The sequence below is a fragment of the Electrophorus electricus genome, chromosome 3 (assembly GCF_013358815.1).
Source record: "Electrophorus electricus isolate fEleEle1 chromosome 3, fEleEle1.pri, whole genome shotgun sequence".
In the NCBI taxonomy this organism is placed as follows: domain Eukaryota; kingdom Metazoa; phylum Chordata; class Actinopteri; order Gymnotiformes; family Gymnotidae; genus Electrophorus; species Electrophorus electricus.
In genome coordinates, this window is record NC_049537.1 from 26,767,253 (window position 1) to 26,839,341 (window position 72,089).

Genomic DNA, 72,089 nt, shown 5'->3' on the forward strand with positions numbered 1-72,089 from the left:
TGTGTCATTTCATTCTTTCTATATATTTCTCAGTGTGAGTCAGCCTTGTTAATCTAAAGAGAATACTGGATCTTGTACTGATACTTGTTTTGAGAAAAGGCTGTAAGCAAATGTACGGCGAGATCATGCACCCGTGACAGCACCCTACAAAAAACCTTCCACTCCTAGAAATGTCCTGCTGGGACATGAAGTGCTACTGAGAGTTTGGTTTACCTGTGCACCGTACAATCTCATTCACCTTATTTTAAGTTACCAGTAATCTTCAGTCATTTCTGAAAGTAACACATCCCAACATCCCAACACATTTCAGTGTTCTTGTTTATTGACCAGTTTTGACACGTCATACAAATAAATTGAGAAAAAAGTAGATGCTGCTACAGACCAATTCTTTGTGAAATTGTGTTGCTTAACATCTGCATGGGCTAGGAATGTAGAAAACACTATCTGTTTTGAGAAAAGGATATAGCCATTTTATAATAATTGTAATCTGCATTTTTACAACTGAACACACTATATTGCGTGTGTTGCTGTCTAATGTCTAGCTTGTAGTGTCACCCAACGCATCCAACACAGTCTATTGGGGCATTCAGAGGCAGGAAAATATAGACTGGCAAATGTTCAGTCAGTGCCTTCCAGTACTGAATAAAAAGAAATGGACTGAGCTGAGAAGACTCTCTACTCTCTCAACACTACTATTGAATGATTCATGTTGCCATTTTCCCATCTGGATCTATGCTGTCCTTTATATTTTTTATCTTTTTGAATTGGCTTGTGCATATGCTGAGCTTCTTTTTTCCTAGTATGTGTTTACTTACCCACAGTAAAATCTGTGACTCCAGTTAAGGGTGTGTGTTTACCTTTAATCTATCAAGTCAATAAATGTTGTTTTCTCCATTTGAACTTTGTCACTTTTGGTTAGTTTAGTGTTGAGAGTTCATTGTTTCTGTTTCTTTCCCTGTCATGTAAAATGCTTGTTTCTCAGTGTATGCTTTTCTCAGTGTAGTTTCAATGTTTCAAAACATTGCTTTTTCCATTGTCCCACACACCATAGGCTGGGAACAGGTCAAGATGTTTAGGTAGTTGACCATACCATGCCACCACCTCCAGGATGGCTTTGTTTTTGGAAATTCAGTTTTTGCATGATTTCCCCTATTCTTTCCCTAAAACACAGCTTAGTTCAATACCTATTTTAGTGTGCATCTGCCTGTATTGCACTGATGAGGTTCAGAAATTGAATAAATAATCTAAATCATTATATTTGACCTGATCAAATGTGAGATGACATAACCCAGAATGTATTTATGCATATATACCTCGATATCCATTTCAACTTAAATGTGGTTATAGTTCATGATACTTAAACATATATTTCGAAGATGGATAGTCAGCAATTTCAAATTTGAGGATTTCATTAAAACATTTGTAGATGTGATTGTACTTGAATTTTTATAAAGACTTTGATGTTTGATGTGTCTAATATGAGAGTAGTTTTTGCCACATATGTTTAGTAAAACAGCCTTGAAGTGACCTCTAATTACCCATTTTATCAGATTTCAATGTCTCTTCAATACATCTTTTAAACATGAGCTATCTGTGTTCTTGAAAGTGCTAGATACATTTCTGCTGCACAGTGATCTTAATAATGACCTCTTAAAACGGTAGAATGCCTTCTCAATAACCCCTTTAGCCATAGCATATTTGTACAACGAAAGGCAGGCTGATGATGTGTAACAAATATAAGCTTTTGGTGATGAAATGTGGAAATAATAATACAACTTTAAAGGTTGAAAAATTATATTTTCCTTTCAAATTAACTCTAGATGCCAAGAGATCATTATAAATCCTTAATTATATGGTTTGTCTTAGTTAATCAGTTTCCTCCTGTGCTGCAGAGCAGACCTTTGAAATATTACATGCTTTTTGTCACTAGGTAGGCTGGGCATTACTGTAATTGCCAGAATTCAATAAGATCAATAAGGAGAAATAATTAATCACCGTATGATGGAGTCTCAGGAGTACCACTATATGTTCAGTCATTAGGCACAGTCTTACAACAAAGTTTTATGTCAATTACTATAAATCTCTCCTATGTTCTTTTTTAAATCTCTGACAGCGTTGCACATGATTATGCATTGAATTTTGATGTGCAAATTGAGTATACAGAGCTATCACATTTTTCTCTGGCTCATACTAATACTGTAAACAATCCAACAAATAGAACTCTTTCAGCACCACTGTACTGTCACATTTAAATTATTAGGGTTCATAAGTTATTCTCTGCAGCTGCAAATTATATATAAAATACACACACATAGATAGATAGATATTGAGATATAGATAGTTATGCTATTTTAATTACTGTAGCATTACAACATGCTTTTTCATGTTAATAGTGATTTGTCAGACCTCATAGAATTGAAAACAACATCCATCAATTATTTCATATTCATTTACAGGGGATGTGGATATGTATATGTTACTACATCACTGCACTTAGTCACAGTTGATTCAGCCAGCTTATGATCTGGAAGGAGAGGGAGAGAAGCAGAGGAATGGAGTTAGTGGCAAAAATACGGACAGATTTTAGGCATCTGCACAGATGCATGCGGCCTATTTGAACTGTTTCTAAATCGGGCTGCATGAATAAAAAATGGTTGTTATTTGTACTCCAACAGTAAAGCTAAGGCCCTGTAAATCCTAGTGGAATAAGCTTTAGCAGACTACATTCTTGTTGCGGCAGTAATTCAAATGAGAGAATGTATAAAACTGCGGTGAAGTTGAGGGCACCATGGACCTTATTGGCCATCCAAGAAATTATATCCCTACTGTAGCAAAATGTTCATGAACTATCTGCAGCATGGTGCAAAGCCCAGGGAACAAATGATCTAAGTTTGGTCTCTTCATTTTATCCATGTCAAGATGATTTTGTCTCGTTTAGCAGCCCCTTATTTTAAAATGAACGTAAGTGAATTTAGGAAAGTTAAGCATCTTGAAAAATACAGACAATAATTAAGCATCATCCTAATAGAGGTACTTCTGTTGTTATCACCCCAATATTACTCAAGATTTGTGTATCAGGAACCTTAGAAAAATATTATTTCTGTTAGTTCAAATAAAAATGCAAGGAGCACTCAGCAGTTTTTCTATTATTAGTTTCTCATTATGTTCCTGCAGCACGGTGCTGGAGAAGCTCAACACAGAGCTTTGCTAATTCAGTGGGTTTTGTCATTTTCTTGCACTACTGTTGGTTTTGATGCTTGCATTCTGCTCTCTTCCTCCCTCTCTCCCTCCGTCTCTCCCTCCTCTCACTGTCGCTCCCATCTCGTTGAGTCTGTGCTAAGCGCTACTTAAATAATCTGAAAAGGCAGAGTGGGGCTGGATTCATTATTTACCAGAGTCCACCTTGGAGATGGGAAGTGACATGCGACCGCAACGCTGCAGGGTGCCGAAAGACTGCACAGGGATAACGAAGAGTCACATGATATGCCTGACTCTATTTTTACCACCACAGCATGCTGTTAGCCCAGAGGAGATGGCTTTTTTAAAGTCAGCATGTTATCTCACTGGCACATAATAGTGTTTTAAAATAAGAGCCTGTGGTAACTGTGGTAATTTCTTGTTTACTCATTATTTGCATCTTTGTTTTTGAGCATGGATAAAAAGAAATGACTCTCTTGCTCTTTTTTTAATACTAATAGTTTGTAAAGCAGAAAACAGGAGAGGGAGTGCAAAAACAAAACCAAACACTTAACCTGGGATTGCCGAATAGGAACCTTTTTTTAAAATAACAAGCTGCATGGTGGGTGTCTTCTACAAAATTTCTGGCTGGCCCATGCAGTCCTCCCCAGGGTAGCCAATCAGAGGCTCGTGTGGCCAATCAGCACTGTTTAATTAACACTGTGCATGATCAAGGCCTCCATCATGTGCAGAGCTGCAGCAGAAGAGTTCTGGAATTGAGGGAGTTGAGGTGAACAAGGGAAGGCTTTGGGTCTTTTGGGTTTGAATGAAATGCAGTGTCTGCCAGAGCCTTGTCACTTTCATTGCCCACAGAGGATCCACTGCTCTGAAGTTGCTTGTTTACACGAGAGGGAGTTGCTTGTTAACTATCAGCAGTTAAAGCACTTAAAAGTTTCACAGCATTGCCTATTGCATGCTTAAGTGTAAACTACATCTCCATTTTTCAGATGTCTAGGTTAGTTTGCTGTAGCTCTTATAGGCTCCCCCTGCTAAACCCTGCCTGAACTCACGGAGTCTTCCCTCAGTGTTCAAAAGTGCCACTTGACCACACCCTCGGTTAAGCTGGCAGATAAATAAACAATAAAGCTTTAACAGTAGTGTTGAACAAATGACTCTGGGGAGGGTTCTCAATGACCATGAACAGGTTGTGCAATAGAATGGTTCCCATTCGAAGCACTGGGGTGTCGTCTCATGCTGTGTTCACTGTATTCGGCAAGCCCCTCTGATGAATCCGTAAATGTGTTATTAGAAAAACCGCAGTTGCTATAGCTGACACAGGGTAAGTGTTTTTCCTGTGATAACAGGGTGAGCATTGCCCTCTAATCTCTTATGAGGTTTAATGATTCATTATGAATCATATTTAATGAAAGGAAGCCTAAATTAGGCATCTGAGCACTTATGATCCTGCTAAGAAGGTTGTATGTTGAAGAAAAGATCCACTGCTGATGACAGTAAGCCTTCATTTGCAAATATTTTCTCTTTTTCTTTGGTAATCTTTTAGAGCTATTCTTCATGATTTTGTATTGTCAATGGGTCATTTAAGTTTCTCAAAATATTCTTAATTTACATACTATTTAATTTAGACTGTTATCCTTTTGATCAAAGTATAATAGTTTTAATGTATTAAAACATTAAAGGTTGGCTGATTAGCTACATTTCTGACAAGTGGAAAATTGTGTAAATGAGTTTTTGTTTTTTGTTTTTGCCAAACTATTGTGTTAAAAGCTGATTTAGAAAAATAATGTGGATGTATTTTTTTCCATGAACAAATGGAACTCTGTAGTGCTCAAATGGCAGTCCATAATGTACAGTTCTCACTTTAGATACAATTGCTTTTTCACAGATTGTCTTCCGAAAAATCGCTGATGTGAAGAAGGAAGAAGAGGAGAGGAGACATCAGAAGAATGAGGTGACGCTCTCCATTCCTGTAGACCACCCAGTCCGCAGGCTCTTCCAGAAGTTCAAGCAGCAGAAAGAGATGAGAGTGCAGGGCTCCATGCAGGCTGACCTGGAGAGGAACCAGTTCCAGGTGGAGCACCAGCTCAGTCCGCTGTCTCACCATCAGCATCACCGCTATCGTCAGCACCAGATGCACCACCCACTCCAGCATCCGCATAGACCCCCTATGCAAAATGGGGCTCCTGGTTTGGGCGGAGGCCGTGGGAATGGTGGTCCCAGTGTCATGACTATATCACAGATAACTCCGGTGCAGAGCTCGCTGGCTTATGTTCAGACAGAAGACTCCAGCCGGAGTGGTGTCCATGAAGCCTTAGAGCTCAAACCCAGCCTGCGCATGGGGGACCAGAATTGCCTAAAGGTTACCAGTACCATCTACGCCAGGGGAGGTGGCGGTGGGCGGGGTTGGATGCGTCTCAGGAATACAGGGATCGGAGCTTCCTTCACTCCTCCACCAGAACTGGACCAGCAGCAGAGGGAAGAGGAGTGGGGAGATGTTAATCAGTCCCTTGAGCTGCTCTCAGAAGATTGCAAGAACCAGCAGGCTGAGGGTGGAGAATGTTTTCGACAGGGGTTGGATAGAAATGCCAGTGTTACTGGCAGTGGTAACACAGGAGGTGAGGGGGAGGATGAGAAGAATGCCCTTCACAAGACTGATTCCTGTGACAGCGGCATCACCAAAAGTGACTTGCGCATCGACAGGGCAGGGGACCCCCGGAGCCCCATGGATCGCAGCCCGTTAGAACAGCCCAGCCCTGGAGCGGGTGCGCTGACACCGCAAGGTCTTCCATTCCATCCTGTGCCTGAGCAGCCCCTGCTGCAGAGCACACTGCAGGAGGCCAAGCTGGAGCTGAAGGGAGACATCCAGACACTGAGCGGGCGCCTATCCGTGCTGGAGGCCCAGGTGGGGGAAATCTTAAGACTACTCTCAGACAACAGAAGACCCGGCCCTCCGCAGACTTCAACACCCAAAACCTTACTCAGATGTGAGGACATCTTCACTGTCTCAAGGCCTGTTACTCCTGATGCAGAAAGGGATGATGGACCCTTTTAAGTTAACAGAGGAACATTTATTTATTAGATTTAGTTTGGTGGCTTTATTTATAATGCTCCTTTTCACTCTGCAATGAAAGAAAAAACTGTTGAAGGAGACAAGTATACTTTCTATTGTAAATAGATGCATGTCCAGCTGGAATCTGGCCTGCCACTAAAGTCTACTCTAAAAATAGTAGTTGCTTGTACATTGATGCAGTCGACTGCATGCAAAGCGATTTAAAGAGACACATTTTTTATAATGGCCCCATGTGCTGGACTATGTCTTGACTGACTGAAATTTCAGGGCATTTATCTTTAAGAGCAGATGCATGGAGCCATGCGCACAGGAGTTCTCTGGCTATAATGGAAACTTGCACCTCAGACTGACGTAGCTATGGATGGCTGTAGTCTGATTATACCCTTACTCACCCCATATTCCTATGTCCTATTTATTTCAAGTGCTTAACCCTACACTCTCCAAATCAAAGCATGCAGAAATACACATGGAAATTTGAAAGAGATTCCTTTGTTTGTCCTTCAATATATGAGAGGGAAAACATATTTGTCATCTGGTCCTTTTTTTTTTTACAAGTCACCTTTTCCCATGGAGCAATACTTTCATGGTCAATTCAGCATTAAAAAAAAACTGATACGGAAAACTTTGGGTTGGGGTTTTAAAAGCTTTAGTATGATATAAGTGCATGTTTGATGTGTATTTGAAATATGACTGGCATGACAGGGTAGCTATAATTTAGCCCATTTCACATACACTCATCAACACACTCAGCTCTTAGTAGGGCCTGCATTTTGGAGAAAATCTCATGGCATTCTTAGAAGCATGAGCATATCTATCTAAACATAAGCACAGACAGTATTCCTTCCGCATGACATATAACGGCGTTACAAGGGTTTATGGAATGTTACTGTATAAACAGAGGATAGAAATGGATTGTAAAATTCCAACAATGTCCTTTATATAATATATATATATATATATATATATATATATATATATATATATATATATATATATATATGTATATATATATATATATATATATATATATATATATATATATATATATATATATATATAAAAATCACATATTATGGTGAGGTACTTGTAACAATGACTAAGGAGATATTTATATATATATATATATATATGTGTGTGTGTGTATATATGTGTGTGTGTGTGTGTGTGTGTGTGTATATATACACATACACATATATATACACACACACATATACATACACACACACACACACACACACACATATATATATATCTATATATATATATCTCCTTAGTCTCCTTAGTCATTGTTTCAAGTACCTCACCATAATATGTGATTAATATATATTAGTATATATATATATATATATATATATATATATATATATATATATATATATATATATATATATATATATATACACACACACACACACACACACACATATATATATTACATTTATTTATATATATAATATTATATTTATACGTGTGTGTGTGTGTGTGTGTGTGTGTGTGTGTGTGTGTGTGTATATATATATATATATATATATATCTCCTTAGTCATTGTTACAAGTACCTCACCATAATATGTGCTCATCATAATGACCATCAGCTTCATTACATCAGGAAAAAAAGATACATATCGTGTTATAAACAAATTATTGTTTTATGTTAAACTATACTTTGTATAGATCATAATATGTATATGTTTTTTCTGATCTAATGAAATCAGAGAAGCCACTAAGGAGAACATAATATATTTAAATTCCGAACAGGAGTGAACCTTACCATATCTCCTATTAACATCCCCAGAAACATAATAAGGTGCTGTGGAGGGATTGTTATGGAATAATAACTGATCTGCTCCTACAGTGCCAGTGTACAGTACTACTTTTTGTTTTTCTATGTTCTTAAGAAAAGGCACTAGTTGTTAAACAGGATCCAGTCCATGGTGATTACACAAAGGAACAGCAAATGATATTGTTTGACATGTTTAATAGTAGCGGGATATGCAAGTGACAAAGTTTCATACTTTAGTCCTGATTAGTCAAAGATATCATTAGTGCTCATTTTACTTCTGTGTAGTTTAAATTAATTGCGCTCTAAGGGACAGCCTTTAGATAAAACCAATGAATGGCTTATGAGGTCATTATGTTTTTCTTTTTTTACCCTACTTTTTTCAGTAAGGTATTTAAGATGAAACACTTGTTTAATGTAATTTGGTTTTAGAAATGAGGCAGGAAATGAACCATTCAGACCTTGAGGGTATAGGCCTTACCAATGACAAGCAATAACCTTCCAGTGGACATTGTCAACTAGTGCTATAGAGAAATAAATGACCTGGATAGATGAATACAAATGCATTAGTACATATTGAATAAGACTAACCTCAATATGCCTTTTTGACTGAATCCAGCTTACCTGTTTTGCCTGCTAAATAGAGAATAGCAGTTTTTAATAACCCTGTGACTGGCATTATCAGCGTTTACAGCCATTGCGCATCATTCCTCATCATTCAGTTTACTGAGGCTTTGAGAATGTGTTCTGACTTTAAAATATTACAAAAAGTATAAAAAGCCTGCATTTATAAGTGTGGTTTAAATGTGGAGACACGGGTATGTGAGATCAGGGAATACTGAACTAGTAGCATTTGCTGGACATGTGTCTTGATACTTAAATAATAGTTGTATTAGAACCCCAAGGCACTTGTGTAATGGTTTAATAATCTAAGAAGGAGAATTGCCTCTAGAGTGAACTGCTGCCTTCAGGTGCAAGATAAATATACTGAATTAGCATTGGTGCATTGGTTGACCCTTGCCCCACTGTGCATTGGCATTCCCCCTAAACAGTCCACACATCCAGTATCAAGTACTTTAATGAAGACACCATGGCAATAGAGATTACTAATGCTGAAAGCTCTTAATGTTGCAAAAGATGTTCAACTCCAGAAGCAACTGGATCTGATTCACTGCAAAGACATCAGCATTGCAGATGCTGAAAGCCAGCTATGGTCATAACTCTATCAGACATCACCAGTGTGAGGTGGAAAGGCTGTTTACACTACCCTGATGCACACTGGATCTAAACAAAACCATCATGGCCTGTGGAGACTCCAGGAACTGGAATGCATGCTGCATTTTTGACCTGTACAAAACTTGATGTCGACGAGAATGACTTTTGCCTGCAAAAGCAGCATTTTGCTGTGACTTACATGCACATACACTCATACAAGACACATGGGGACCTGGGCAGGGAAAATGGAAGCACTTCTAGTGCTGCAAAGTAAATGCTGGGCCAGTGTGAGTTGTTTGAAGACTCAAATGTGACCAAGGGTGGTGATGTGTTATTTACAGCTGTGTGTTAAATTGTAATGATGAGGGTCATTACAATATAACATGCTAGTTTGAATCCATAGTCTATATCTTATTAATGCACCAGCCAGCTGCATGGCACACAGCATTTACCTTGTGCAAATGCTATAAAAGACTTTTGCCATTATGGCTGGAGGACTCTGCTCAGGCTCTTCCTCTTGGATGGAGTGACCACTGCATTTATTAATAAGTTTTTTTCACTGTACATGAGACTTCCTTTTTATCAGATTGTAAAAATATATATGACAATGTTTGCAGGGTGGGTTAGGACAAAGTGTTTATTTTTACCACACAGGCATGATTAATACCATAATTTGTTATATACAGTGTATTACACTGCTGTTAAAAATAAATATATTAATTGTCCTAATTTTGTGTTAGTGTCACCTGCTGTTAATGAATCTGGTATAAGAGCAATGACTTTCTCTAACTGGCAAATCATTAAAATCTTATTAATTTCTTTAATATTGCATTCTTCATTGAAATATCAAATGTACTTGTAACTGATTTAAGCAGAGAATTATGGCACACATACAACCTGAAATTGTATTTTTAACAAAGCAAAATCAGAAAAGAAATTTATTCTGGTTTAAGTTTTAAGTGCTAAGGTTTCAGAGCCATTTGACAAATTGACCCCAAGTAGCACAACAGGTTAGAAAAGTTTACTCTTTGTCATTTTTTTCTTTACAACAACACAGATCTTCCCTTGACAGCTGTATACATACATAGTTCTGCAGGGCATTGTCTCAATGCAAAATACAAAGCTTGGGCAAAGTTAGTGCCCGGAGGGCTTTTGACTTGGGGCAGAGAGCCTATGCTCAGTTCCCTTATGACATAACATGAGAGGGCAAAGATTTCACCCTGTGACCAAGTCTGTCCCTCTTCCAGAGCACACACACATTTCCTCCTGTCTCCATAACGTTCTAAACTGCCTGCTTGTGCATAAAACAGGGAGTGGAGAATTTACTATAGCTCGGTGCTTCTGATGTCATGGCCAGTGAGCATGACTGTTCTTCCTGCATCTCTGATTCGTGTAATCCGAAATAGCCATGAAGTCACATTCCATTCACCTTTTGTGGAAGCTATTTGCAGCACTGTCAAATTCTCTTTTTCAAGCAGCATTAGCTCTCGGAAAAGCTGAACATGTAGGTGGACAGTGTATCTGTCCACTTGGGCCTCCTGTAAGACTGCTTGTTAAGACGATGGCAGAGTTTTTCTCATACCTGTGTGTCAAAGTATGACACTGAAGTCACAATGCAGTTGTTGAAAAGTGATAGTGTGAGACACTGGCCAAAGTATTTGATACAATTCTTCTTGAAAGTGAGCTGTATCTGGAAAGGAAGTGATAATACATTGAGGTTTCTGAATATTCTAATTATGTTGATTCATATAGCAAATGCTGTTGAAAGAAAGCTTGATTACCTCAACACATGCAAGCCCTGTAGCAAGGCCAATAGCAGAAACACTTGTGGGCACTTCAGTGTTCATTAAGGATGCTTAAAATAAGAAGGTTGGTAGTTTAAATCAAGTCGCATAATTCATCCCTATCCTGGTATGTTTAAGTGACAGGACATGATTCAATAATTCTAATTACATTATTAGTTCTAATTAATTAATAGTTCTAATTACAGTCAGAACAGCACCTCCGTCACCCCCATACCAGTCATAAGTTTGGTAGCAGTAACCAATTGCAGTGGGTGCATTGCTGTTCTTTTAATTTGAATTATTGATACATTAAAATATGATTCACCTTTTCTACACACAATTTTGTAATTTTCTTTCTTTTTTCTTTTTTTTGGGGGGAGAGGTGGTCTAACATAACTGTAGCACTAGATGCAGCTTGTCTCTTGCCTCCTTTTTTCCCCTCAAAAATAGAATTTCAGCCTTTCCTTGCAGAGTATTCTGGTTGGAATGTCAGGGTACAGAATACACATTACTTGCTTAGCGTTGCTATTTTTAGAGCTTCGCTATCCTGTGGAGCTGAAAGTCCTGCCCACGCAATGTTCTGCATGGTTATGATTGTGTAGAAATAATTTCAGGTTGAGATGTGCAGCCTTGATATTAAATTACTGTTTACTCTTTACTCTATTTACTCAATGATAGGAGATGTTTGGTAAGAGAAGAGTCATCTCAGAAGGTTTTTCTTAGAATATGCTAGTCTGCCCACATCTTATGATGCTGTGCAAATGAGTCTTTGCAGAAAAAAAGAAAGGAAAAAAGGATTTAGTACTGAATAGAGTGGGACAAAATGATGGCTGCCAACTTTCTGGGCATCCTACCAATGACTATTTTAATCTAATTAGCACATCTAATGTTTCACACATCTTATCGATATTCTGAAGCATATTGCAATTTATCCTGTTAATGATGCTATACATACTGGTATAGTTATTGTACTTATTTTTACATATTTTATTTATATTTCAGCTCAGGTACAGTATTACACATATTATCTTTATAAAATAAAATTTGACACATAGTGTTTTGGTCAATTTTATTACACAATAAAATAATTTTAAATTACAAGGGCTCTAATTTTTGTCATTAGCCTTCTTACCTGCAACCATTCCCTCAGCCAGGTAAATCCCAGTGACACTGCTTTAGTCACTGAAGTACAACAGACAATGATAACTACAGGATCCTTCATCGGCTGCCTGTCGGAAAATACATCCGTGTGTCTGTGCCTTACAGAGTGTATACCCACTCTTCCTGCCGTGTGGAAGACTGGCTGAGAAGAGTTCTGGCCCTTTTGGCTGTGCCTTGAGGACAGGCATAATGAAGACACAGTAGCATCCCCCTTGACAGACAAATCACTATCTCTCCTGTATGGGAAGCGGGAGAGGTAAGATTTCCCGCTTTTCAAAGAGCCAATATGCTGCCTCTGTTGGATTTCGATGTCACTTGGACATTACACCTCCCTAAATTGCTTCAGGAAATGATCATGAGAATTTCTTAATGTTTGTATTCATTGGTGGTACTAGTGTATTTTGTATACTTAAACTGAATTGGATTTAACCCATTTTGAGGGAAATTAGCACTTCAGATCTTTTTCTATCTCCCTCCCTCCCTCCACCCAGTGTCAAATCCACCAGTGTCTAAGAATAAACTACAACCCATGAAGGAGAAGAGGCTCCACTCCAGTCATGTTCACAGATTCTGAACACTGGCAGCACACACATTTGAGTTTACGGAGAAGTTCGAGGTCCATGATCATCGTTTGCCCTAGCTGGTGCAAAGGCATCACGCATGCAGGAGAGAGACAATGCCTCAGTAATCACAGCACAGCCCAGCCGTGCGATCCTTGACATTACACCACATTGCACCACAGCAATTATTTCTGATAGGGCCACTGCGTATCCATGGTTACTGTGCCAGAGGCCCATTCTCTCAGCTCTGATCCACCTGAGACAACCTTTTGAGGAGAGAAGGAACCTGCCTAGAAAGCCAGCTGAGTCTTGCAGATAGGATTTTGACCAGCTATGAGTAAAGTTGAACACACAGCAACACTGTATGTCAAATATGAATCCACAACATTCAGGGAGGAAAAAGAGACTTTTCCTCCTCTGAAAAATTAACAGCCCAGAGTTTATTTGTGAAGCTGCCCAAGACTTATTCTATGACATTTGTATCTCTGAACCTCTTAAACTAACTTGAACCCTGATTCCTCTCAGGGTTTCTTACTTTTGCTCTCAGGGAATTTCCCTTGCCATTGTCACCTTGGCTTGCTCATTAGGGGCATTGTGACATCACCTGTTGTAAAAAAAAAAAAAAAGCAAAAAAAAGCTATATAAATAAATATGAATTGAACTGAATTTAACTGAATTGAATTGATCTGAACTAATGTCTTAGCTAGAGCTACTAAAATGTTTTGAAGATAGCTTGTGAAAAGTTTATAGGCTTTACCATTATATGCAAACAAACACAGAGAATTAAAAAAAAACATCAAAACTGGGGCTTGAAGGCAACCAGGCTCTCTTGAAGGAGAGAGTCAATGAAAAGTAATGACTTGAATAAGTGGAATTAAGAAGTTACACTTAATGGACAGTAAGATGAGGTTTAAATCCAATTGCACTATGTAGAATATGCCCAGTAGTAGCAGGGATCTTGGCAAGCTGAAGGAAAGAAGACTATTCTTACTGAACTCTAGCATTACAGTATATGTGTCCTTCCTGTTAATCCTTCTTTAAAGAGGGTGTGTGTTTATTAAGAGTAACAACTACTATAATCTTTTTGCAATGTAATGATTCTTAAAAGTAATTCATACATGCAGGTATGCTGAAGTATTCACTGTAATGCTGATATGGTGGTTTGAACCACATATTAGCATGAAGTCTCTAAGGATGCAGTTGCACCATTTATTCCAAAGAAAATAATCTGAACAACCCTGAACAGATAGTTAACACTTGCATTTAAAAGTTTTCATTAAAATGTATCTTGCATGTTTCCTTGTTGTGTTCTGATGTTTTATTTCCCTCTAGCTTTCAGTTCTGAACTGAATGCATTTACACTTGTCTGCAACGCTTGCCAGTTAGATATTAAATACCTTGGGTGATGCTGCAGAAAGTACAATCACTGCATTAAAATAATTACTCATTGTAATTAATTTATGCCTGGATACAATGTGTGGTGTCAGTGAGGTGCAATGTTTAGCAGTCTAAATTATTAATTTATGTTTTGCAAATGTTTTCTGTGCAGTGTAAAAAATAAATACAAATAAAATTGTATTAAAAAACAATTTGATAGCTTCAAGCAGTATCAAACTGCTTGGATTAAAAAATGGTTCACTTATGCAGTTGGCTGACTAACTTCCAAACTTCCAAAGTTAATCAATTCATTTATGAAAGGTACATAATTTTTGTTCAGTAAATGAATTAAGTAAGATTATCCCTCAGGCTTATCACAGAAACCCACAAAGCACCAACAACTGTCAAAGTTCATATATTCCAAAGTTGGACTAGTCAATAGCTTACTCTATGGGACCTCCTTCCAACTGATAACATGGCAAATGGTATTACCCCTTGCCTATGACTCACCTTCAAACGTTCCTGCATCCTTCCTCTTCTCACTCCAGCTGCTCTGAAGGTTACGCAGCATCCTCAGAGGTCAGACGTGTTGCCAGTCACAGGTATGTTCATAAAGACCTATACCTAACTGAAAAATATGAAGGGCTTTCTGAAGGTCGAGGGTATGGGGTTGTGTGTGTAACATTGAGGGCACCTTCATAAAAACTAACAAGCTGGATTTGTCAATGAATCACTTATTGATAATGTTATCTTCTAAGGTAATAAATATATCAGAAATTTGTACTTGTCTTCTTTACATACTGGAAAATTCTAGAATGGTTGTGTAATTTTTTTTAACCTTTTTTTTTTTTTTTTACTGCTGTAGCAAGATTTGGCAACATTTTGCAACATTTGTCATGACGATTTAACATTTGACTCCGAAATAGAATTCATTTTGCCTTTAACCAGTAAGATTAAAAAAAGAGTCTAATAATACCAGGTTACTTCTGCTACGTGCATACTACTAAGTGGACATAAATAGCACACTACAGTAACATTCATTAAAAAATTAAAACTACATAAAGTTTTATCAAAAGGTAAAAGATTAATGATATTTCAAGCCCCGACCTCTGACTCCCGACTACGCAATAACATCACGTGCATGTTGGCCGGTGAACTTTGTTTAGAGATGACGGCGAAGTGAAGCTGTTTTGACATTTAATCAGTATAAGCATCACACACTGTCAATGCCCTTGGTGTTGCCATGGTGCAACCTTGTCGTCAAGGCTGGACAGATGGATTATGCATGAGGAGAGATCTATAGGTCTCAACACTTTTATAAGAGCAAAGGAAACAACACTACAGTTCAGAACCTCAGAGCAACAGCATCTTAAGCAGTCTCAGTAGTCTTAAGGAAAGACCTCCCTACATTTATGGACAATAACCAAAATGGCTTTAAAACCTCTATTGTGACTTTAAGGATTCAGACAGTGCTCCCCTTTGGGGGTGTTGTTATGGAGGTGGGCTATTATAGATGACAGCAATACAGCAGGGATTCTTTAAATGCAAGAACACTTGATATATCATCCTCATCATCACTGACTTTGTTATTTTGTCCATGACCAGGCTTCATCTAAGCCAGAGAGGCTGGACTGTATGGTCCTTTCGAATGTATTTCCTGTGTGCCTGTAACTCTGTAACCCTTAGTGTTTATGCTGGAGGGCATGAATGAGGTGTGTGAGCTACAGTCTGCAGCCCTTTAGGTGCCAGGCCTCTTTGTCTGCTTTTCTGCTCTACTGCATTTGGCCGGTTCACTTGTCAGGCTATATATAGTATATGCCCATATGTACTGCATTACTACTGTAAGCCTTCACATGAGAAACAAAAGAGTTTATCCAAGTTGTAGAAGACACATTCATTCTTTATCATTCTCCTACATTAATAAATAATAAATCAATTAAAATTAAACAATCTAACCTGTTTAGACTAATGTAAATCTAAAGTCATATGTGTTGGGGCAAGTCACCATGTATATTTAGCCCAACAGCTTCTTCTTTAATATACAATTGACCAAATAACCACTGTTCACAGACAACTTGGCAGTTGAGGCTTTTCACCTGGTTGCCTGAGTTAATTGTACCTAATTAGGGAATAAAGTGGCTGCTGAGGATAAACTTTGAGGCATGATTTTCGGACTTGGAAGGACTTGTCTGTCAGGAGTGTTCGAGCATGTCTGTTCTCATGGACGTGCAGTGGGCCTGGGATCAAAGTTCCAGCAAACAGGAGTCTCTCTTCCAGTTTAAGGGAGAAGTACTTTTAGTGTTGTTATACGTCTGTGGCTTGTTCCCAAAATCAATCTGAATCCCTTTGCTCTCTACTCCAAAGGGAATTAATGAGGTGTGAGGTCTGCTCTCTATTCCAAGGGGATGCTGCATAGGGAGCCGATGCTATTTCAAAATTCCTGACAGGTGGAGACAAGACTAATAGGACTGAGATGTTCTGTAGGGATACGTGGGCCCTGGGATGGAGGGAGGCTGAAACATATAGACAGTATGTGTGCTGATGAGGCGAAGAAAGTTTCACACAGTATATTCTTTCCCTTTGGGCTGTTAGTGCCAGTTGCATTATTACCCTTAGGGCATTAAGGCATACTAACAGGACCTCTACCATCATATTTGGTAGTCAGACTCTCTTATTCAGATTGCAATTCTGAATCCAATTGTGCACATTACACAAGTAAAATATTTTATTTAGTACCATTATATTTTTAAATGTTTGTTAAGAGTAATAAGCATTAAAATATTGATTATGCTGCTGTTCAAAATGGCATTTACACTTTATGTTTCTGTCATTTAGACAGAAACATACATAAGTGAATCTGTATACACCAGTAATGTGGATCCTGACTTAGACTACCTCTTAGTATGGTCCAATATTGTACTAAATATTTAATTCAATCAGCTTTTTATAATTCTGTAATGATCCACTCTGCCCTATTCCACTTCTAAAGCTGTACATTAAAGCATCATCCCATTACACAATCTGGCAAGTTTTAGGTAATTAGGAGACATCTGTCCTGGAGAAACAATGCTTAGCTAAGCTTAAAAAGCTTATTGTTCATAGACAACAGCAAATCTAGTTCTCTGAGAATGTACCATCTGCTCCTGAGATGTAAGACTAGTCTTACCCTTTTGCGCTATTAAAAGCTTTTATGTACTGTGTTATGTAATTGTTCATTGAGTTGGAAGCCTCAACAATGCATTATGGGATCACATTTCTTCATGTCTTTAAGTGCAGTCATGTGCACTCTAGTATGTGAATTTTTTTTTTGTTGGCAGAATTCCAATGACTTTGCTTTCAGGGCATATCTAGGTTCTGGGATAACTCCTTAAGATTCAAAGCAATTTTGTCATTGTGGTTCATTTCCGCTGAAGCTGTCTCTCTGATGAATGAATTTGAACTGAGTTCCTCTACTACAGAACGCTAAGCTGTCAGGAGAAATCCCCCTACCAGGGAACGTGTATATGTAGTGTATTGTGTATGGTGTGATTGAGTATGTGCATGCACATGATTATGTCTGTAGATAGATATGTAGCTTTAGATGTCCTGAAAATGTTTTTAGTTATAAGTATGTCACAGGAATCAAATATTTAAAATGGCCATTAACATTATTTTCATGTTCTGTTTTGTTCTTTATGTTAATTTTGTTTGTCAGTTTTACCAACTTGCTGCTGGTTGTGTAATGGCATATTGTCAAAGTGTGAATACCTCCATACCAATTACGTTTGTACCTGTACACCTGCACAAACAATACATGGGGACACACAATGTTATCCAGTGTGCCACGGTAGCTGTCTAGCTGACCTTGAAATCATTTTTAATGTTACAAGCACTTTCTGTAATTTCTAATTTGACATATATCATGTTAGTAACGTTACTATCAACAGTTGTATTACCATATATAAAGCAGCAAATGCTTTCATATCTTTAAAGAATTAAATTTCTTTCCACTGCCAGTATCGGAACCCAAAGGGCACATATCACATTTGGTACATTACTATTCAAATGTATGTGCTTTAACAGACCTCTGTCCAATCATGTTTTTGTCGTTGCCTAAAGCAAGGCCAGTGGACACTCATTAGAGAAACCCTCCTAACAATATTACAATATTATTAGTGGAATGTATCTTTATGTGTGGGCACGTGTGTGAACGTGTGTGTTTGTGTGTGCATTTGACTGCAGCCAACAGTACCAGCTGTCTTAGCTCAGGCAGATTGATGAAATCTGACTGTGTGCTGCCGCTCTGTTCACCTGCTTCAGTACACATGGCTCTATCTTTATAGTTCCACTCACTCAGAAACAGAGAGCACTACAGCATTCAGCCCTATTAAATAGACTCATCCCAAGAGGCAGGGCACTCTACTGCAGTACAAGAGATACAAGGAGTCAAGCTGATGCATCCAGTAAAATGACGTGGCAGCAGGATGAAGGTTGGAATTTGCTGCGTATGTGCCATACATTAGCTATCGTTGTGTTGTGTCCCTTCTGCTAAAGTGGCTGCCCTTTCTCTTACTGAGGGTATGATTTATGGTAATATCACTTATCAGAAAGATAGTCCAAAGTTAGAATATCATTAGCTTTAAAGCAGAGTCAAAACATCATAGGTAAAAAAAATTACCTTTATTTTGCTTGATATTCTATATATAGAGAATGAATCTACTTCACAAGATCCCAGAGATAGACTGGTGTTTGATTCCACTCATATACACCATGAGACCTCAGATATGTACAAAGTCCACATTATTTATAGTCTTAATGAGCTCCAAGACCAATGTTCTATCTATTTGATGCAGTTTTATTGCGATGTTACAATTAGGCCATGGTTTTACATCTCATCTCCTCCAAACCTGATACCGGGGCAGAACTGTTCCATTTATGAAAGGCTGATTTTAAAAGGCTGCACTGAGTGATTGTGAGTGGTTGTTTACTTTACAGGTAACACCACGAAACTCACTTTAAAGCTTTAGGAAAAGATGAATTATGGACAGCAAAAGACCAAGCGGACTAGCCCAGTCTATTAATCTGACAGAGTGTGCAGCTTCTGTGTGATTAACTGGAGCATTGCTGTTTCAAGATAATCAGGGTGTGGCTAACATATGGCAAAAGCACTTTTCACATTCTCTTCAGCCCTACAAGGATTGCAGAGGTTTTCAATCAGCAATGTCTTGTCCATATCCACAGTATGAAGCTGATATTATTGGCAAGATCCACTAATTAAATCTGCACTTCTGGTGCCAGGTTTTATGGTCATTTGTATGGCTGTATGGACTTTTGCAAGCAGGGACTTGGCAGTAAGATATGCACAAAGCACTGCAGAAGACAACTGCATCCTTATAATTTGCATTTGCAGAATTTTATTGCATTGCTAAATTATCCTGTGGACGGATTTATGCAATGCACGTTATTCAGCAGACAAACTAAGCCTGAAAACCCATAGAAATGACTTGTCCTGTTGAGCTACCACATGACCATTTCACATCCAAACCAAGGGTCCATTTTTTTTTTCTACTTGTTACTCTTTGTTACTTCTACCTTTATGGAATCTTGCTTGCTGACTGGTTTCCATAATAACGGAACACCCAGTACCAACCAATACTACAACATTTACGAAACTTTGTAATCAGTTCTTCTTTTTCAGACTTTTGGTGGAAAAGAATGTGTCAGAAGATCATTTAAATTACTAAGCGAGGGAAAAAAACCTTTTTCAAATGATGTTGATTATTAAAAATAATATTGCTACCACTAATTATTAATCATTTTAAAGTATTTTAAAGTATCTACATTTAGTATATATATATATATTTTTAAGTGTTTAAGTGTCAAGGCTTAAACAACAAATGTCCTGGTCCAAACTGCTCATGTGCCAAAGCTATATCAATTTGGACTACTACAGTCACCTACTTTCAGTGCATTTTGCCGAGTGGACAACTCAACTCCTATGTCTATAAACAACCTAATTACATATAAGGGATGTAAATCTGGCCTGCCTTCTTCTCAGCACACAATATACCAGAATATGCTGTTTTTAGGAATTCTCTATATAAAATACCTTTTACTGTATTTTAATGCCTACAATGCATCACTTTATGTCACCTCAAGATGCTAAGATAACTAATAATAACTGAAATCTCATTTCATTGTTATTATAAGATTTTTGTTAATAATTCTGTTAATGTGATTAATTTAAGATTAATGAGATTAATTTAAGATTTAAACACAGCATGGTCTTTTTCAGTGTTTTATTTAATCATGTTTGTTTATTGTACTTTAATTTTATCATTGTCAATTGTTACTGGAGCAGCAGAATGTAATGTTTTTACATTTATGACATTTGATCACATAAACCACAGTGAAAGTTTCACTTCAAACGGCACCGACTCAAACCCCTGGCTGACGGGAAGGTGTGATCAAAGGGTGCCACAATTTTCCCAGCCACTGGAGGGGGAGTTATCACTGCATGGGATTGGATCAATGCTCTCCCCATGCCTTCATTTTTAAAGAGGTCAATTGAGCTGAAACTTTAATGTGCATTAATTGGAAAAGCAAGGGAAGTGGGGGGTTGTGGGCAAGGTTGGTCTGCAAAAGCGCAATCACTGTGCTTTAATGGCTCCCACACCCACCTCCCAGGAGAGAGAGCCAACAGTGGGAGCAGAAAAGGTCAGGGAGCAGTGCAGAGAGCTCTGGGAAAGCACCCGCTGAGCACTGGCTGAATGGGAACAGGGATAAAAGAGAGAGAAAGAGAGGACTGAATGTGAGAGATATGGTGCTGAGTGAGCCAATGGTTTGAAAGAATGAAGATGGTTAAATGAGCTGCAGTTGTGGCCTTTCTGACCCAAAGCCACCCCTCTGCTTGACTCTCAGGGAGAAATGGCTGGAGGTGAGGAAGTTGAGGTGGAGGAAAGGAGGGCAGATTGTGGAGGATTAGGAGGGTGGGGTGGAGGATTAGGAGGATGAGTCGGAGGATTAGGAGGATGGGGTGGAGGATTAGGAGCATAGGGTGGAGAATTAGGAGGGTGGGGTGGAGGATTAGGAGGATGAGTCGGAGGATTAGGAGGATGGGGTGGAGGATTAGGAGCATAGGGTGGAGAATTAGGAGGATGGGGTGGACGATTAGGAGGATGAGCTGGAGGATTAGGAGGATGGGGTGGAGGATTAGGAGCATAGGGTGGAGAATTAGGAGGATGGGGTGGACAATTAGGAGGATGAGTCGGAGGATTAGGAGGATGGGGTGGAGGATTAGGAGGACGGGGTTTAAAAACAGCAACAGACAAGATGGACAAGATTTGAAATAGAATGACCTCATGTCAACTAAAAAAGTGATAATTGTTACCATGAATGTATTTTCTTAGGTAATAGTTCTAATTACACATTATCTGATGTATCTATGAGGAATATGTGCATGTCTGTTTTTAAAAAATCAGTAAAACCTTTCATTGTCTATTACTGCTAAAGACATATATTATTTATGAGAGAAAGGTGCAAAGCAAAATTGCATTCTCTAAGGTTTTGCTTTTGTACACAATTAGACTTCTTTTTGCAGAACAGGCAGGGTAGTGTGGCATTCTGATAATACATTCATAAAAAGTGGGTTTGCCCTCTTTAGATTTTACCTTATGTCAGGTAAAATGATTTTGCATAGCTGCAAAAAAATTATTATTAAAGCAAAACAGCTTCAGCAGAAATGACTGAAAAAATTATGTATGACCTAATTCTGTAGAGTCATGGTGAGGAAAGTATTTTGATCTTAACTCTGTCTTTGGTCTTAACTCTAGATGAAATATGCCTTGCTGATTTTAATTACACACTGTACACTTGGATTAAACATGCAGTTAAGACTGTATTATTGTAGAAAGTGATGCTATTCTAAGAAACAAAGCCTTGACATTTAGATGAAAATGACCTCTGTTCTGTTAACAATTACTAATCACTGTCTTTCATTCTCTTTAAAACTTAAATAAATATCTTAAATTCCATCTTCACACACCTTTAAGAGAGACTTTGGATGAGATAGATGTACACATGTTTTTTAGTGGTTTTGAAATTACCATAATTAAGACATAATGAGGCACAATTAAGACATAACAGACAATCATGTTGTGATTTTCATTGTAATCTACCCTGGTGGGGTTTAAGGTTTTCTAGACTCAGATTAACTAATTGTAATAAATTACAGTTTCATGCCTCGGTATTACTAGACCCAGAGCTCTGCCAGGGTGCCAGGCCCTAGAGATATCCACTTTACCCAACTGACTGTATTATTCCACTATGCTGTTAGAAGACAAAAATAATATCATGCTCTCTGTAAGTTCTTGTTCTGTGGTTTCCCATGCTCTGCATGTTGCACTAAATTATGGACACTTTTACAAATGGATCCCAAAATACTGGAGAGCTGACCAGATTTGTTTGCCTGGTTTTTGTTCTTTTGGTTTTTGATCTGGACTGTTCTTTTGACTCTGTTATCGTCTTCCACTGGTTTGGTAATCTGACCATCTTGGCTCTGATCCTTGCTTGTTTCATGAGTTTGGATTGCCCTGTTCATAATAAAATGGCCCATACTTTTATCTGCAATTGTCTGGCAAGTTCCCTGCCATTAAAGTTATCCCTGAGCTATTTCAGGCTGCAGTGATGAAGGCAAACCTCAATACAGTTATCCCTGAGCTGTTCGAGGCTACAGTGATGAAGAACAAAGCCCCATTTAAAGCAATTACTGCAAAGGATGCACTGATTTGGGATTAAAGTAATAGTTTAATGGCATTAGCTGTTCAATAGTTTGATAGCATTGGTAAATTATTAATGTTGGTACATGCATTTCTCATGCCATATAGTATCAATAATAATAATAATAGTATCAATTTGAAAACTTGAAACTTTAAATTTTATACTTTGACCAGTAATTATATATTCCTATAATCCCTTTCATTCCTTTTTACAGCCTATTCAAGGCTCATAACTGGCGCTGTAGAGGCACTATTATATATAGTGTCTTAAAACATGGTAGCAATGTAGCTGCGTAACAGCAGCCATCCGGTGTCATTCACTGTGGAACGATAGCAGCTTGGTTACTTGTGCAGTAAATACTACTGAGCTGTTACATTGCTGTCATCTTAAGACCATGAATGCAAATGCTAGCATTAATCATACAACTGAGTTTCTCACTCTCTTATCCCTGACCCTCAACCCAACTCGCACCCCATGTTATTACTGTTTTTCTGCTCTTTGTAGGCTTATGGATGCTTCATAACATATGGATGTGTATCCTTAAGATGTTGCTCCCCCCCTCTGGTGTTCTTCTGTCACTGCAGCTCCCAAGGAAAACTGAGACTCTGTGCAAGTACACTTTATACACAAAGTAGGTACTTGAACACAGTACAAGTCATGGCTATTTTACTGCCAATCCTATCATAGTTAATCACTAGGTAAAGTGGTTAGCAGTGCCTTAAAGCACCAGTAAATGTTTTATAACATCTGATGCTGTATTACTATTACTAATGTTAGTACAAAGTTTATTTCTGTAAACTTAATTTGTATATCTATAACGCCAAGAATACTCTTCAGGTATGCTGTTTTACTTCATAACCAAAACATAATTTAGAGATCTGTTCATTTTTTTATGCATATGTGCATATTTACCTGCACAGCTTGCCGGTTTGTCTGTGTGCATGCTTGTGCACTGTATAGTAAATGTAAACAACTGTGTGTTGTTTGTGGGTGTGTTTTGTTAATCTTGCAGTGTCTAACTCAGACACAGTGTGTGTGTGTGTGTGTGTGTATGTCACTGCTGGAGTATAATCTAATTATATGATGATGCAGGTGAAACAATCAGGCCCACTCCACACCAGGGTGCATTATGGGACCATGGGAACAGTACCATACATGCTGTGCTCTGATAGGCACAGGATACTGTAATTGATGAGTAGGAAGCTGCAGGTATGACGTCCTCCTTCAACACGGGGTGAGGAATGCGGCTCTGTATAAAGCCATGATTAGTGGAGACAATGTGTTGTGGGAAGCTTGTGAACAAACCAGCTACTGCGTCAATAATCAAGTGATTGGGATTGGGCAAGTGCGGTGTGTTTATGTGCGTGTGTGTGTATGTATGTGTGTGTGTGTGTGTGTGTGTGTGTGTGTGTGTGTACATATGTGTAAGTCAGTCTGTTTGTGGGTGTGCATGTGAGTGTGTGTACGTTCAGACATGCATGATGCAAGGCTTGTAATGGCTCCAACTGGCTGTGGTGGTAGAGGAAGAATCAGTTTGAGAGGTAGAATGGTAAATAGTGTAGTACTGTGAAACATTTTTGTATTGTTGACAGTGGCAGCCTAAAACAGTTGCTCAGATGTACATACATTTAGGTCAAAAGTTTGGAAGCAACACTAACTTTGTAAATGTCACAATACACTGAGCACCCAGCAGGAGCAGCACAGCAGCAATATTTGAAATATTTTATATATTTTATTTGTTTTTGCTTAAACGTTATATTCTGATTGTGAGTATGCTGTGCGAAAATTGGCTGCCGCTTCTCATCAGTGTGTGTGAGTGATTGTAAAGTGTCCTCGAGTTTGAGAAAGCTGCTATATAAATGTTAATAATAATAATTCTGCTTCACTCCATGTCTAATAGGTGGATTAAATTATGAAGAACTTTTTCTTATCATAAGACTTTAATAGTCCCATTTCAACTCCAATTTTGTCATGTCACTGACTACTACTGCTTCGTATTCAGGGAAAATTAGCGGAGCATTCGTTAAAGTGCCAAATATATTAAGTGCTTAAACTAAACTTTTAATGAAGAAACAGAAATATAGAAAGTAACCGGTATGGTAAAATACTTGGGGAGTTAAGATGTGGGAGGATGTTTTCCTGTTCCAGTGCAGACATATACAATTTACAACATGAGCTACACTCTGAGCCAGATTCCCATACAGATTCCCGCTTCAAGGTTCTGGATTAAACTGTATCTTAATTATTTACTCATACAGAAAGTTTGGAGCATATCAACTATCTCAACTAAGATTTTACACAGTAGGCCTATTAGCAACTCAAACAATTTAACTGGTTGAACTTGCAAGTTTCCAAAAAAATTACTGGCCTAACAGCCTGACACTGATTAATCGGTTTGTCATCCTGGATATCGCACATGTATATGAAACTGAAAATAAAATGTATTAAGGGTTAGTCTGGGTTTTTTTTGTGTGTGTGTGTGTGTGTGTATGTGTGCTGAACAAACATATAAAAGTAAAACCCATACAATAAAGCTGAAGTTATCAGGGTCGATATTTGGGATCACATGTTTTTTTTCTGGTTAGACTAAAATTGCATGATAAAATGGATAAAGAGACCGAAAAACGTTTTAAATTGTGTGTAATTTAAACGTTGAAAATAAAAGTAAAACAATCATTAACAGCAGTGGGCTCATCTTCGATCCTGTTATGTAAGCTAGCTGAGAATGTTCCAGTTTCTGTCACTAGATGTCAGTGTTGGTCAACTCTGGAAGGTTGATTTAATTTCGGCGCTGTGCTAAAAGCTCCAAATGAGGCGTCGCATAATGTTTTTGGGGGGTCAAAATGATAGCCATATAAAAATAAACAAATACCCTAGATCAGATTATCTCATTCTTTACGAAGCAGACCTGTTGAAGCTCCTCCTTTATACAATGTGGACAATCATGACGTTTGGTGTAATAAAATGTTATTTGAAATTATTTTCGTTTATTCGGTGCTCATAATTATGTTTTAAGATATAACCTTAATGCATGTAAACTTTTGCTTTGAAAAAGAAAAACGCCTTAGTAACCAATTCAGTTTAAAACGACTCTACACTTGCTAAATTTTAGGTAGCCTCTATAACAGGACGCAAAAGGCACTAATCTTACGCTTCTCCTCCCCCACAAATTTGAAGCAAGTGTGGCAATTCAGAAATAAGGAACTAGGAAGTACGAAGGGCGATCCAAGCAAGGGAGTGGCTTACAAGGTACTTCTGTTTACCTGAACACGAAGGGAGTTGGGGCGTTGAGCGTGAAATTCCTAAGGATATGATCCCGACTGATGCCGCTACTTTGCAAGGTCAGTAGTCAAGTAATACATAACAGGTTTTAATTGAAAACCAATGCGTAACGCAGTATGCATATGTATTACACATTTGCTCTATTTAGTTAATTAAAAATTACTTTTACAATACCTTCACAATGTACTGTGGCATGCTTAGTATAAGTGTACGTATCCTAGATAACATTCGGAGTATAGTGTTTATTCTTAATAAAGGATTTTGCTGGATTTTGAACTTTGGCGTTATTCCGTGAGATTACTTTGTTGGACCCCTGCAATGAACTCGTGTCCAGACAAGTCTGCGCAGGGAAAAAAAACAAACTGTAGACTGTGCATTCCAGTGTCGCAGTCTGATCATGTTGAGGTGATTCTATAGCCAAAACCTGTAACTTAGTGAATGACATTTACTTAGTCCATCATTTGATTAATATATCAATGGTGCCAGTAGTTTAAATATCATTGTTTCGAAAAGTCCTGTTTTAATTAATCTGTTGATGATTAATTTCTTAGAGGTTAGTTAAACAGTGAGAATTCATTTAGCTATTTCAAAAATGAAGGATAGTTTTAAATAATTGTTCTTAACCCTTGCGTTCAGGATTCGTGAAGTGTTTATCTACAGCCTCTCTGTGCCCGTTCTGTAGTGAATACCTGTCAGCGGCTAACACTTGATAAAGGCCTAATTTAGGCCCCTAACAACTCAAATGCTAGCGTGACAGAATGGCATGGTGCTGGAAAGGTTTTCCTTAATTTTGTATTGCGTTAATCTTTTTATTAGTAGTAAAAAGTCTTTAAAAGACCTTTCTTTTAGTTCAACAGACATCTAAAGGCAAAGAGGACCATGGTTTATTGTGTAGTTTATTGTGTACATATTTATTTTGCTTGTTTTCCAGAAACATTCATATCTTACTTTCAGAAGACGCACAATTAGCTTAGTGCATCACTAGGGTAGCATTTTAAGTTTCATCCAACATGGATATTTGTGGTACAAGATTTGTGGTACAATATTTGCATATAGCTTCATCATTACAAAGTATGCAGAAACTGGAGTATTTTTGATTAGCGATTATAGCTTTTGGAGAAAAAAAATGCAGCTGTTTTGTGGAGTCTTCTCTACCTCAACCCATTTTATTTTCTCTATTTGTCCCTACTGGTTTTGGCCTGGTGTTTGCTTATAAGGTTTATGACTTCCAGAAGTCAGATCTCAGGTGCATGTTACATGTGCTAAATGAACCTTTTGCAAGCCTCAGGTAAAGAAATCATTGTCATGCAGATTGAAGAAAATATTAAAATATTATTATTATTATTAGTAGTAGTAGTAGTAGTAGTAGTAATAGTAGTGATAGTAGTAGTAGGAGGACGAGGAAGAGGAGGAGTCATATTTGACCCAAGGTAACAGTTATTAGGACCATGCCCATGTTTTGAGACATAGATGGTGTAAGCACGTTCACTATTGATCAGACCCTGAATACTCTAGTTATTACTCATGTGCTTGGCTGTTTTCTCTCCCAAGCGCATATTGGTACTATGCGGCAACTTAGAGGGAGTTATTCAAGATATGTAGCCTTAGTCCTAGTGAGGAATTCCTTGCCTCAGGGTAACAAAAACCTCAAGGAGATTCTCTCTCTCTTCTCTTCTCTCTCTCTCTAAACTTCATCAACTTGTGCACTTCACTGCAAATATATATATATATATATATTTCCAGAGAGAAACAGGACATTTCAGACAGAGGTCCATCAGCTGTGCAAGCTAAATTTTATATATATATATATATATATATATATATATATATATATATATATATATATATATATATATATATATATATATGTATATGAGAGAAGGAGAGAGAGAGAGCGAGAGAGAGAGAGAGAGAGAGAGAGAGAGAAATTAAAAATTGTAGTGAAGTACACCTGGTTATACAAGAACCTCTCAAACATCCTGTTTCTGTCTCATATATATAATAGAAGTACAGTTGGATATGTTGGAGGGTTGTAAACTTACAGAGAACATCCTGCTCACAGTTTTAAAATATATTTGAGTTATATTTGCACTGTTATTTTGCAAAAGACAAAAACATAATAGCCCTTTTCAAAGGCAAAAATATCAGCATGTGTCAAATCCTAGCATCAGTATTGGAGTTGCCACCTTTGGAAATGATCCTTGTCACCTTGCTGTGACTGTGTGTTCTTCACAGGTGTGACGAAGGTGTGGTGGTGTGCATGTTGTTGTGAGAGGTGTTAAAAATGTCAGGTGATACCACCACACTGTCATGGAAGGTCCCCAGCCCAGGCTCTGATGGACCCAAGAGCCCTGTGTTTGGCCTCGCTGGAGAGGGCGGACCTGTGAAGATCCTCAAGGTGTGTTTCAGCAGTAGCAACAACCTGAAGAATTTCAAACTTGTCAAGTGTGACAGCTCATGGCAGATAAGGGTAAGAGTCAATACGTAATAAAGTGTGTAAGCAGCATTTATATTCTACATACCTTCTACATGTGAGATCATCAGAAATATGTGAAAGATTATTCAAGTGGTAAAAGAGGCACTTTTTCAATCTTAAATAATTTAAAAAATCAGTTGTAGAAAAAAATTATGAATTGTAACATAGTACTAATAACAATATAACAATAACAACAATAATAACAACATCTGTTCATTCATAATAACTAAAATATATCATAATATATGTTTGGAGGCGTATTCATACTGGTCCTTTATACTTACACTCATTGCAAGCTTATATGGCTACATTACAATGACACCACTTTTAAAATGCAGGAAATGATTCCTGCAATAAAATATTACTCTCAAACAAAAAACTGAACTAATATCCTGAGCTGCCAATGGCTATTTACTGTTTGTTCGTCCTCAGGCCATCATCCAGTCTATCCTTATTAGTGGACGCTTGGGCCCGAACGTGCAGAATGCAGGTTGCTTCGGCCTCAGACTCAAACACCTGAAGTCCGAGGAACTCCACTGGCTGCATCCAGACCTCACAGTGGGGGAGGTGGAGCAGCGCTATGAGAAACTCCATGTGGAGGCAGAGTGGAGGTGAGGAACACCCAGGGTTACCATACTGATGGTGTTCATGGAACTTGACACAACTGTGTATCGAACATGTGTCGTCCAATTATATTGAGATTTATAATCAGTGTCTTCGCTAACAGTTGCGAATGCCTTTCAGATATGACTTGAGGATTCGCTACATACCACTGAATTTCTTGGAAAGGTTTAAAGAAGACAGAACCTCACTACTATATCTCTATCATCAGGTTTGTACTCCTCATACACAGGCCACATTAAGGTTTGTCTCTTAGATGACAGTGACTGTTATTATTGTTTGTACTTGAATGCATGCGCTTCTTGTTGTGGTATAGGTTCGGAGTGACTACATGCAGCAGTATGCCAGTAAAGTCAGTGACGGTATGGCACTGCAGCTAGGCTGTTTGGAGATCAGGTGGGACCCACTGGGATTTTGAAAGGCTTTACCGTAGACTAATAGCATGCATTATTCATTAATGTACATGTTTTCAGAATTCTGGCCTGAAAGATAGTATTTTTATTTGCTGCAATGATTGTGTGGTTTACCTTTGTGACAGGAGGTTTTACAGAGACATGAATGCCAAAGGTCTTGAGAAGAAATCCAATTTTGAATTGTTAGAGTGAGTCATAAATCTTTGAAACTTTATAAACCTATGTACAAATACTTATTGGATTTTGATGCTCATCAGTTGTTTAACATGTTACAATTACTCGACATTTAAATTTATTTCCAATTGCTCCTGCAACAGCTAAATGCCATATTGGGGCAATATTGTGCTTTGTTCCAGGAAGGAAGTTGGTCTAGAACTTTTCTTTCCACAAAAACTGTTAGAGAGTATGAAGGTAAAGTCCTAATTGCCTCAATTTATTTTGTGTCCATTGGCAGTTATTTTAGTTCTGCTCATGTACAAAATATGTTTGGGGGAAGTGTGTGTGTGTGTGTGTATGTGTGTCTGTCTGTCTGTCTGTCTGTCTATCTATCTATCTCTCTCTCTCTCTATCTCTCTCTCTCTCTCTCTCTCTCTCTCTCTCTCTCTCTCTCTCTCTCTCTCTATATATATATATATATATATATATATATAAAAGCAGTTTATATTACTGCTAATTAGACAGGCTATTGGGATTCAGCTGAGCTGACTAAATGGAAACCCATTGCTGACTTTGTGTCTTTTTGGCCTGAAGCCAAAGCAGCTGAAGAAGATGATACAGCAGACCTTTCAGCAGTATGGCACACTCAAAGAGGAAGAGTGCATGTTCAAGTTCTTTAAGACCTTCGGAGAATTCATTAACTTCAATGAAGAGGTGTTCCCCTGTGAATTAGTGGTGAGTTCTGTGCTGCAGTCTTGTGGTAAGCCATTGATGTCTGCACTGCTGCTGAGGCCCAGAGTTTTACTGTTTCACAGAGTTTTCACAATTTTATTTCTGGGATATGTGCTTGAGGATTACATCTGTAGAGTGATGCAGAGAGGTCATGCTATTGCCACCCAATTCCTTAACAGCAAGGCTGGAGTCTAGCAGTGGACTTGGTCATTGGCGCAAAAGGTATTCGCCAACGCGCACAAACAGATTCATCGGTAAGAACACTTCAACGCATTTAAAAAGCTACACTGACTTATAAATGATTACTCCTTTAGAACTACACTCTACAAATGGCCATGGGGTTGCAAAGTCACTAGGCTGCAGTTGGGAATTGAAACAATTTTACAGTATCCTAAGGACTCATTCAGGGTTTAGCATGATAAACACAGAATAGTATAGAATAGTTCCCTACTCAGCACGTGTGCTTGTGGTGGTGTTTAAAATGATTTGTTCCAGTTGCATTTCCTGATTAAGGCATTAAAGTTGCGTGCTACTATACTGTTTTCTGTGTTATTTTTATCCCAGACAGTCTGTCTGGCAGACTTTAAACAGATCCGAAGTATCAAGTGCAGTCCACAAGGTGATGGCAAAGCACTGTTAGACATTGAAATCAAGGGAGCCAAACAGGTGAGATCCTCACGGCAGTTCCAAATTTTAAAGCCTTGTTCATAAAATACCACTGTCATCCCTTACAACAGTCTGACTAATCCTGTTTTCACTCCACAGGCCCTCTCTATCAGCGTTCCTACTGTGGCAATGGCAGAGAACATGGCTGATTTGATTGATGGCTACTGTCGAATGGAGAGCAATACCGATACATCTCTGATACTTAGAACAAGTAAAGAACTTTCATTCATCTTCATTTCATCTTCTTTCAGTAATAGTTCTGTTGGGGCTGCATGATAAGTAGTGGTGATCCACATTAAGACTTGAAAAAGTCTTGGTAAAGCTAAACATGCATTGAATGCTGAAGTAAGAAACAAGACTTGTACACTGAGACTTCATTAACTGTTTTAGGGGCAGAGCCTCGAAATGCCCTTCCTGCAATCCCCTTAGCGTAAGCAATTATTTTTTCTTTATGCTTTCGTTCCAAGTCATAGTTTTGGTTTTGATCAGACTTGATTTAAGGGATATCTCTGCACAGAATCATGAATCTGGGCATTCAGTTGTACACATGTGTGAACAGTACCCTGTGCTTTGTCTTGCTTGCTATTTGCCACTTATTTCTCATGGGTTCCTTTATTAGAAAGCTGCCCGAGCCAGTAAAAGACACTGAAAGATATAGCAGGAGTGAGTAGCAATGCAATCTCCTCTTTTGCCTTTGTTCATAACCAAGTCAGTCTCAGATCAACCCACCAGCTGGATGGCAGCTTACTAATTTCAATTTTATTTTTTCATTTCATAGACTCTGATATATACTGTGAAATTCTGGATGAAAAACCACCACCTTCAGGTAAGTAAAGATATTTATTTAATGTGAAAGCAAGGAACTCTGTTTTTGTTTGTTTACTTTTTTAACCTTACCTCAGCTGCTTCACATTTCTATAGAGAATGAACTTATTATCTTGTGTTCAACAGTGAAATATGGAATCTCTAGGAAGTCCATAGTCTTGGGACGGATCTTAGGTTCGGGCTTCTTTGGTGAGGTTTATGAAGGAGTCTACAAAAAAGAGGTGAACATTTGTGTCTGTGTTGACACTGCAGATTAGTTGCACTGAGTTTGGAACTACCTGCTCCAATTAGTTAATATTTTCTTTTTATATTTTGGCTCCAGACCATATTATAGGCTGTAATAACATGTTTAACTGAGGGCTATGTGTCTGAATTAGAATGGAGAGAAGGTCAGTGTGGCTGTGAAGACCTGTAAAGACTGCTCACCCGATGTGATGGAGAAGTTCATGAGTGAAGCAGGTAGTAGAGATAATTAGTGTAATAAGACACTAATGCAGAAGTGTTTTTCAAAGCCTGCATGGGTTTTCACTCTGTCCTTAAACCCATTCTACTTCTGGCTATGCTCATGCTTTTAGTTATCATGAAAAACTTGGACCACCCTCATATAGTGAGTCTGATCGGAATCATTGAGGAAGACCCGGTGTGGATCGTCATGGAACTTTATAAGTACGGGGAGGTAGGTAGCCAACATGGTGTCCTTTTTTTTTAGTTACAACCTTTCTTTTTTTATCTCAAGTACTCCACATAAACACATATACGTGTTTGTAGTTTTCAATCTGCCAAATGTAAATAGGTTAAGAAGGGTTTCAAAAAGATTTACATAGTTCAGCTTTTGGCAGGCACTCTTACATATTTAGCAGGAAGATTGTAAGATCGTGTGACCTTGGTGTTGGCAGCACCTTGCTGACTCCGCTCTACCAGACACACAAAGGGTTCAGAAGTTTAGTATGCACTTTGAACAAAATCTGTCCAAAGGAAATACTCCAGAAGCAGTACACATATACTGATAAAATAATTCTATTTGGTGGAGGCTGGGTGAGGAGTTTTAGTGTCATTTGATTAATCTGCAAAGCAAACCAGAAGCCAAATGGAAAAGACATGATAAAGTTCTCAGAGCAGATGCCAAAGAAAATCCTGGATGACGTAAGTCTGAAAAACTGTTGTCTGGTGCCTGTTGCAATAGCAATAGAAATATTTAGGGAGAAAGACAAATGTTTTATTGTAGGTAAAGTGAATAATCCAGGAAGATGGAACAAAAAGCTTTTACACTGCTTTAAAATCTAAATCTTCAAGAAAGGTCTTGCTAGTTTGTGGAATTGAGGAGCTAAATTCTTACATACTGCATATTTATACTTTCAGCTTGGGGACTACTTGACCAAAAATCAGAACATTTTGACCAGTGTCACACTAGTGCTATTTAGCTTGCAGATTTGCAAAGCTCTGGTCTACTTACAGGGGAAAAACATGGTGCACAGGTATGCATATCAGAATCACTGAATTACTGTCTGTATTCTTCATATTCAGAATAAACTATCAGATAAATCTTGTGTGTGTATCTGTGTGTGTGTGTGTGTGTGTATGTGTGTTTGGATGAAAAACAGAGACATTGCTGTGAGGAATGTGCTTGTTGCTGCTCCGGAGTGTGTGAAACTTGGTGACTTTGGCCTGTCCCGATACATCGAGAATGATGAATATTACAAAGGTAAAAGCAAAGCCATTTTGTTGACACATAAAAGCAATGGACTGTTCAGAGCCCTGCAGCTCCACTATCACCTACTCAGGGAACCACTGGACTATTAGTGACAGCAAACTCAACAGGCCGTGTGCTGAGGCATGAATAACATTGTTTATTTTTCCAGACGTGCTTTTGAAGTGTTAATTCTCATTGAAATGAACAAATGAGGTTTCATGATGACCGGCTTTTTTTGGCTTTCCAGTCTGTTTTGCTTGTTTCTGAAAACACAATGGATAAAGCAGATGGAGGATTATCCCTGCTAGCTATTTTTAATTCCTGTTGTGTTCTTTATTTTGGATATAATGTGGTTCAATAATTCAGTTTATTGTCTAGTCTATTGCTTTTTTTTACCCCAGATATAATATTATAAAGAAGTGTTAGTCTGTCCCAGAATGTGCACCTGCAGCTAGATGAGCAGTGATGAAATGACTCTTGGGTAAGAGACTGAGCTAGCCTGGCAGGCAGAAGGCAACTGTGCTGTGGCTGGGTGTGAATGATAGAAGGCACCTGTGTTGTCGCTGGGTGTGAATGATAGAAGGCACCTGTGCTGTGGCTGGGTGTGAATGATAGAAGGCACCTGTGCTGTGGCTGGGTGTGAATGATAGAAGGCACCAGTGCTGTGGCTGGGTGTGAATGATAGAAGGCACCTGTGCTGTGGCTGGGTATGAATGATAGAAGGCACCTGTGTTGTCGCTGGGTGTGAATGATAGAAGGCACCTGTGCTGTGGCTGGGTGTGAATGATAGAAGGCACCTGTGCTGTGGCTGGGTGTGAATGATAGAAGGCACCAGTGCTGTGGCTGGGTGTGAATGATAGAAGGCACCTGTGCTGTGGCTGGGTGTGAATGTTAGAAGGCACCTGTGCTGTCGCTGGGTGTGAATGATAGAAGGCACCTGTGCTGTCACTGGGTGTGAATGATAGAAGGCACCTGTGCTGTCGCTGGGTTTGAATGATAGAAGGCACCTGTGCTGTGGCTGGGTGTGAATGATAGAAGGCACCTGTGCTGTGGCTGGGTGTGAATGATAGAAGGCACCTGTGCTGTGGCTGGGTGTGAATGATAGAAGGCACTTGTGCTGTGGCTGGGTGTGAATGATAGAAGGCACCTGTGCTGTGGCTGGGTGTGAATGTTAGAAGGCACCAGTGCTGTGGCTGGGTGTGAATGATAGAAGGCACCTGTGCTGTGGCTGGGTGTGAATGTTAGAAGGCACCTGTGCTGTCGCTGGGTGTGAATGATAGAAGGCACCTGTGCTGTCACTGGGTGTGAATGATAGAAGGCACCTGTGCTGTCGCTGGGTTTGAATGATAGAAGGCACCTGTGCTGTGGCTGGGTGTGAATGATAGAAGGCACCTGTGCTGTGGCTGGGTGTGAATGATAGAAGGCACCTGTGCTGTGGCTGGGTGTGAATGATAGAAGGCACTTGTGCTGTGGCTGGGTGTGAATGATAGAAGGCACCTGTGCTGTGGCTGGGTGTGAATGTTAGAAGGCACCTGTGCTGTCGCTGGGTGTGAATGATAGAAGGCACCTGTGCTGTGGCTGGGTGTGAATGATAGAAGGCACCTGTGCTGTGGCTGGGTGTGAATGATAGAAGGCACCTGTGCTGTGGCTGGGTGTGAATGATAGAAGGCACCTGTGCTGTGGCTGGGTGTGAATGTTAGAAGGCACCTGTGCTGTCGCTGGGTGTGAATGATAGAAGGTGCATCTTTTTCCCTTTATTCCACCGTCACAGGAGCATGGCAGAGTGAGCTGCACCAGCATCTGAGCAAAAATGCTGAACACTGGTGCACAGCCAGTAACGGAAGTAGTCCACAGTGTTAGGAGAAATGCACAAGCAGAGCCCAGGGGTACTACCAAGCATTAGATATTACTTTTTTTTGACAGTAGCTGTTATGTCTTAAAATCAAGAGGAAGGGAAAAACTAGTTTAAAATAGCATTATTATAACTTTTGAGTTAGTGAATGTACTTTTAGGGAGATATTTGAAATCTTTTCTTCATCTGTTCAGCCTCTGTTACCCGATTGCCAATCAAATGGATGGCCCCTGAGTCCATCAACTTTCGTCGCTTCACAACAGCCAGCGACGTTTGGATGTTTGGTAAGTTATTTTCAAGACACAGTTGCAACATTTACTGCATATCATAACAAAAAACTTTATTAAGTTAAATGCATAATTTTATTAAGTTAAATGCATGGCCCACATTCAAGGTCTTCATCAGATGTAAAGATTCATAAGATGATACATTTAATCCTCATACCAGTTAAAAACAGGTGTGGTCTCCTAATTAGAGGAGTGATCCATTCTCCTAATCTGCCCCACCTAGTTGCCTAAGTACCAACGGCAGACCTTAACCCGTAAGGTATATCAAGAATAATAGCAAGGTGGCAGAAAAGGCTATGTACACCTTCAGAAAATATAATACACACTTTCAGAAAAACATAATGTGTTTGGCAGATCATCAAATTTATATATTTCTTGCGTGTTCAGTCCACTCCCCATTATGTAAATGGCAGCTTGTAAACATGCAGTGATTCGCAGCAAGTGTGAAAGTATAAATGTGATAACCCTCACCTTCAAGGTCCTAGCTATCGTGGAACCCAGCCAGGAATGGGTAGCAATGGCAGAAAACAAAGTAAAAAAAATATGGACATTAAATACTCTTCCAATTTAATGAAATAGACAGCTAGGTAATTAATTAGGATGTTTGTTATTAATTGTTGAATGGTGAAGATTAAGGTAGATAGACAGTCACAAGCAAAGTCTTTGAATGGGAAGAAGCCCAGATTCATCATCCTTCTTTTTAATGCAGACATTCCCCTTGAACAAGACCAGTCAACAACTTGGAGAATTCTCTCTGACATATTGACATACTGGTCAGCACTGCTTAAATTGCATTAGACTGGCCTAACCTGGGAAGGCACAGGTTGTAGGGGTCTCTGAATCATAATTACGGGCTTGCTCTCGCTGATGGATGGCTCTGCGTAGGTGGTGTGCCCTTCCTAGTACAGTTATGGGATAAGAGTGCAGCAGACAGAATACCCCTCTACTCCAAAGAACCATGAAACCATGGCCTTCGGATCTGTCCTGCAGAGGGTTGGAGTGAAGTTATTTTATGTAACAGTCTGTTGATCAGATCTATGGCTGCCCTGTAGGGTGATGCCCTGCTCTTCTTTATAAAACTCAATACACACAGCACAGATGCAATGCCCATACTTGTCAAAAGTTGGTTTGTTAGCTTGTGCTCAGAGAGACTCCTGTTAACTATACACATTTGCCCTTTGTTATTATAAAGCCCTTTTACTTCTGTTTCAATTCATCGTTTCTCAAACTCCCATGACGGCCTTGCTGACGCCCAGTTTGCTCTTAGGGAGATGTCACTATTCCCAGCCTTTAACTGTTCCTCCTGGTGTTATCTGTAACTGTTCCTAATGGTGTAACCTTTGTGCAGCTGTCTGCATGTGGGAGATCATGAGTCATGGTCAGCAGCCCTTCTTTTGGCTGGACAACCGGGACGTGATCAACCAGCTGGAGCAGGGAATCCGTCTGCCCAAGCCAGACTCATGCCCTCCTGCACTCTACTCACTCATGACCCGCTGCTGGAGCTACGACCCCAATGAGAGGCCCACATTCACTGAGCTCGTCTGCAAAATTAGGTTTCTGTCTCTCTCTCTGTATCTCTTTCTCATGTTAGCCCCAAGAAGTTCTCCTGGGAATGTGGTTATTTTGTATTGGTATTTTTATAGAATCCATAGAGCAGGTATATTTTACAGAATCTAGTGTTAACCTGTACTCTCTGAATGTTGTAGTGATGTCCACAAGATGGAGAAGGAGCTGGAGGCAGAGAAGGAGAGAGACAGAGAGAGAACTCGTGCAGCCAGGTTGGAGCCCAAGATCACCATCAGCGAGCCTCCACCCAAGGTACAGTCGGGCCTGCTCGTGCTGTACTGTGTGTGTCTTGACTGCCCCGCTTACAGAGATAGACCTTGGATGCTATTGTATTCACAGCTGTGTCTCTCTCTGTGTGTGCAGCCCTCAAGAATGAACCCCGGTCGCTTCGGGAATACCCTCAACATTGGTCTTCACATTCAGGTAGCATGCACATAGTGTGTTTTTGCAGAGCGAAACTGAACTAGGTGTGTGTGTGTGTGTGTGTATGCCTGTGTGTGTGCATGTGTTTTTGTGTGTGCGTGCCTGCCTGTGGTTTTTTATGAGGCTCTTTGTACTCTCTCACAGCTGAACGAGGCTTTATGCGCCAGTTCTCCAGACTTGGCCAGTCCTTGTGACTATCAGTCCCCCATAGACTCCACCAACAACATCATGGTTCCCAGCATGGCCACCCGCCGCCTCAGTTTGGGGGTAAGACTACTTTGCAATGCCTTCATCACACTGAGGCTGGTGCTACCCATCAGTCCACAGTCCTCCAGCAGGCTTGTGGTAGTTGTAGTTTTGACGGCCTCCCACATGTGGGCCAGGAAGGGGAGTTCAGTGTGGGGCCATCCAGCATGGAGGACGCACAGCGACTGTGGCAGGCGGAGAAGCAGCGTCTACACGATACCCTGAACAAGCAGAAGGAGGAGATGGTGGAGGACAAGCACTGGCTGGAGAAAGAGGAAAAGTGTCTGGTGAGAAGATACATCCCATACTTTCTGTTTTACTCTTTAACTTACAGACATTTACAGCCTATATTTGACTTTATTTTTGACTTCCTGAATGGCTTTCATTCTTTTTTAAGGACCCCAAGATTAATGAGAACACCACTGTTGAGTTGGTAGGTATCTTTAGGACACATCTATTAACTTTATGCAGTTTGTGAAATATTGTAAAACTGTATTCACATATATTACTGATAATGTGAAGTTAATTTTTACTTTTTTAGGTGTAGTACTTTTTGGAAAAATGTATCATTCCTTTTGAGCTTTTTTCTCTGTCACCACATATATTACACTTTTTTAAACTCAATTGTCTGTTTAGTTATTACATATTCCCACCTGTCATGGCTTGCTGCCACATGATTGCTACTGGCCTGGGAAAGTGAGGACTAGCACACATTTCCTTGGAGGCACATGAAGGCGGAGCTGCCTCAACCGCCCAGTTCTGTATACACAACCTAACAGACACCCTCGATCACAGTGAAGGACGGAGACTGGCAAGGCCACCCTTCCCCCTTAGAGCAGCGCTAATTGTGTGCTCTTGGTCTCCCACCCACAGATGGCTCTGACATTGGCATTGGGACCCAAGCTAGCAATTTCCTGAGAATAGGTTTAAACTTTAGACAGTTGCATCACTCTGGAGCCCTACATTACACTTTTGCAGGGGGCTAATCCTCTCTATATGCAATGGTCCTTATTACCCCAAAAAGAAACTTTTCCAGCGACATACTGATAAAAAAAAAAACCCACAAGAAAAGTGAAATATAAGAAAAGAAGCAAAACATTAGAAAAAAGAGTATAATGTTCATGCACAAAACGCTTATATAGTTTGCTTCTTTCAGAACTCTGAATGTCACACTTTAAATGTGCATTGTATGTCTAAATATGTTATATATTCTAAATGCATGTGAAAGATATCAGACCTTGATCGCAGACATGATTCTGATACTGGCCAGGTTAACTGAAAGCTTTCTCTGTTTTTAGCCTCCAGACCCTCAGTCTAGTTACGGTAAGCCTTCCGTTTTGCCGAAGCTAACTCACTGTAGTAGTTGATGTCTGTATACTGTGCACACCTTTAAAGCACACCATTATGATAGTTTTTTCAACTCCTGTTATGTAGCTGACCTGCAGAAGCCTCCTGCAAAGCCCCCAAGAATTTCAGTGCAGGTAATGAAGCCCACTGTCCGTCTGCACGTTGTAATAGCAGGGTCTCCACACAACTTTCGAATGACTCCACTGTGATTCAGAAGTTCAAGCGCAGTTCAGTTCAAATGCAGTTCTGGTTTGTTCTATGTAGCTCATCAGCACTCTGTGGTTCTGGTCCTCTCTTCTCTCTGTTAGCCTGCCCCCACAGCAGAGCTGGACCGTTCAGAGGACAAGGTGTACCAGTGTATTATGGATCTGGTTCAGGTGGTGGTTAAGCTGAAAAATGATGTGAACACACTGCCATCCACTGAGTACATAAGCATAGTCAAGGTAACTCTGGCACTTTTAGGTGTGCCTTCAGCTGGTATGGGCACTCTGCTAGACTGTGCATTTGTTTTAAAAAATTCTGCCCTACAGGATTCTAATCCATTACAGCAAAGTTCATTTAAATATATATTTTTTTGAATCCTAAGCTCTAACCCTTTCTTTCTCACAGTCTGTTGGAATGACGCTGCGTGATCTGATTCACAGTGTGGATGACATTCTGCCATCTCTTCATGAGTCTGTAAGGACAGAGGTAATCTGCCTTCCTGAGTAGTGTTTCTCGCTAATAATTTATAAACATAATTTAAAAGTTACACCACCTTTACTCTTTTAGAAGACTTTTCAGGTTTTTCTCCTTTATAGTTTCCAATAGAAAACTTTTCACTATCTGCTTTTATCTCCCTCTATAATATAACAGTTCTCTCTAGCCACTTTCCACAGCTAAGCATTTTCAGTCTGGTGAAGGCAGGCAAAGAGCGCATTTTTGGGTGATTAGAAGGGCGCTGGAGGTGTTAACCCAAGGCTCTTGCCATGTCTCCATGCTCTTTGACAGATTGAAGGTACGCAGAAGCTGCTGAACAAGGACATGGCGGAGCTGATAAATAAAATGCGGCTGGCGCAGCAGAACGCCATCACCTCTTTGAAGGAGGAGTGCAAGAAGCAAATGCTCTCTGCTGCCCACACGCTGGCCATGGATGCCAAGAACCTACTGGACGCTGTGGACCAGGCACGGGTGCGCGCCAACCTTGCCCGCCCTAAGCCTGCGGAAGCTGGCGCCCTGGACGCAGACTAGAGAGGGTGCATTGGCTCATTGCATTCTAACAAACCTGCTGACTTCTAAACTTGGCATTCTATATCTGGATACCTTCGAGGGCTAGTTTCCTGGATGCTGGTTATGCCTACTGCTGAAATAAATTGTGGTCTGTGGGGATTATTCATTCAGTATCCATTTTGGTCTTGGACAAAAATGGCCAGTCATTTCCGCGGAGATACAGTGTCCTAACCTCTGTAATGATGGATTTAACGACCATCTTAACATTAGATTTAAGTGATATTTTGGGGTGGGAATTAAACTTGGGTGTAGGGATGATTTCTTGGCGCGGTGTTGGACTAGGCATATTTGAACCAGAGCTACACTATTTCTTTATGGTGAACTGAAACATGAGTACAGTCTCCTTATATGTAGAGGTTAAGCACCTGTCGATAGAATCAGACCTTTGCCTTGGTTATACCTGTCCTTTTATTATGACGCAGTGCATCTGATTTACATTTACATCATCATTTGGGAGATTAACCACAGTGACTTACATATGTATCACTATGAGAGTACATGTTTAGCCTGGGATCGAATCCATGACCTTGGTGTTGCTAGCATCTTGTTTTACCTGCATTACTAAGAGGGCTGTGGAATCTCACCTCATCTCATTTAATCATGCCAGGATACATTAATAAAGTCAGATGTATGCAGTCTCAGGACGGATCTTGGCCATGAATCCACTCTGAAAATCCACATATTGAAATGGCCTTGCATCACTACCAGATCTCATCATAGAATTGGTAGGAGAGGTCTGTCTATGATTTGTGGACATCGTTCAGTCTGCCAAGCAGCGTTCTTCATCTACCTGTTACCACGTCCCCCACTGTTTCATCAATAGTTTCTGGCTCCGCTTCACTCGATGTGTAAAAACAGGAAACAAAACCACCGCAAGTCTAACCAGAAAACAGTCATAACAAATATAACAGATAACCGTTATATGAAATAAGCCTATTTTTCCAGAGATGGCCTTGGAAATGCAAAAACAGGATTTTTACCAAACTTGGCTTCAGAGCCAAAGGAAAACATTTTTTTTTTTTTTTTTTAAACTAGTCAACAAAAATGTCCAGCAAGCTAACAGTAATTGTCCCATTAACTGCAATACGTGTGCTCAGTGGAAAAATAAAATAAAATAAAAGCTTCTGTAATACAGGCTGCAGGAAAGAAATCTCTTCTCAGAATTCACATTCACATGTTATGTGTGGACACATCAGTGTGACCTGAGCCAAGATCCGATTTTGTTTACTTAAGTCACTTTGAAATTACAGGTGTTATCCTGGCCAACAATGTGAGGTTTAACTATATTTCACTATCAGGAGATTATTGGAACTCTTTCTGGAGTAGAATTGTTCAGGACAAGATTTTACTGTACTTATCCAATTTCTACAAGAAATATTCAATTAAATGTGTACATTAACAGAAAATAAGATTCACAAAAATGTCTAAGGCTATTAGAAAGAAACCCTTTCTGTGTTGCATCTTAAAAATGAATGACATATTAGAAACTGAGTTTCAGACCAAAAAGTGTCAGGTTGCGGTTCAGTGCGTTTTCTCAGCAAACGGCGAACTAAAAATGCAATCAAAATGTACCATGTTGAATGTGATTTCTTCAGCTTATCAAAATATTTTTACACTCTTATTTTTGGAGTTTAATCCTCTTACTGTAGCAAGTTTATATACCTTTTACTGATGGAGTTAAGTTCATTAATATTATTAATAAAAAAAATAATTTCATCCTAGCATTAGTCTGTTTCTAGGAACACGAATAAAGAAGTAGTAGTACACTTTTTATGGCAGTGTAGCAGAACACGATATAGTGAACTATATTCCATTTTCAGACTCCTTTCACATGACTGAACAGAAGGGAAAAGGATTATTTTTAATATGACAAAGGTTTAACATGTGGGTTCCTGCACATAAATGTACTCTATAAGCATTAATTTATCAACTTCTGCCAAACTGCAGTGGTTCCTTCAGGCTCTGTAACTGGCTCACACTAGCACAACCGGTTTTAGCTGCATCTGCAGATACCTTTCTGCTCCCACAAGTATTGATTCTTTGAAAGGACATCTCTACCTGTTTTACTGAAATTAGTTTTCATTCATCTAGTTCATGCATTTTTTCTAGTGAGTGCATGCATGTCTGTGTGTGTGTGTGTGTGTGTTGTGTGCGTGCGTGCCCTTATGCATACTCATATTCAGATATTTTAAAACTGGTCCATAATCTATTGGACTACCCCTGGAGAAGATTGCCCAGTGTGATCTATGAGGATTCCTGCAGCGGTAATCCCTGCTACAATTGCTGTTGTATATTTGGACATATTTTTAGCATGTGGCTACTTATGATTGGTCAGCAGCAGCCAAGCTCAGTTTAAACAGTAACTATGACAGCCAAGGTCAAATTGAAGGAACAGTGCGGCAAGAGAGAATTCTGGCTCAGAGAGACTCATTTTCAGAGAGACATGCTGGCATTCACAGTGAGATTAACTTTGCTGCAAAACAAAATTACCAATGGGTGTAATTTAAGAAATGTTGTATCTTAAACCTCTAAGGTTAAGAAACATTGAACCTCTAGAGACTCTAATTCTCTCTCTCTCTCTCTCTCTCTCTCTCTCTCTCTCTTTGTCATAATCACATAATTGCAATATATAAGTAATTCTCGTGTTTTGTGAATAAATCTGTTTATCATCTTTACCCACATGAAAATTTGGTAAACAGCATCGCTTAATAAAGTTAAATGGCTAAATGCTAAGTAATGTTAAATTTTAGAGCACGTAGATTTTGATGCTATCATGCTTCAGTATCGAATTTTCTGTTCCTTATAATTATGATACTTCATACATAATAGTTTTACTGATTTGGCCTTTAGAGACAAGCTGGTGCAGGATTACAGTAAAGGGACCAGCCTATACCATTGCTTAGCAACTGCTGTCTGAGGCTATGCCAGCTTGTACACAGCCCATCTTCTATCTCAGTGCCTCAGAAGCTGATCCACTGATCCATGAGAGAGAGAGATGGAAAGTATGTGTGTGTGTGTGTGTGTGTGTGTGTGTGTGTGTGATAGAGAAAGGGAGAGAGAGACATCACTGTTTGAGCTCCTCCAGATATCTTTTTTAAGGTTCCACATTTTATTCAACAGTAGCCATTGCAGAATTTTACATTCAGCAATAAGTTTGCTCTCAGCCTGTTGTCCGCTGGCTTGTCGCAGGTCTTTGTTCTTCTGTGGGAAGTGATGCTTCCATATTACTCATTCACATGGCACATTCCCGTACTGCCTGTGCTGACACGTGTTCCCCTAGGGCCTGTACATGTCTACGAGTGCATGCACAGCCCGCCTCTAGATCATGCCTGCCAGCCACGGGGGGAGGAACAGGCCGATGGTGCCCAGAAGACACACAATGATGAACATCCACAGGAAGATTCGGTCAATCACCATGGCAACATACTTCCAGTCTTCTTTAACCTGTATCAAAAATCAGACAAAAAAAGACATCAAAAAAAGACATGATAGACAAGTTGCTTTGCTACATTATAGTTCTCTGACGTCTAGAAAACAATACACACACTCAAACTGAATCAGAGAATAGCTAATCATTCACTATTCATATTGGTGATTACCTGTATGCAACTATACTTACACTGAAATCTGCATCCTCTGCCCTCAAGTGGTCTGCAATGTAGTGAACTCCCTCCAGCGCCCGCATGATGCTGGGAGACAGAGGGAATCTCTGGTCATCTGACTGCGGGCTGTCATCTAGAGCGGCCCGCTTGGTATGGTTCACTCTGCCCCCCAGCTGTCTGGGAACAGGCCCTGGGGACATACCCTGCACTGGAGGTGGGGTGGAGCCAGGTGGCCGAGGAGAAGGAGGGCGGAAGGAGAGGGAGAAAGCTGAAGAGAGCGGGAACAGCTCCAGGTCCTCGTAGTAGTGGCAGAGACGCGCCTCCTCCCCTTGCACCTCACCCCTGATCCAGCTGGCTGAAGTGCTGAGGCAGGGGCCAGCGTGCATCCTTGGCATCCTGGGTGTTCTGGGCTTTCCGGTCCCCCATGGGCCCTTACCTCGCTGCTCCTGCTGCTGCTGTTGGCGGAGGAGCAGAAGACGCTGACGTCTCCGACCGTCAGGCACTGGCCTACGCATGAAGAGCCAGCGGGGGATGAGGTCGAGGAAGACGGCATGTACCCAGCGCGGCATCTCATGTGTGCCGGGTGAGCGGTGGTGCACGTTCAGCACGAACACTGTGATGATGATGGAGAGCGTGACGAAGATCATGGTGAAGAGCAGGTACTCGCCGATCAGCGGTATGACCAGCGATGTGGACGGGATGATTTCGGTGATGAGCAGCAGGAAGACAGTGAGCGAGAGCAGGACGGAGATGCAGAGCGTGATCTTCTCGCCACAGTCTGATGGCAGGTAGAAGACCAGTACAGTCAGGCAAGAGATGAGCAGGCACGGGATGATCAGGTTGATGGTGTAGAAGAGCGGTAGACGGTGGATGATGAAGAAGTAGGTGATATCAGGGTAGATCTCGTGGCAGCAGTCATACTTCTTGGTGTTGTAGGTGCCCACAGCGTTGACGATCGCCCACTCACCGCTCTCCCAGTAGTCCTTGAGGTCCACTGTGGTCTCCAGGCGCTCCAGGTCGATCTTGGCTTTGTCATATGTCCAAGAGCCAAACTTCATCTTGCAGTTCTGCTGGTCGAAGGGGAAGAATGTGACATCGATGCTGCAGGAGCTCTTGTAGATGGCTGGAGGAACCCAGCGCACTTTGCCCGTGTAAAAGAGGTGAGCTTTGGTCATATGTGTCACAGCAAACTCCCCATCTGCACTGAGAAGGAAAGACATAGGAAACATATCACAGTATAAATGGGAAAAGAATTATATGAAATATATACCTAATCATGACTTTTTAGAATGTTCTAAGCTTTGTGCAGTTCCAAAATGCTGTTTTGAATAATAAATAATAATTTTACTTCATATTTCAAATCATAAATTAGAGATCTTGATGTTTCAAGCAATCTTCATAGTTTCTTGCTAATCCCATTAAAATTCGATTAATACAATGACTATTAATACAAAGGTAGAGCCAAAAAAGGAAAAAATTAGAGCTGCCCTAATCTGTGTTATTGTGTTAATAAACACGCAGATCCTCACAAGACATAATGGCTTTTTAATTCAGTGCACTTAGAGCAACTAAAATAAAAATCACACTTCTGATCATATGAGTTCAAGGTAGTGACAATGGTTAAGCATTATCCGGAACTGCGAAAACACATAGGTGACAATTTAGAGGCAAACCATTAAGGATTCATTTTCCATCTGGTCTACTTACAGCTATTATTAATGCAATGAAAGTATCTACATATTGCTAGTTCCAAAAAAGGTTACACAAGTTCAAGGACCATTTGTGCAGTGAAGCTGTACTACCACTAAATAACTGCAGGTGGTGTTCTTTCAATATGTTGTTAAAGACTGCTTCTGAGAGACAGTAATATATGTGGCATTGTATTACACTGGTGACACTATAGCAGATAACCTCATCTCACCTCTGAGTTAGTTAGCTCAGCGCTTTTAATGTTCCACACAGCATTTGCAGTTATCATCCATTTATTTTAAATAAATGACTCTGTGAAAGTAAATTCCTCACCGAGGTTTTTTTTTTGTGTGTGTGTGTGTGTGTGTGTTTGTGTGTGTGTGTGCGCGCATGCATGCATGTCTGTGCGTGATTAGGTTATTACTCACTTGTTGTACAGCACAATGTCTGGAACCCAAATAAGTTCTGATGGCACCCTGATGGAAGTCACGTTGTCATAATCAGATGGCTTCCAGCGCAACTTGTAATCATTCCATTCCTGAAATGGGAGATGTAAGAGGTAATTATTTTAATACGTTTATTATTATTTTAGCACTGCATATATTTTTCCTGATTTTGTACTTGATCATATCTGAACAGGAGGGAAATTTGAGCTTCAGTCCAATCTCTTAATTGCCACAAACTATACCATTAATAATTAATAATTTAATAATTTACACAAAATGAGACATATTGTTTATGTGCTATATATACACAGAGCTTTAACTACACTCAGGCTAAACCATAACCCTCATTCCAATTTCTACATTTTCATATTAATTCTAATCCTAATTCTAATTTACAGTTACTCTCCATATACTCTATAATTCCAAAGAAGGCATCTGGCAGAAAAAAATAACTGGAGGTCAATGGAGGTATCATTTATACATTTAATCAGATATGTTGAAAAGTATTCCTTGGTCCTAGCTGGCCCAAAGAGTTGGCAGAGTGAAAGGTTGTGACTGTTTGAGAGAATGCTTGTCTTACCTGCTTCAACCACACGTTGGTTGTCATCATCTGGTTTTTCTCATCCTACAGAGAAGAGAAGGAGTAGAGAGCCAAGAGCAGGGTGAGGTGAGTTAGGATGCTGGGCCAGCTCCAAGAGGGTTCTTGTGGTAATAGGAGGGTCACAACTAAATAACGACTACAGCAGCCTTTTAAATGTAATATCCTGATGTACCACGTTCAGGCAATGCATGATTCATCAGCACTATTGAGTTAAAGGCCTGGTAATGTGGTTTCTGAGGAAGTAGATGTTGCCATCTCTATCAAATTAACATTTACAAGGAGCCACTGGAAGTTTGTGGCACTTTAAAGAAAATGTGAATTTCTTTGAATTTCTTTCTCTAATCTTTATACTCTTCTAAGTGAATTTAGATGGAGAAACTGTTATTGTAGTTCCAAAAACGACAGGGTACCAATTGCAATTACCAGTTGCAATTGAAGCAGAGGAAATCAAGGGCACTATGTTGAACTGTATAGGTTTCTCATATCTTAAGGGTATTTGGTATGTTTTTGAAGTCTGCTTTCATTGTAAAATTCAGATTACATAAAAATATCAGGTTACACAAACATATTGGTTACAGGAGAGTATATGAAGTCGCACTAATGTCACAGTCATACAGAGCAGACTAAAATGTTTGAGAAATGCAGTAGCAAGAATGATGTATATTAAACACTTATATTTCCTTTCAATATCAGAACTCTTGAGTCAGCAAAGTCTTCTATACTGTGGTGGATTAAACACTGTATGTGCTGTATGGTGTGTTTGCCTCCTTTCTGTTGGACATTGCCTATGCATGTGTGTAGTTTTATCCAAGACATTGATAAAAATCTACAATGTTGTTTGCAGAGTTTAAAAAAATACATACAGTGCCAGTGGCAAAATGTTCATTATTTATTCAGTCATGAGTCTGAAACGAATATTGGTGATAGGATACTGAAAAACCTGTACTTTGAAGGAGCCCTGACTGATAGTCAGCTGACATCTGCACAGTTTGAGCTGTTTGTGTACTCATTATGAGATGGGAGAGGATCGGCATGTAATATGCAGTGGTAAATATTTGTCTGGAGATATATGTGGCCTCTTTCCAACAGTATCTTGGACAGCTACTGCACCGTTGGAAACAAAATGTAAAGATTCTCTGCCGTTCTCTGGCGTTATACATATGTGTAGCCTGTGTATAGATGCCATGGACTGGAAATAACCTGGCTGTGATACTGTCATTGAAAAAAAAAAAAGTGTAATATTAAATTATATATATATATATATATATATATATATATAAAAATTCATTTCAGACCATATATATGTATGTAAATATGATTTAATATTACACTTTTTTTTTTGCAATGACAGTATCACAGCCAGGTTGTTTTATGGGGCATGTGGGAATGCTCAGGGAATAAGCAGTACTCTTCAATACCATGACACTTTATATGTCTTCATGCTTTGACAGTTACCACATCAATGAGCTGGGCTATGGACAAGCCGAACTTAACAATGACCACGTCTGAGGTGTTTGGCACTGGCCGGGACCACTTGTTGTAGCCAATGAAAAGCTTTTTGAAGAGTTCATCCTCAGCATGCGAATGAGTCTTCTCATAACAGGATGCTGCAAATGCAAGAAAGGTCAGTGTAAGAGACATTAGAAGCTCTTAGCAACAGTGCTTCAGACTCAGAGTCTACCGGCGGGAGACTCAATTAGAGTCCACCATGCTGGCACCTCCCACTCATAACCATCCACCCCTGCTGTTCATTCATGGGCACAGTAAGACTGAGATACACACTCACCAACCCTGTTATTATAAACATTTATTTAGCAGAAACACCTCGGCGAGACCATCTGTTGCCATTCACAATAATGTTCACTTTCTGACAACAGGACCCCTACTGATATTGACAAGATATTTGATATTTGGCAACCCAGCAGTGGCACTGACACAGCACAGCAACACCCACAGCTGGGTCTGATACTCATGCCATGGTAACACCCACTGCTCTGCTACTGTCATGTCACTGTTAGAGATATGTTAAGGCTACCACCCAAATAATATCTAGTCAGCTGCGGTCATATAATCAGGAGTGATCAATGAGGTCGAGGGTGGCAGACGAATGTATATGTCAACAGATGAACTACAGTCTAGAATTGTACACCCATAAAATAAATATATATAATAACAAGGTAAAATAGGTGTTTCTAATAAATTGGGTTGTGAGTGTACATGGCCTTGTTTGTAACTGTTTTTTAAGAAGTCTTGCCCCTGTATTATGCATTTCTGAGCCTTTTCCCTATTTTATCCTATTTCTTTGTTTGCCTATTGTTAAATAAATCTAATGATGACCCTGTTGGACTGTTTGTACTGTATAATTATGTCTTTGCCTGCGGTTACACTATCTGCCTGTTTTTTAATCCCTGCTACATGCACTGATGGTGATCCCTGGATTATCCCCTCTTTCTCTGCACATACAACCTCCTGCCTGTATCTGACATCTCTTACTGCTTGTGAAAAAAGCCTAAGAAATATACACTTGGTCTGGCCTTAGAATTTTAAATCAAGTGCATGGTATGTTCACCTGCTTTGTGAACATTTTTCACTGACATTCATCTAGGGTCCATGGAAGAAGTCATTTACGGGTGATTAGATCAGTGGTGTGTAGGCTTTGAAAACACACAAGGTTGACGACATTTCCACATCATCTTAACAGATTAATATTACTTACACTTTTTCCACACTCACCTCATCTGTCAATTAAATGATAAGAAATGCTCATTTCCTCTGCAAGGAATGTGAGTAACGTTTAGGCACGATAAAGCATGTGACATTAATCCGTCTGGCGAGTTTAAATTTCCCTTTGAATGAGTCTACAGAATTTACCCTCTTGATAAAAAGTTTGGATTTGGATCTATCTTTCCCAGAGGAATGTGACTTCTGTCTTCATTGAATTTATGGTGGCAGTAGTGCATTAAGAGCTCCGGTGATATATCTGCATACACAGAGCAAATACACAGGACCTGTATTTGAGGAATTGCTCTAAACACCCACAATGATGTCATTACCTCAAGCCTGTCAGCTAGATGGTCAGGCCCATGTCAAATATGTCCTCTATAATGGTTTTCCCTTTTTTTATTTTTGTGGAAAGATATTTATCACATATTTAGTGATTATTTTGCTTTTGATGGGGGATGAAGTAGGGTCAGGTTCCTGTTATACTTGTGCACCTTGGACATATAGCCTCTCTTCTAAACCTAACAACCTCTCACTGGAAGGAGGTGAAACGTCTGGTAACCACCTTGCCAAATTCAGGCATCAGCCCAGCGCTGCACAGATGTGAGCAATGAGCCCTGCGTATTGCGCCTGCCCGCATCACTTGCGAGGCCGACCATATTGGGCGCTCTGGCATGGCTGAAATGACTTTCGCAATGTAGTGATTTGCTGTCTTTTCTGGAGCTGAGATGCCTTACGTTATTGATGGCTTCTCTATTATCGCGCAGTAAATGAATCTCTGGGATAGTAGGTGCATGTTATTAGCAAATGAGATTTACGGTCCGAACCCAGGAGGACAGGCGATGTGGAGAAATATCACAAGAACCTCTCGTTTTGGCACTGCGCTAAACACGCGCTAAACATGCGCTAAACACGTTTGAGCCTCACTTTTTGGACACTTCTGTTTAATTTTGATAAAATTGGTAAGTTCAGGCCTTCCATCGTTTTTAAGTAAATCCACGATAATCGAACTTTAGCGATGAAATTATGATAAATCAAACACATCATTACATAAATTAAAATACATTTGTAGCATGCACAAATTTAAAAGTGAGCAACAACAACAATAATAATGCTAATAATAATCAACAGGTTTTAGAGCATTTGTTTTTCCTTACACTTCATTTGCGTACTATGCGATCAGTGGGAAAAGCGATGAGGCCTTCAGGTCTACACGCACTGCGATCAGGCGGCCTGCTGTAGCTCACGTTTCAGTAATGCGCGCTCCGCAGTTGGTCGGTCGCAGCGCGCGTCTGTTCCCCAGTGTATGAACACCATAGGCGACCAAGTGGAGGGATTTACTGGGGTTACATCAAAGCCACATCAGGGGAGACCCGAAATTTTGAGTGAGAACATAGTGTTTATTGTTTTATGCCGATTCTCGCGTACGCGTGACAAGAAGCATCCACCAAATAAGTTACTTTAAGACAAAGTATCTATTTTAAGACAAAGAACCAAGCCTCATCTATTAAGCCGTCAGGTAGGCCCTAATAGACCCAACTGAGTGCCATAAAATAATAGTGCTTATGGAAGGTGTAGGGTAGAGCTGAGTAATGCCCAAGGGTTCAGCGCTCCTGCAGACTTCCAGCACCCGCTGTGTTAAAAGGTTGTGGATGTTGTTAGATTTTTTTTTATCATTTGTTTGTTTGTTTATTTTTCCTATTCACACTTGCCCATTACACCATTTTATTAAAAACAAAACTGTAAAATACATTGTGCTGTTCGGTATTTGTTTACCCCTTTACTCTGTAGCAAATGTATTTTATAATTTAAGACATTTCATGACTTTTAAACAGGCTTCATACAGGCTCACTAATACAAAACGTCAAGCAAAATCTACAGGGACTTACTTGACTCACACAGGATGATAAACAGAAGAGTTGTCCTCAACGAAAACAAGTGAATCACAATGCGCTCCATAATCATTTCAGATTCAGCTTTCCAAGTCTGGCATCTGCGTTTGCCCTCGTCCATGCTGCCAGGTAAACTTTTCTTCCGTTGTCATTTTTTATGTCGTTATCGTTTTGCGGAATATTTGCGACTCGGTTTTTATGTGGCTTTGGGGAGTCAAATAGATATCTTATTCCTGCCGTGAATTACACGCTCGCATTCAGAAGCCAAAGGTAGTTGCTACTTATTTGTTAAAAGTATGTCGCCGTCCTGAGCGAAAACTGACGCTGCATTTTAGTTATCACACGGATCCAAAGTTCTTCCATGTTATTTTGTCTATGCCCTAACGGCACTCTTCCGTCTGTAAACGCCGCGTAGACACATTCGAAGGCTTGCGCACCTGTTCACCGGTTCACCTTATAAGCCATCGTTACATGTCAAATTACAGAGTAATTTCAATATCCCAGAAAGACATAAATACCGAAGTTTTTCCATGTCAATTTAAAAGTTTTGGAATAAACTGCTTCAGCATTTATCACCACGCTGGATGCGTGTCTTCGGTCTCCGGTCTCCCAACTGACCATCCTTTCGCGCAATCTGTCCATCCAAAGTGATGTCAGGAAAAGAAGGAGGGGCCTTGATGCGAATTTTATGATCAAGGGAGTTCCCCGATTGACTGTGGTCGCCATATCAACTCTAACAAATAAAATATTTTTTAATGTGACAATGTATTTATTTGAGCGTGCACCATGCGTGTTAAGCAAAGTGTGTATTAACTATTAAAAAATAAACGTGTCAGTAACTTCAGGCTTTTAATTAAAAAAAAAAAAATCTGAAATCATATAAAACTCGTATGAAATTTTCCGTCAGGCTCCAAACAACAAAAAACGACGGTTAGACTTTGAGTTGCTGTTGCTACATATCGCAGGCAGGGGGCATGCCAACAGAACTATAGACCAAATAGACCAAAATGATTGGATATTTAAACTTGTGATTTTTAAATGTTGTGTTTTTATCTGTTTGGGACTGTTGACAAACGTATTGAGAGAATGCCATGGTGTTGGTTACACGCGGAATGTTAACCTAAACTAACGTGTCCATGATGAAAATGAAATATAGGCCACACACACACACACACACACACACACACACACACACACACACATATATATATATATATATATATATATATATATATATATATATATATATATATATATATATATATATATATATATATATATATATATACACACACACACACACACACACACACACACACACACATTTATATAGGCTACTGTTGCGACATTTAGACCATATTTATTTTAAATAATGTAATAACAGCAATTAAATTAGCAATTTATTCAGTATATCTTCATATGTCATATTTTACACATTGTTTTAATATGTCTGTTATGATTAATAAGTAGTGGGAGTTAAACCATTCTCATTTGGTAAAGATGAGACTCCTTTCAGCCTTGGCCTCCAGATGAGGCTCCGTTTATTTTTGTGTGACATCACCGTCATTTACCATTTTTCCACTACAACTCTAACTTACATGTATCCCTGCTGACTGAGCGGACCTAGCCGTCTGCTCTCCATCTGAACCCTAGCACCAAGACAGCCAGACCATAACACTCCGCTAACTTCCTGAAATTGGAGAGAAAATGCACTGAACGTCACTTCGTTGCCAAGAGCGCCCCTCCCCCCATTATAATTCATAGACGTAAAAAAAAGGAAACGGTCAAAACCAGGACCTTTTATGAAATCAGTCAATCATCCCTGTAATAAGCTTTCTGGACAAGTGTAACTCTAGTACCGTTGCACAACACAATATCGAATTATCTTTCTACGTGTCCCTTGCCTCCAAATAAATCTGACTTGTAAAAACATTGCGATGATGTTTTTTTCATCTGAACTGGCAATCCTCCCACTGAAGGGTTTAGGGCTTTTTAGTGAAGGACTCTTGTGGTCTTTCTCAGCTGCTTTGTTAGCGCCATGTGCAGCGTCCGCGAGGAGATCTCCAGTCGGCTGGCGATGTCTGCTGTCGCTCGCAGCATCTGTTCAAAGGCTAGAGACCCTTCTTTGATTCTTAGAGAGGGACACAAAGCAAAGAAGCAGCATCAGAGCAAGGCAGAGAAAAAAAAAAAAGGAAAATAAAGAAAAGAACTGGGTATGAGCAGAGGGGGGCCCAACTCAGCTCTGAACAACCCACAATTTGAGGGCCAGTAAGGAGATACAGTCAACATTCCTTCCCACTGTCCATGCTGATGATGGCAAACCCAGAAGCCACAGTCAAGGCAAAATGGCAATGGGTTGTCTGGGGCTTTCTGGCTTTGTATTTGTCAGGTTCTTTTGTTTTATAATTTAATTGCAATTGACATTAAGACTTTTTAAAAATTTCTAATAACAGCTTAAAGTGGTACAGCTTTTTCCTATAGATTCTTAGGAAACTACAAAGCTAAATTGTAACCCCTTAGTTATTTTTGCTGAATTTATAAAAAAATCTTACGTTTACTTTTTGTAGGTCTTCTATGTTGTTACATTTTTAAAAGAGAAGGTGTGTGAATTTAGTTCTCTCCTATATTAGTACTACACCTTCAAGAATCTGCTTACTTCTGAATTCCAGCCTGGGCATTTAGGAAGTCTCCCTCCAGCTGGTTCTCCAGCTCCTCTGCTGCTTTCTTCATTACCCCCTCACTGCTGGCATGATCCTCCCTTATCCCGGCAATGTTCTCCTGGATAACCTCCTGATAGCTATGCTCGCCCATCTCTGCTCCGACAAATTGGACCAGATTCTCCACCACTGCCTGGTTCCCATGCTGGAGGGCTTTTAGATAAGCCACTTCTTCCCTGGCTGCCCTTAATCGCCTGTACATAGCCTGGTTGGTCTGGAAGTACACAGAGCAGTCATCTGTGGTGGTCTCTGGGATGAGTTGGAAAAGCGGCTTGGTCCAGTATGTGTTCCCAAACCAGGCTGGATCATCCTCGGCAGTATGCAGAACAGGAGTCGAAACATTGAACACAGCCTCCAGCACGCTGCCTGAACCCCAGTCTTCTGTGTCACCACTCTGGCACTGGACCGGCATCAGCAAGGTTATGAATAGCGTTGCAGCCAGAGCCCAGCACTGCCCCATACTGGCCTAGGAAGGAGAATAAGTTTACTGCCTGTGACCTTTCTAACCTGTAAGCAGAAGGAGTAAAGAATGCGACCCCAGGAAGTGAAAGATATAAGGCTTTTAGATCAAAGCTGGCGCATGTCCTCTTGGAATAATCAATGTTCAATTGCCAAGACATGACCTCACCACAGAAAAAAAATAAAAAGGGACTCTTAACAAATGAAGTCTAGCTTGAGGTTCCAGAAGAACCATAAGATTTCTAAATGTTTTCTGAACAAAGCACAAACCGAAAAATAATCCAACTATAGTTGGTGAAAAACACCATCTGCATAACATTAAGAACATAAAACCCACATTTATATCTGCTGCCACAGTTAACAGATTCATGAAAACATGACTTCACATTTGCTACAACGTTTGCTGCTTTCAGTCATGCCACCAACCATGACATCTGTCATGGTGTTGTCAGCACTATGACCTACTACCTGTCAACAGCTGTCTGTTTAATGTCTGAGCCTGGCCTCCGCTCATACAGCCTGGAGGCTGCACTCTAGATGAAGTAACCTTTATCTCATTACATTGCTCTTGGAATGGATGCAAGAAGAATGACATTTTCTATGAGTGGAAAACACACAAGATCCACTGAATCTTAAGGATTACCACGTTCCCTTGAGCCTGAAAAAAAACCCAGTGTCTTGTGTTGTAACACCTTGTGAGAGGTCAAAAATGGAAGTAAGTAAGATATATCTGTAAAACTATGTTTAGTGTTGCGCCTGCCATCTGCGTAGTGAGTGTTAAATGAAACAGTTCATTTTTACAAGCTTTTCCAGAGCATGTGGTAGTTTGGCTGCTGGTATGCGCACTGAGCACATTTGTATATGTGAAGGTCTTGAGGTGCAGTGTGAGAAAGCTTTAAGGGAGAACTGTTTATGTAGTCCTCCATGTCCAGGGACAAAAGAGAGCTTACTCTCAGAATAGACTGCAATGATATAGTCTGAGTAACACAGCTGGATAATCTTTGCTGATTCCTTCACAAAAGGTCAATTTCCTTGGAATTACAAGTTGAGTTCGGTGGACATAAAAACCTAGACTCAGATTTAGGGTGGCTGTTTAAGGCTCCTGCAAATCCTGTCCACAAAGCCCTGATACATGTTCTTGACTCTAATCTTAGGTTTTTCGCTAGCGACATTAAACCGTCCACGCCAGCGGGGCGATCTTTCAAACTTTGGTAATTACATGTCAGTTTGTGCAAGATACCACAGTAAATATGACTACATATGCCAGCTGTGATTAATACCTTGACATTTATGTTTGATTTACAAAGCAAATGAATCTTTTGGTGATTTATAGAAAGTACTCCAGTCATAATGGCTTATTGGTTCAATGTAGAGTCTTGTGAAGCCCCAGCAGCACCTTATTACGACACGCTCCTATACTCCTTCACACACTCCTTTATTAGCATCTTGTCTACTGCAGAGTGTCTCAGCGCTCAGCAGCCTTGTGGGAGCTTGTCTGAAATGTGATAGCAGTTTTTGAGTGAACAGACAGACTCAGCAACTCTTTCTCACCACTTCTGCATTTTTGTGCATTTCTCGGTTTGTGGTCAGGATGAACTCTACTGGCTAATTGGGGGGGGAACACACTGCCTGCTCACTGTTCAGTGCCCCCATTTTCCCCATTCTCATGACTGCTGCAAGGTTTCATTTAGCCTTTCTTGTCATAATGACATAGCCTCTTTAAGTTTCAGGAAATCCATTGTGTGAAATAAATCCCCTGCCTTCCAGGAGGCAGTCTTCGGATTTAAAGCCCTGGCTCAGCCTTTAGTGCTTTCATGTATGGAAAGCGTTACTGCTGCTCACTGCTGCCTGTTCATGATTAGCAGGACGTGTGAGCTCAGATGCATTACAAAAAACAGAAGAAGCTATAGAAAACACAGCCCTTTGAACCTCTCCCATGCACAAGCTGCTGCCAACCCCCCCCCCCCCCCAAAAGGGCAATTTGTTGTTCATGTATGTTGTTGATTGACATTTTCACTGTGGAAGGCAGACCACATTGGTAACCCAGCAGACTGACCGTAATGAAAGTCTTTTCAGACCGCAAAGATGAGACGAGTGATTTATTTCTTATTTACTCGCAGCTTAATAATGAGGAGCTGGAAATGCACAGATCCTTTTCCTGCCCTGGAACTAGAAAACTTCTAAAGCGTCTTAATGAGAATTCCAAAATATAGTGTTACAAGTAGTGCACTAAAATGTCCTAGACACTGAAGGTGTAATTTTAGGGAATGTGTCATATTTCATTGTTAAGCAGAAGAAGATGAAAATGCAATGAGGTTTCTGTTGTGTCTTTGTGGACTTTGTGCTTTTGTTGTGCCTTTCTGGTCAGTACATTATGCATCATCAAAGGTTCACAGAACATGGACTTGCTTGGTGTGTCACATCTTCCAGAACCATTTAAAGTGAATTTGTGTCATAAGCATACTGCTCACATTAGCATTTGAGAATGAACAATGGCCAAAATGTTTTGAATATGATTAGCTGTTTCATCATAGGTGGGGCTGCCAAGATGGCAAAATTATATAAGATTTAACAAAGGAGAGAAATAATTTATTTGGTCATTTAAATTTCTTATTTTGTGCCACAAAAGAGCATCCAGTTCTGCTGACCTTTAAATGACAGAGCAGTTCAAAACAGCTGAAAGGCTTTCACTGGTAAAACCTGTGTCCATGTCTGCATGCAAAAAGAAGGCCACTATTAGACTCGTGTATTTATTGCAAGGCAATGTTGCTAGTTTTCTTTGCACAATGAAAGTAACCACGAAGGTAAAAGAGAGCATCTTAACTACACGGTTCATACTGAGTGCCGGAGTTACAGTGGGTTTTTGACAGGGACTCTGGAACACTTCTCTGCCTAATGCATGGCAGCACTTTCCAGCTTCTGGCTCAATTTCTGCTGACTAGCGAATAGAGAAGGTAAGCCATTAGCATTTCGGTCTTTCTCAAGTGGACCTCTTAGGTGTGTATCCCCCCATATATGTTACACCTTTAACATATCATATAGGTGTTATGACAGCTCAGCCCCTGGCTATGTAACTTGAGTGACTGGCTCCATGTCTAAAGACCGTCACCTCTCACCCGCTGTATGTGAAAATAGAACCCTAAAGAGAATAAATAAATGATGACCAGAACATCATTGAATACTATTGGAAAATTTTGTTTGATTATTCCCTATAGGCAAAATATCTAATATGACAATTTCCATCAAAAGGTTTTTTTTTGTCTTTTTCATACAGCAACTATAATACCTCAGTCTTTCTCCTCAAAGAGATGCTAAAGCAAGAAACACAAAAGCTTGACTCACCAAAATCCTACAGCCTCTAAGACAAGGTGAACTTTCCCGTGTGTTCAAAATGCTAAAATCCTCAAGCTGCCATTCAGAGACTGGGAGGTGGAACACAATCAGTCTGTCTCCAACTTCATTGCTTTCACTCCAACAGTAATGTCTCAGGGGTAGGCTGGAGAACTCCAAAGGCTGGGCCCCTGTCTGGTAACTACTGGAAGGGGAGGGATCATTTGCAAAAGAGTAGAAACTCAAACTTTTCTTTCTTTTGCGGTTAAGAGAGAGAGGTAGTGAGGGAGAGAGAGCAGAGGGCGAGAGAAAACAGAGAGAGAAAGAGAAGGAAAGTAAGTGGAAGGGGGGGAATAATCTAGATCACATCTGTGCTGTGCTTTCTAATGAACAGTGAGAGTTAGTGGACCAAGGGAAAAGCCTCTTTATGACCCTTCCAGATTTTTCCTCAACAGCTGCAAATTAAAGTAGTCCCAACGAACATGAAATTCAATAAATTAGGTTATCAATGGTAAAGATCAACACAATCTTCCATTACCATTTATAAATGCATATATCTACATAATCCTGCCTATTGCCTTTCATAAATGTGATTTCTGTTTTAATTAAAGTGTGCTTTACTTATGGGTAAAACATAACTGCCAGAAAACAATCATATTTTCACTGGCAAGAAAACTGAATTTATTTCCCACCTTCAAAAGATGTGTGACTCAGTGCTCCAGAGATAACCTGCTGAACAGAAACTCAACCAGGACAGCTTTAACTCTGAAGATACCACAGCATATAAATTTGTTTTGGAATTATCTGTGCTTCACAGTACTTCACTGTGCTGTACTTCATTAATAATAAGTCAGTTCAAGAGATCATCACATGAAAATTTGCATCATCTTAATCATGTTAAAATGGTGCAACAATGGTCATCAAATTTGGGCTAAATGTATAGAACGTATGCAAAGATAATCTTTGTTTTCATATAAACAGGGTTGAGCATATGTAGAGAGTGCTACAAATCCCAGGAATATTTAATTCATATATAAAATATCAGTTCACATACACATTCATAAATGACTGATAGAGGCACTTGGTTTTTCATGCATTATTCAGATTTTAATACAAAACAATTGCCATCAGGAAAATTGAATATTTTCCTCTAAACTGAAAATATTGTATTCATGACTTTTTTTTTTTTTTTTTAAAGATCTCCCTAATCGGTTCTGCAAATAGGTGATTCACCTTTGTGGGTGTCAGCAATTTTTTTCACAGAACCTTTGGTCTCCTTTTGGCACCTGTCCTGCCCAAGCTGCGGGTCTCTACCCTAACCCCTCCCCCTATTTAATTTGTGTCCTCGTCTTCTTTGCTGTGTCATCAGTGGCCGTGAAAATAGCGTTTCTCTTGTGGTGGTGTCCTTTTTTGAAGTCTTGGTAATATTAGCATCATTCAGCTGCACCTCCCAAGTTCCTGGTCTCTTAGGTTTGCATCGCTGTAGAGGTGATACTTTCTGCTTGTGTCCTTATCTTCTCTGCCTGCTGGGTTTAGGTTCCAGACAATGCTGTAATGAAATCTGTATACATTTACATCCAACCAGCTCCCATTTAGTGAATTGTGAATAATTACTACATAAACACTGTCACTAAATGTAAATAATCAAATATACTCTGCTCAACATTACAACTAGGTGTTCTGTCGGTTCAGACCAGACAGAGTAGCCTTCATTCCCAACACAACTGTTCACACACACACACACACACACACACACACACACCACACACACACACACACACACACACACACACACACACACACACACACACACACACACTCTCTCACACTCACTGTTGAGCAATACATTGTGGTATATGGAATGAGAAAAGAAAATTAAAATGTGTCCATTAATGGAAGAGGCTTGTAAATTATAGAGCATGTGTATATGGTCCAGCTGCAGTGCAGTTTATAACTTGGATGCCTTTTTGCCTAGTGCCACTCAGGAAATTAAACACAATTGTATACTGGTATGTGGGAGGAGAGCCAAAGACCTAAAGCAGTGCTGCATAAAGGAGAACAAGTACTAAGAATTTGCATCGTGTCTACATTGTTGTTACATAGGACATTAGCCATGGTTGTAGGCAAAGGGTAAGTTCCATATTCACAGTGGTATGAATGAATCAGCGTGTAAGCCAGCCCTGTGTCTTCTTTTAAGTCTGGAATAATGCTTCTCACTTTGCATTGAACACAAACAATGTAGCAAGTCCAATCTGTGATCATGCGCCAGTCATAACTTACAGTCCAAAAAAACTCTCTCCCTTTATCTATCTATCTATCTATCTATCTATCTATCTATCTATCTATCTATCTATCTATCTATCTATCTATCTATCTATCTATCTATCTATCTATCTATCTATCTATCTCTCTCTGTCTCTTTTCTATTGAGTAATAATTCCTTTGATGATTCATTGTCTGATTCTTGGGATTTAACTCTTTCCTTACAAGCAAGCCCCAAATGACCACAGCAAGATGTGGACTTCTTTAAAAATATGTCTGACTTTGGACTTTAAAGTATACCTCTAACTTGCTACTATCTTGTATCTTGTTATTTATTTTCCCCCATTTTCAGAACTTGATTATTTCTTTTGCTTCATATGTTTAACTGACAATGACCACACTGTAGTGGATGTTAAACAGGAACAGCGCAGACTCATGCATCCAGATGAGAATTAAGAGCCACTTTGGCTTGTGCTGTCTCTGGTGATAACTAATGGTCAAACCTTTTCATGATAAAAGATATTCAACTCTTAGATAACCTTTGATCTTAGGCCACTGTGCACACCACACATGTATATTTGTAAGTCATGCTGAGAGGCTGCAATTCAGAAAAGTATGGTTGAAGTGATAAATATGAGTGAAGCCAGAGACCAACTGCATGACATATGACCAAGACAAGAGATGTCGTGCAGAAGTGGTGTATAAATCAGGGTGGAATGCAGTATTTGTTGTGCTGACAGACATAAGTGCATGATGTCTATGAACCTAGATATTCTGAATTACCACCATACGAACAACCATAAGAAATGCACCCCCTAGTACTCATATTCTGTCCACATCATACCCACATTCATTTCTTTACTGATAGTAAATTGAAAATAAACCAATTGTGACTGATGGTGTCACAAATGGTGTGGAACTAAGGAATCTCATTCAACAAACAAGGCACTGCTGCAAAATATACCCTGACAGGGTGATTAGGATTCAGATGTTTGTTAATCATTCTGGAGAAGCTCATTCTGCTGCAATGACACTTTCACAGGTTTTAATCAGCTTACTTTTCCAAATAGAGTCACAATTTCCACCGGGAGAAGACCATTGCTTGTTTGCTACCAGTTAACCAGGAGTTAATGTTACAGAACTATTCAAAGTGACATTACTAGGTGTAAAAGATCAATTATTAGTCCGTGGTAATTTTCAGAGTGATAGTGTAGCCTGTGTAATTATTATAAATAAGGGATACCTGTGATTCATCTTCACTTTAAGAAACATACTTTATTCTTTCCACTGAACAGCACCAGAGAATAGGATTTTAATTTCCTTACCCAGATGGTCTTATCCAGATTTATGTATTCATTTGCAGTGTGTACTGATCTCCTGTCACTCATATCATTGTGGCCATCCTAAAGCAATTGGTCTCCCAAGGCTCAATTATAATCAGACAGCTAGCCCCTGGGTGTCACGTGCTCTCACACTGGCTGCTGGCGAAAAAAACTCCGGAGATCAGCATTGTTCTGTGCACACATATGGGTGTCACCTGCCTGGATCTCAAAAGCAAACAGCGAGAAAGTCATCACTCCCTCCCCTTGTGCTAAGGTCAGTTAACACAGAGTGAAGAAAGCAAACTGCTTGAACACTCTACCAACACACCTGCTTCAGACACACAGTGGTGAATACATTGCTCTTAATCCAAAACGTTAGCATCCTAGTGACTAATATGCTGTAACACTAACCTTTGTATGTTTCATTCAATTAGGTATATGGCTCATAGCCTGACCCAGTGTTACAGTGGCCATAAAATATGTACAATATTTGAAGATGGTTTTACTGTGAGACAGAAGGAGGTTGTTAACCTTGGGGGAAGATTGACAACATGTAGCCAACACAATAGATTCAGACTATAATAATATATGCTTCACTGTTCTCACAACATGAAATACAACATGAAACATACAGCACGCTATCTTCCCGATCTAGACTATGGATAAGATAAATAATTTACTGGATGAGGACTTTCATTTCTTTTCCTCAGTAGCCACTGGCCCCTTTTCCATCATATGCAGCTGCTTCACAAATGAATTATACAGCTCAGCATGTTGTCACCAATGCTTTTCAGAACAATTAGTCATTTAGTGAGGCAGATATGAGAGCTCAGCATCCATTTAGAGGATTGGCTCTGTATAGTACCAACTAATTGATTCCTCAGTCGTATTAAATCCTCTCTGACTTTGAAAATAGATGGAGAAAGCCAAAGATACATGCTGGTGTTCATTTAAGACTGCATGAATGACAAGATTATCAAATCATTCAGTCACTTCTGAGTTTATATTCACTTTGACATATCACGTGTCTCCCTGTACTTGGCCACAAGTTTTACTGGGAACATAAATAACGAAAGAAAGAAGGAAATTATTCACACAAAAAGGACAGTTCACACAGTTCACACAGTTTGACCCTTTTTAATCATGGACAATAAAGATGTACCATACCGACATGTGAAGAAAAAGTCATGAAAACATACAAAGAGAGATGTGATGAAAAAGCTAAAAGGAGATGATGATATTAAAAATGATCAGGGATAAAAGTTTAATAGATGAGATACAGAAGGCATTGAGATGTGAACAGCAATCAGCCAATTCAGTCTCTCCAGCTTTATGCAGCAGGTTCAGTTTTTAGCACCATGTGCAGTGAAGTGGGAGATGATTAACATGCTTTCAATTAGCTCGCAAGTCTAACTAGTCTGCTATTTAGTGCCTAGCTCTTTGGCTTTAAGGTTTTAATGTTATGTTTTTTGTGCTTTAAATCAGCAACACCATTAAGTGCCAGCTTGGTTTGAATACATTTTCCTACTTGTTAGTTGTTTTTAAGGGATATGTTAGTACATGGCAAATATGTATACCGCTATATTAAACATGTCTGTGTACAGTATTACTCTTCAGCATCTACAAATTAAAAAAACACCATGAAAATTGGTGTTGGAACTACAGCTCTTCAGGAAGTGAAAGACTGCTAGGTATTGGTCACATATAGGAAACAAAATGGCATCATTGTTTTCTAAATCACAGAGTTGAGGAAATGCCCTCCTGAATAGCTGTTTACCCAGAACAGAATGCCTTTTCTGATTCTATCTCAGTGGACATGAGCTAACATAAAAACATTTAAAAGCCCAGCGGGGCACCTCCGCTTCCAGAAAAATTGATGCAATTCCTTCAACACTGGTGCCTAAACGATTTCTGTCAGTAAAACAAGAGATTGATTTTCTTAAAAATGATAAAAATCAGTATTGGGGATAGTTTTGTCAAAGTATTTTAGCCATGTATATTTTCTCACTAACTCACATGGTCAGTCACCCTTAATATTGTTTTTGCAGAGGCAACTATTGTTGCAACAATTTTTGCAGTCCTTTAGGAAAACTCAGTTGAGTTGACAGTCACAGAAGAATTTAACAGGTGTAATGTCCAGACAGTCACCTCACTACCCTTGGGATCTGTGGTCTGCTCACTGTCTCATCAGCTATTATTGGAGTGTACTTTCTCTTAATGGTGTCAAGGGCTTTGCATGGAACAATACAGCCTACTGGTGCAGCTCAGGTTGCTGTGCTTGGTAATAAATCTAGCCCGTGGTAGAGTTGTTCCGAGTAAGAAGAGGCTATCTAATTTATTAGTATCCATATTTATGGTTGAATATAGATGATCATTGATTATAGATGATTATTAGTTAGTGTACAACTTCATCCATTTGAATTAAGGAAGTGTTCTTCATAACAATTATTCAGAATTAGACGGAGGTACAACTGCACTGATGTTTAAAGAATTAAATGTACAGAGCCAAGAAAAAGCTATACTTTTTAGATAAATAGTGTTGCTTAGAATATAAACAGTCATAAATTATTTGGCAAAATTATTTTTTAAACAATTTTTCTTTAAAAAGCAAATTAAAACAATGGACAGTTTTGTGGCTTCCCTCTAATGCATCTGGACCTTCTCCTATGACTGAAGTATTTAAAGATCCAGTTCCTACAGATTTTCAACCCTCCCTTTAGCTAGATATGAATGTGGTCAACATGAATCATTAATCATTTAATTGTCTACAAAGGATTACAAAATCCAGGACTGGACTTAGATTTGAATACCACTGTCCTATGGGGTAAACTGGGGTATGCTTGGTTGTAAACCACTGCTTAATTATATTCGAGGATTTTGACACTGGAAAAATATAGCAATAATTGTTTCAGGAGAACTCTTGAGAGGGTGATGGACCTTAACAGCTGAAGTTAATGAGTGGCATTTGGGTGAGGACAGAACCTCTCTCAATCCCCACTTTGGGAGATTGCTGATCTAATGGCTCAGAGAGGGAGGTGTGCCTTGGACACACTAGAGCTCCATTAAGATGATTGCTGGCCATGTATTTTTGCTGGCATTCACTCTGTAGTTCCTTCCCAGTCAGGAAAACTGAACATTTACCTCACTGTCTTCTACATGTGCTGCTCCAATGATCAAATAATATTCCCTTTGTAGGAATGGACATTTTTTTTTGTTAGGTCTGGACTCACCGTTCTTGCTGTGCTGTAGCTAGAGTAGCATACACAGCATTATTATTACTACTGCTGGCCAGTGACTGCATGTCCTCAAGCTTTCACCTTTGTGGTCAAATCTCAAGCCTTGGAAGTAAGCCTACCTAGAGCACGGGCCAAGCTATTTGTTCAGAATTGTACAATGCAGTAGAAGCAGTACCTCCACTTTGCTTTTATTGATTCTTTAAGTCCTCTGGCAAGGTGACTTACATTGCTGTTTGTTGTTTTATTATTCTGTACAACAGGAACCTCGCTTAAGACCAGAAGAATGTGTCAGCAGGGATAAATCTGAAATTTGTCTCCAAGTCAAGTAAGCATTGGAGCATCTTCAGTGTATGCCAAGTGATAAAAAATCTTAAAATGCTCCTCCAGAGAGGTTACATTAGATGACGGATCGCAAACAAAGATTTATCACTGTACCCCATGTTGTTTAAACATGTAGCCATTTACTGAGTTGTTTTAATCTGATGAATGACAAGATTCCATAATGTTCACATATTCCTTTTTTAACATCAGACACTGGAGAGATGGATTAATGGCTCAAAGAGGCCGTTGACTGTGAGCTTTTGGCTGTTTTGCTCTGGGAGGGGGGTATTACTTATGCAAATGAGCAAATATGGTAATTTGTTTGTGAACACTGATTGCACCCTGCTGACAAATCAGCCATGAAAAGATGTAGCTGTTCATATCATAATGCAATGAAGTCACATAGAGGTGGCTCATCAAAGTGATTAAGGCAATTGCTTCCATTTGCATTTTCTCTCCCACCCTGCACATAAAAATCAACAACTGAGAAGTTTGAAACATTTTGCCTTGAAGACAGAAAGGAAAGATGCTCGAGTCTATTCTTGAATTGTTGATTGAGGTAAGGGTTTGAGAGTCATGGGCCAACTGCAGGATTGTCCAAAGGAACATTAGCAGAACTGTTTGGCCACAATAGAAAAGGTTCGGTCTGTATGTTTTGCCTATTTCTTTCTTTCTTTTTTAACTGTATAATGCACTGTTTGATTTTGACAAGTGGGGATGACATGAGGCTTAAGGAATTATTTGCTCTTTTAATGACAGTTTATGGCAGTTTGCAGATGTTGCTGTATTTGGCACTGTTCTGTTTTAGATTTTGATTGGATGAAGCCTTTTAGCATTAATTCTGAATTATCCTTCTCGCTACAAGTGATGTGCTGTAGGCCTTTTCTCGACTCTGCTGAGAAGATCACCAAAGAACTTTACATGGTTTATGCTTTTCCCTAAGGACTTTCCCTGCCTGTGTTCTTCACATGTGTTTTACCACTGTATTTCAGTTACATGTGTCCTCTTCCTTCAGTAAGTGCTGTTATGTCCCTGGTCCCTCTCCTACATGCACCTAAGAAATGCTTATTACATTTTCAAGGACAGCTTTTATCAATTTAGAGATTTATTTCAATTTTTAATCATTTAAAAAATAGGGACGTGAGATTACACTGGAAACTCCATCTCCATTTCTGTCAGTGAAGCTAGAAAATCATTAATAAATTATAACATGCCTGTCATGAAAGGTACAAATCTGCAAGAGGTCACTATAATTCAGTATGCCCTTTCTAAGTGGCTAAAGAACAGAAGTAAAATGCTATGCTAGTGAAGCGCTGATTCATAGTTATTCCTTCTACTCACCCTGACAAACCTTAACAAGTGAACAGTTTATAATGCAAAGTGATGTTCAGGCTATACTCCCATGCATTAGCCATGCCCCTTAGAATATCCACCTCATCTGTAATTTATACTTCTTTAAGCTTTAACATGCTAATTTCATTCAATTATAAAATGGCTTAGTTTACAAAGTGACTTTTTGGTAGGTTATTTCGATTTGAATTAAGGGTTAGTTTACTCTAAAGGCAGGTAATGCTAAAGCAGTTACTCCTTTGTGTCTGAGCAAGTAGTATCTGGGGAATGCTTTCTAATTTAATGTGAAAATGGTCTTATTGGGTACTTATTAAGTCCAGATTTGGGTGATGAAGCAGAGCAGCTGAGTGAAGAATGGCCTTTGCCCACTCAGCACACAGGGGATGTAAAAAAAATAACGCCATCAGGATCTGGGGCGGGTTGATTGGTGACAGGCCAATGGGATGATCGAATCCACATGTAGGAAGGTAGTGGGAGGACCCAGAGATGGCTAGAAGGAGATATATATATTAGCATCAACGAGGGATGAAATATGGTGTGGTGGGTTCAGGTTTAAGGGTCCGCTTCTGTTGAGGGAAAGCACACATGCCCAGGACACCTGGGAAAGTGAGCTTGTAAGTCCAGCTACTGAAGATTTGTTAATATTAGTGAGTATGTGTGAACACACACACACACACACACACACACAAACACACACACAGACAGAGAGAGTGAAAACCATACCCTCTAGATATACATTAAATTGCAAACCGAAATGACATTTACACTACAGATTCAGGGCAACCTTAATTTTGTCCATTGTGCCTGAGAAATACTTGTCTGTCCACAAATATTCATATATGCAACTCTCTGGACATATATTGCATACAGAAAAGCTTTTATGAAGCTTGGGAATGGAATCCTGATTTAATGCAGGAGAATATCTGTGTATGTTCACAGGCACACCTGTGTCTGTGTTTATGTGTTTGTGTGTGTGCAGGTGAGCATGAGTCATTATATCACATTGCTATAAGCTAACTGTTTGAATGTCTAGATGTTCCATGTTTTAGCATTTCTTTAATTTACATTGATTCATGTTAAAAACAAAACTGTCAATTATCTAGACTTTTTTTCACTATTCACTCACACACACACACGCACACACACACACACACACACACACACACACACACACACACACACACACACACACACACACACACACACACACACACAACATGTAGGCTGTGCAGCATTTGCAAGTAACTCTCTTGCTGAATGCCCTAAGTGTTGGACTGTTAAACTGGTTTGTTGTTCACATCATCTTAAGGAGACATGGACAACTATCTTTATCAAAGTGATTCAAAAATTAAAGGTGCTCAATTAGGCCCTTATAGCTGCAATTCCACTTTCATTCGTAAATACATTCAAATAGGTCATTTATATTGTTTCTTTTACAACAAATATCAATACAAAGTCATGAGCCCTCACCTTACTACAGACAATATGAGGGCTGCTTTATGACTAATCAAATAATACATGCACATGCACTCTGCACTCCCTGTCCTCATATATCTCATAAAAGTCAATGCTGGAGAAATATGGATGATGAAGCATGCAGTGGCCCCGTGACCAAACTGCTGATGAGCAAGTTACGTATAATGATATTGAGAATATTGAGCTTCAAACACAACAGTAAAACCTGGTGCCAAAAGATTCAACCGAATGACTTATATAAGAAACAGGATCATGATGACAATTCCACAGAACTCCTTGCCAAAAAAAATAAAAAATCATACTAGGTAAATAATATTAAATGAATAATATTAGGTGAATAATAAGAATTTGACCATATGTATGCAGAACGTCTATGTAGTAAATAAATAAGTAAATAAATAAACAAACACATAAATAAATAAAAGCTAAGCCCTGCTACAAGCAAAGTAAATGAAAAATATTTCATTAGCTGAGAGCAAGGACAATGTTGATTTAATTGTATTAATCATAATTACAAATAGATTTAAATTAATTATAAATCAGATAATATTTTATATTATATTCATATTTTATAGGTTGATGGCAGCTTTGGCTTTCTCTTCTTCACCAATAATTTTGAAATATTTTTAGTTGAGTCAAGTGTCAAGACCTCATTATTTTTCCAATTATTCTCTATAAATATTGTATTCAATTTGAAAATTACAAAATGCAAGAATGAAGATTAAGCCAAACAGTTTTGCTCATGTTAGTAAAGAAAGAGTTTATAGAGTTTTTAAGAGGTTTCTTTTGTTTGTTTATTAAATCAACTCGCTAGGCAAGTGTAATTACATAACTATTTTGTGATCTGAATGATACTTTCACTGGCTGATATTTGTCTTGTCTTTCATTGTACTTCATGACCTTTTTTTATTGACCTTGAAGTACAGAATTGTATGGAACCAAGGAACAAATACACATAACATTTAGAATATCCACAATATTCATGTTTTATGCACTCCACATTTAAAGTAACTATTTCAATGTTAGTAAAATGTCAGTACAAGTTTGAAAATCCAGTATAGTACCTTGCTCTGGGATTGACTTTTTGGGACTTTTTGATTATGTATTTATAAACCTTTACAGTCAATTATTATTATGATTTAATTGATTGTATTGTTGATGTAACTTTTCATTCTTTTTCAAACTAGACTTAAATAGTACCTGAATCAGAACTGTCTGTAATTTGTTATTTGATTATATGTGCTTTAAATATGTATATAGGAGTTCAGAAGGAACCCACAAGACAGCGTTCTGATTTAACATCTGTGTCAGCACCAGGCTCTAGGCTTTCTGAGTCAGTTTGGTGGCTGCCCAAGGTTTATTTACTGTAGTTAAAGGAGTGTTGTTTCCCCCAGAGATCCAAATTGTAAAGTACGGTTCACTTCACACACTAGCCACCGAATCTTAACCAATACCAGTAGCATTTTGTCTTCATTATGTACATTTAAAAACTGGCCTGCCATTGATATTCAGGAAATGAAGCTAACGGTCAATGCTCGACCAGGGCTATTTATTACATGCAGCCATCGGTAAGACCTGGAGGGAATGAGGTGTCAGGGCAGGGGGCCATCATCTGCTAAAGGCATAAAGGCACGAGGAAGTGGCCATAAATCACCACAGGTCTGTGTGTCATAAATCCTTTGATTCAAAGAAAAAGAAAATAAGATGAGCAGTCAAGGCCGTTTATCAGGCCTTGGTTGTATGTTATATAGGGCTTGCTTTTTACCTCTCTCACTCTGTGTATAGGGGCACTGGGACAATTCGCCCTGCTTCTGCCATGCTTTCCTAAATAACAAACAAAAAAAGAGCGGTCAACTTTGTGAATCTTAAAAGCAGAGATCGGCTAATTTTGAGTCATTCTTTCTGGCAGCCATAAGTGCTTTACAACGAGCTCATGGAGGGGGTTTGTTGTTGTTTGCTTTGATTCTCTTTTATTCTTACCTCTTCAGGCTACCGTGTGTGCAGATGCTTGCTTGTCCTCTGAGCTCTGACAGGGGGCCTCTCTCAGACAGATGTAATTACAATTTGAGCTCACTGGGTTTTTTAAGTAGATGGAGGACACTACCATATTGATTTCCACATTTCAGAGCATATCGCAGGCAGGGTGGCAGCTGATGGCGTTCAGTGTTCCTCAGAGAGGTAGGGGTTCCGATTTTTTTCTTTTTATTTTTTTCGCTGCCTAATCACTTTCGCTGCCGAATCAATGACCTGTCAACAGACTACAAGTAAAGTTATGGCTGTATTCAGATTTTTCCATTTCTTTCAAAAAGAGAAAAAAAAGATTTGGGCTTCCAATACGCAGACTAAGTGGCTTATGTACTGCACCTGACATTCGTGGCCTTTGTATCAGTAAAAAATATTTTGGGAGTATAATTATGGCGGGTATAAACTACTGAGTTACCCACAGCGGTGACTCAGCCTATGTAATTGATGGCATATGTAAAGGAGTCATCTTTTCTGACCAGGTGGTCTATTACACTTCCACTCTCTGGCCTTCTATCTAATATGAATGTCTAAAACTACCACACTATGGTGTACAATTTGTTTCATATCACTTTTATATCAGATTATATGCACAATATTATAAAAGTGGTGTTTTTATAAAGTCTAAGCATGGCTAAGGTCCAAGTAAGCACCTTTCAATTGGTTTTCAGAGAATATTATTATTATTATTATTATTATTATTATTAGGGTCCAAGCACTTTTTGTTTTTGTTAGGATTTGTCTTCTTTTTATTATTCTTTTTCTCCCTTAAAACGAATCGTACAGACCAAACTGTAAATCCTACAGACATGAAACGTGGTCAATAGGTAGTAGTCCCTCCTGCTACTCAGGCGCAAGATGCCAGTCAGATTGGACTACAGGTGGTGCTACAGTGCACTCAAACGCATTCCAGTCCATAACTGCTACACTGCATGTCATATAGACAAAATTCTTTTTTCCAATTATTACTAGTCTTTCAGTTTACAAAAAAACCTCAAGAATCTAAGGTCCACCCACTTAGATTTTGATATAATTTGCATAATATGCAAAATCACACACATATTTGAGCACAAACTAGTCCTAGTATTTTCACCAAACCTGCACAAATCTGGTATCCAGACATTCAGAAGAGTCTGAAGTTTACTAATTATAAAAAATCTGGAGATTTCTACACTCTGAAGTTTCCACATGCCAATCAAATCAAGTGGCGGATATTCCACTGCAAAAACTGAACATAAACAGCTCCAACTCATGAACACTTCAATGCAATGACAACAAACTTTACAGACATGTACCCCATGCAGGTATGGGGCATGTCAACCATTTTGGTGTACCTGCTTTACTAGGGGGTGCTATAACAGGCATGAAATTTACACACACCCACACAGAAGTTTATGGGCTGAACATGCCACTTTGTATATTTTAAACATTTACAAAGCACACACTGCTTGCACTGATATCATATAATATCATATACATACATACAGACCCACCCGCACACACAAACTAATTACAAGGCTTGCAATACTTGTGACAAAATTCAGCATTAAAGAACTGAGAATCATAGTGTATTTCTTAGCATTTAAAATACTTCAGAAAGCTACGAGCGTTTTACATTAAGTGCAAAGAAAACACTTTAACACCTTTAAAGACTGGTTTTGGTGCAGGGACATCCAAAGTAGTAATCTGGAAGGTAATACTCAGAACCTAAAACAATAAATGCAATTTTGATAGGAGTTGTTAATTATGAATATATCTGAATTTTTAAGAGATGCCAGACACCTACACTATCACTCACTAAGTCCAGTCACAACTTGAGTTTACATACTTGTGCCATTTTCATGGCGGCTTCTTATAAAAAGGGACAAAACCACATTGCCATGCAACCATGGTG

General features: G+C 39.4%; 4 protein-coding genes across 6 annotated transcripts in view; 2 read left to right on the forward strand and 2 right to left on the reverse strand.

The window, feature by feature from the left end:
* The window catches only part of kcnh5a (potassium voltage-gated channel, subfamily H (eag-related), member 5a), a 63,781-nt gene extending 56,598 nt beyond the window's left edge, over positions 1-7,183 (forward strand). For both annotated transcript variants that reach the window (XM_027002962.2, XM_027002965.2), the window contains one exon: positions 5,081-7,183. In XM_027002962.2, coding sequence (XP_026858763.2) covers positions 5,081-6,247 — 1,167 coding nt within the window. In that variant the 3' untranslated portion in view covers positions 6,248-7,183. The remainder of the gene's footprint in view (positions 1-5,080) is intronic.
* Positions 7,184-26,171: 18,988 nt separating this feature from the next.
* ptk2bb (protein tyrosine kinase 2 beta, b) lies at positions 26,172-42,488 on the forward strand. Its single transcript, XM_027003007.2, has 31 exons — positions 26,172-26,239; positions 28,416-28,650; positions 29,089-29,267; positions 29,401-29,488; positions 29,594-29,673; positions 29,816-29,878; positions 30,047-30,101; positions 30,441-30,581; positions 30,758-30,832; positions 31,143-31,244; positions 31,344-31,455; positions 31,635-31,674; positions 31,864-31,907; positions 32,023-32,070; positions 32,196-32,290; positions 32,447-32,528; positions 32,645-32,745; positions 33,429-33,544; positions 33,671-33,771; positions 35,806-35,895; positions 37,247-37,451; positions 37,605-37,716; positions 37,828-37,887; positions 38,032-38,154; positions 38,271-38,420; positions 38,531-38,566; positions 39,432-39,456; positions 39,568-39,614; positions 39,789-39,923; positions 40,090-40,170; positions 40,471-42,488. The coding sequence occupies exons 2-31, from the start codon at positions 28,465-28,467 to the stop codon at positions 40,708-40,710; spliced, it is 3,012 nt and encodes a 1,003-aa protein (XP_026858808.2). The 5' UTR covers positions 26,172-26,239; positions 28,416-28,464; the 3' UTR covers positions 40,711-42,488.
* A 97-nt stretch (positions 42,489-42,585) lies between these two features.
* chrna2b (cholinergic receptor, nicotinic, alpha 2b (neuronal)) lies at positions 42,586-52,308 on the reverse strand. Of its 2 annotated transcripts, XM_035524429.1 has the most exons (7): positions 51,698-52,308; positions 48,543-48,694; positions 47,067-47,111; positions 46,469-46,578; positions 44,554-45,554; positions 44,369-44,438; positions 44,104-44,193 (listed from the first exon to the last, which is right to left on the reverse strand). In XM_035524429.1, exons 1-6 carry the CDS (start codon positions 51,819-51,821, stop codon positions 44,392-44,394), a joined length of 1,479 nt encoding a protein of 492 aa, XP_035380322.1. In that variant the 5' UTR covers positions 51,822-52,308; the 3' UTR covers positions 44,104-44,193; positions 44,369-44,391. The 2 variants fall into 2 exon arrangements, with proteins under 2 accessions (XP_035380321.1, XP_035380322.1); XM_035524428.1 differs by having other exon boundaries at positions 42,586-44,193; positions 44,369-45,554.
* A 757-nt stretch (positions 52,309-53,065) lies between these two features.
* Positions 53,066-58,359, reverse strand: si:ch211-142k18.1. The gene is made up of 3 exons (XM_027002993.2): positions 58,219-58,359; positions 54,357-54,883; positions 53,066-53,831 (listed from the first exon to the last, which is right to left on the reverse strand). Exons 2-3 carry the CDS (start codon positions 54,875-54,877, stop codon positions 53,693-53,695), a joined length of 660 nt encoding a protein of 219 aa, XP_026858794.2. The 5' UTR covers positions 54,878-54,883; positions 58,219-58,359; the 3' UTR covers positions 53,066-53,692.
* Between the last annotated feature and the right edge of the window lie 13,730 nt (positions 58,360-72,089).

Bases quoted from the DNA above. Each gene is read 5' to 3' on its own strand.
- chrna2b (XM_035524428.1), bottom strand. From the start codon at position 51,821: ATGGACGAGGGCAAACGCAGATGCCAGACTTGGAAAGCTGAATCTGAA. The intron at 47,112-48,542 runs GTAACTGTCAAA...TCTTCTCTGTAG, and splicing joins TAGCCCAGCTCATTGATGTG to GATGAGAAAAACCAGATGAT. The intron at 45,555-46,468 runs GTGAGTAATAAC...TTTCCTTCTCAG, and splicing joins GACATTGTGCTGTACAACAA to TGCAGATGGGGAGTTTGCTG.
- ptk2bb (XM_027003007.2), top strand. From the start codon at position 28,465: ATGTCAGGTGATACCACCACACTGTCATGGAAGGTCCCCAGCCCAGGC. The intron at 33,772-35,805 runs GTAAAAGCAAAG...TCATCTGTTCAG, and splicing joins GAATGATGAATATTACAAAG to CCTCTGTTACCCGATTGCCA. The intron at 39,924-40,089 runs GTAACTCTGGCA...TCTTTCTCACAG, and splicing joins AGTACATAAGCATAGTCAAG to TCTGTTGGAATGACGCTGCG.
- si:ch211-142k18.1 (XM_027002993.2), bottom strand. From the start codon at position 54,877: ATGGGGCAGTGCTGGGCTCTGGCTGCAACGCTATTCATAACCTTGCTG. The intron at 53,832-54,356 runs GTAAGCAGATTC...TCCCTCTCTAAG, and splicing joins GCCCAGGCTGGAATTCAGAA to AATCAAAGAAGGGTCTCTAG.